The 72089-nt window shown below is 39.6% G+C and overlaps 2 protein-coding genes and 1 long non-coding RNA gene across 6 annotated transcripts; all 3 read right to left on the bottom strand.

The window, feature by feature from the left end:
- Positions 1-5086: 5086 nt before the first annotated feature.
- LOC139448336 (uncharacterized) lies at positions 5087-9493 on the bottom strand. The gene is made up of 3 exons (XR_011652068.1): positions 9358-9493; positions 8977-9060; positions 5087-5351 (listed from the first exon to the last, which is right to left on the bottom strand). It is a non-coding gene; the product is annotated as an uncharacterized lncRNA (long non-coding RNA).
- Positions 9494-24614: 15121 nt separating this feature from the next.
- On the bottom strand, positions 24615-25694 carry LOC139447921 (uncharacterized). The gene has a single exon (XM_071229407.1). The coding sequence runs from the start codon at positions 25692-25694 to the stop codon at positions 24615-24617; it is 1080 nt and encodes a 359-aa protein (XP_071085508.1).
- A 7736-nt stretch (positions 25695-33430) lies between these two features.
- On the bottom strand, positions 33431-71753 carry LOC139448314 (serine/threonine-protein phosphatase 6 regulatory ankyrin repeat subunit B-like). 4 transcript variants are annotated; one of them, XM_071229863.1, is made up of 10 exons: positions 71699-71753; positions 66140-66196; positions 58171-58443; positions 53820-54089; positions 50187-50289; positions 44183-44196; positions 42940-43014; positions 41896-41970; positions 41604-41678; positions 33431-35905 (listed from the first exon to the last, which is right to left on the bottom strand). In XM_071229863.1, the coding sequence occupies exons 2-10, from the start codon at positions 66171-66173 to the stop codon at positions 34563-34565; spliced, it is 2262 nt and encodes a 753-aa protein (XP_071085964.1). In that variant the 5' UTR covers positions 66174-66196; positions 71699-71753; the 3' UTR covers positions 33431-34562. The 4 variants fall into 4 exon arrangements, with proteins under 4 accessions (XP_071085964.1, XP_071085965.1, XP_071085966.1 ...); XM_071229864.1 differs by lacking the exon at positions 41604-41678; XM_071229865.1 differs by lacking the exon at positions 53820-54089.
- Positions 71754-72089: the final 336 nt, after the last annotated feature.

Raw genomic sequence — 72089 nt, 5'->3', positions numbered from 1 at the left:
TGAACTACATTAAAGTGGGATCAAAATACAATGTATCAGTGATGTGTGGAATGCACACTTAAATGATGATCCGACGAACAATACATACTCTGTAATAATAGTAGGGCATATTCGAAAATAACAGATGACTTCAGAAATGCAAAGAGGTATTGAGTGATGGTAATGGATTTATAAGGTATAACATGACAATCAGCAGTTCGTGTTGGCGGTCTATTCTAAGATGCCAATACCCAAGAAAGACGGCTTTGTAGGTTTTGTAGTCCAAAAAGGAACGGTTGAGATGACTTGATCAATAATGAGTCATGACTCTACCATAGGTCAAACATTCGTTTATATGGCGTGGCATGGTCCGAATCAATCTCCCAATGACATTTTGGGGGAGTCTTGTACACTCCTCTTTCAGGGGCGCTATCGTCTTGAAAGACAAAACATTGATCAGCTTGGTGTGCAGATGGCACAACTATCAGCGCTAATGTTGTCTCGGTAGTACTGTCTCGTGATCCGTCCATGGACAATATGCAGTTTCGTTACGGCAGTCATTCTGAAAAACACAGACTGAGACACATGTTGTTTACCTCTCGCTGAGTTCTACCAGTTTGAAGTATTCCAATAGGTCTAAAGCCCTCATCGCGTTGTAGACGACGCATGCCCAATCTGATCACAAATATTCCATTGAAACATGAGTATAGAGATTTGGTTTCTGTCGATAATGAAAATCAACAATACTAATTGCGATTTGAAGAAGTATACCGAAATGTCAAAATCACGAATCACAACCCAGGTTGAGTGGATGGGTTGGGTATGGTGTTTCAGACGGGTTTTCCTTGGAAATACAACATATGCTCTGTATATTTCCTGTGACATGCAGAGCAGTTACACACACTACTATCATTCACCGCACATACCCTTTGATGCGGAAGTATTTCCATTACTGATTTGTATTTGAATGACGAGTCACTGGTCATGTGGAACATAGGTCGTTTGATGTAATGTATGCTACCTCAGTTTGTATGTTGATGTCGAGTGTGGTCGTCAGCTATAAAAACAATACTTGTTACAATTCACGCATTAACGACATGTGACAGTCACAGTGTTTGAGATATGACAGTTGCTTACATAATACCTCTGTAACGTGAATGGCTAATATCTTAATGATACTTGTTGATCACAGTTCCCGACTTATGCTGTATTTTATGTTGACCTGAGTAAACATTGGGCGGCTGTTATGATTCTTCACAGAAGTATCCAGTTCCAGTCGAAGATCAAGCCTTCACACAACATGTAAACGTGTCTCTTCTTAGCATCTCAAGTGACACCGTTTCAATACAGCATATGGCATGTGACTATTGCTTGCAATCAATTTGTCAGTTATATACTTATCCAAAAATAACCAAAGCAATACGGATATGTTTCGGCTATAAAAGCAAAATTAGCGGACCTGGAGGTGCAAACTAAAGAGGTTTATTGTGTTGTAGTGTCAGTGACAAAGTGCCCGGATCAACATGATCACAAAAAGGACATGCAAGCCGTTAGTCGGGAAACAATTACGATACGGAAAAACGCATCCAGTGCATTAACAATGGGCCACGTAGCTGCACGTACTGCACGTGCATCAGCAATATGAACGGTATGAAAGAGTAGGGTTTTTGACTGTCTGGCATCTGCGTCAATCGATCAGTGACATTTCAACAACATGCCAAGATTAACAGAAGTGCAAAGAAACAACTTCATAGGCCGCTTGCAGGCAGGGGAATCTCGATCAGCTGTAGCCAGGGTTTTCAATGTAGCGCACAACATTATCACAAGGCCATGGGATCGGTTTCAACAGCATGGGTCAACACTTGTTCTGCCAAGGTGGGGACGACCAAGAGTAAACCCCGCCCAAAATCGCTACATCCGACTGCGCCACCTACGTGAAAGAACGACCACAGACATCTCAACCGCATCCCAAATACCCGGACTGCGCAGAATCTCCGACCAGACCGTACGAAACCGTTTAGGAGCAGCAGGTCTACGAGCAAGACGTCCTGTTTGACACGTCATATTGAGTCGACAACGTCGTCAACAACGACTGCATTGGTGTCGTCAACACAGGTTATCGCCTCAACTGCGATGGAGAGATGTCTGGATCAGCCACGAATCACGATTTCTCCTCCGTCGAGGGGATGGGAGAGCACGAGTCTACAGACGTCGGGGAGAACGTTACGCCGGACAGGTTTGGTGGGGGTAGCGTTATGATGTTTGCGGGCATCATGGCAGGACAGGTTTGGTCCATATCCAGGGCAGTTTTACGGCTCAACGATACGTCAACGAAATTCTCCTATCACACGTCCTCCCAATTGCAGCTAACGGCAACGGTGTATCATCTTATGTACCGATTACCGAGAACACTACAATCACCAAGTGTTTTCGTATTCCTTGGTTCCTCCTATAAATGTATTTCCCACCTCACACAATTTTGGCTACGCGTTTCTTATTTGTGAAGAGTATATTTGATAGTGCACACCACCACTAAAACTCCTTTTAGCCCCTTAATGCCGAGCGCCAGACAGGGTAACAACAAGTACCATGTTTTAACGTATTTCGGTATGACGCGGCCGGGGATCGAACCCGGACAATCCGCTCTCCGGGAAGACGCTCTACCACTAGATCACGGAGGCGGTCCGGTCGTGAGTGAAATGCATTATCAGAATAGCAATTGCAAGCGGTCAAAGACATAGATCCTTAATCCTTGTGAGAAAGTGCTGGGAACACTGCCTGCCGTGAAGGTTTTACAAAGTTTATCACCTTGATGTCATCTCTGCCCATCATTTATGATATGTCACAATCTGATAAAGTGATTATTCCCCATTTCATCACCTCGTTCATGTATTCATGTATTATGTGCGAGTGTGGGGACACAGGTGGTCCACTGTGCAGAGTTCTAGGATCATGGGTTTGAATCCAGGTTCACCAGTACCATGATTGTATTTCTAGGTTTGTCGGTACCATACCTTGCTCAAAGTGATAAACGCCAAACTATCACGCAAATACTGAACTACTGTTCAGGCCGGTGTTAACCGTAACTCACTCACACACACTTTACCTTATGTGAACTTCAATTTAAAAAGGAACTTTCAGTAGCGATGGAAAACCACCTGGAAAGACGGGAATAAGATATTTATATGTAATGGCATCAATTGTTAGCAACAGTCACGTGTATGAGAACACCATTCTTGTAGATTGTACGTTTAACACCACCTCATATTCCCGTGTTTTTCAGGTGAACAATTGGCTTGCCTTTGCATGCCTTTGTGATGGGTGCCACCGTTTTTGCAGGATACACTCCCCTTTTCGGGAAAACACATGGAATCATCACTCTTTGAAAGCTCACGATATAGTCAGTGTTACGCAGTGTTTTTCGAACTGACTTTATTTTCACAAAGCTTGGCACTACATAGGCAATTTCACGTGCCGCACGATTTACATGAACTACAAAATCTGCGAAGCACTCAGCGTTCGCACGAATGCTCCCAGTGTTATTCCCAGCGAACATTTCATGTTCCTGGCTATAGTTCTCCAGAACAGTCAGAATAGTACAGATGATTCTTTTAGCAGAGATTTCTAGGAACGGTTTTGTCGAATTATTTGCATCCATTCTCTACACTCATACACTCATGCACTCATTCAGTGGAGTAAAAAACAAACGCTAAAAAAAACAAAGTTGCTGCTTGGACTGTCATATGACAGTGTATAGACAATTGCTTGCTTTGAACAGCACAAGAGAGATTTCTCCGTCAGGTTCACATACACTCACAGCAAAAAAAATGCAGTTTCCGGTATCCGGATACCTGCCGGATACCACCGGACACTTACCCAAAACGCGTCCGGGTATCCGGTGGCAGAAACCTTGCCGGATACCAGATCCGTGGTATCCGGCATGGACACCTCACCTGAAAGTATGCCACCTGGAATCCGGGTATCCGGCACCGGATACCTCACCGGATACCTCAATCTGGGTGTCCAGGGATCCGGCACCGGATACCTCATTCTGAGTTTCCAAAAACATGTCACAATTTGGGGGGTGCATTTTGTTCAATTAAGTGTGAAACACCTAAAAATATATTGGAAACTAACCATGAAAATTGAACATTGCTGAAGGTATCCGGCAGGTATCCGGCAGGTATCCGGATGCAATTTTTCGAGATGTCTTTCTCCTAGTAAATAATGTTAGCCTGGGCATAGCAGATAGCTGTAGTAATATTCTGTGTTATTTTGGTTGTAAATATCCCCTTAAAGTTGAGATCTATGGGCAGGTACTTTTGGTGAAAACATTTTTCAAATTCATATATATTTCATTTTAGATGTTCAGCGTATTAAATGAAAAGCATTCAGTCCTGGTATGATGGTATCCTTACATTTCATCTTCATATTCCCAGTTTGTTCTAGCTTCTCGTGGTTGAAGCGCTCGATTCACCACATCGGTACATTGCTTGGTGTCACCCATCATGATATTGTTGGAATTTTGCTCATAAAGTGACATGACACCATATTCACTCTGACAAAACAAATGAAAGTCATTGGCTATGTGCTCACTTGGGCCTTTGTTCCTGGTGAGATTAAAAGATTATTTTGGAACTGTATCAGTACTTGTTACATCTTGACAGACGAGTTTCATTGAAGTTTGAAACAGAATATCATTAACCCAAATGGGTGCATCCACAGAAAACACCTAATAAAGTACCGGTACATAAAAACATCAATGTAATTTTTCTACTGACATGGAACTAAAAACTTCATTCAGTGAGCTGTATTAATTGTTGGAAAACATTCAGGGCATTAGTATATTTGATATATGTTAGCACCTATGTTATGAATGATCAATATCATATTTCTTTAAAGAAGCAAAACAAAAAAATTTGTTAAGATAACAAATCATATTTATTGATTTTATGACATTTCATTGGTTCAGTAACCAAAGGTGTTTGCAAGAACATTCAAAAACAGAAACAGATGCTTCAATGCCATTTTCTAAATAAACAAATCGGTCAAATCTGAGAAGAATTTCAAGGGAGAAGAATATCTAAAGTCAATTACGTTTGTGCAGTAAACCACAAAAGTCATTCAGATTTGTATAGTCAGCGTCAGTGTACACCACATAAACATAGTCTCACTGCTGTGGTATTAATTCCTTTAGACTTGATTAATGTCGTAATAAAACAACCTACAGAATCACACTGATGTGGCATTAGTCATTCAGAATCATCACTTTCTGAGGTGAACCTGCTAGTTGTTCTGGGGAGGATTATTCATCACCCTGAGAGTCCTTTGTATGACTTGTCTGATCTGGTGTCATTGTGAAATCCAGGTGCCTGAAACAATTTATAACATCTTTAAGATCTTGTTATCAAAAATATAAGAAACACACATATATTGACAAAGGGTAAAAAGTTGGTTTCTCAATGAGTAAGGTAATGACAGTTTATCAAGCAACTGTTAACCAAACCATGTTAATCAATGTAAAAAAGCCATAGCAAACAGTAAATTTTACAGAAAATACAAAATTGTAATTGATCTTCTGAAAACAATTCCTGTAGTGCCATAAGGCAGGCTCACCTGATTTTTTCTCAAATGTTTGCATTACATCAAAACATAAGGAAGGTTAAACAAGGCAATGCAAATTGCATAAAATAGGTTCTTATACATAAAACAGAACTACCGTATTTGATGTAATAAGCGCCTCGCTCTAATAAGCGCCCACGGGAATATTTGCTAATATATTGTCTCGTTAACAATCCCAAATAGCACCCTTTCCAATTGATCAATGTATACAAGACTTATTTATTTGCATATAATACACATTCGTGTGTGATATGCACCCTTAATTATGGGGAATTTCATTCTGGAAAAATATATTTGTCGTACATTAACATTTCAGGCTGCCAGCATAAAGCAGGAAATTTTGAGAGCGCCCTGGGCGCTTATTCTGTCGAATACGGTATTCATAATTATCAAAACTTTCAATCACACAAGTAATGTAAGTGATCTCAAAATATTATATAATGAGTGTGCAAGTTAGTATAGTTCCACACAGCTTTTAGCAATATTCCAGCAATATATCTGCGGGGACACCAGAAATGGGCTTTTCACACAGTACCCATGTGGGGAACAGAACCCAGTGCTTCGGAGAACGCATTACCCACTAGGCTACCAAATACAAATATCATCTCAAATACAAAAGTAAGTAACATTAGGATTTCATACAACAGATATTTTCTCCAAATATCAAGTCACTATACAACTGATTGAATTACTGATTAGAGAAGCAAGTACATATAAATGTAGCAGCTGAATCAGGCTTAATTTGAATCGTTCCTTGCTTCAGTTGCAATGGGAGCCACATTGAAAATAATTATCTCACTTATTATTGATGATTAATATCTACCATTAATTGGTAGGCCAAAATAGACACTGATACAAAAAATCAACTGAAAAGAACCACCTGAACAATCGACTAAAAACTATGTATATTACATTTGGGGGACCTTATTTCGGAGGGGCGGTCGGGTAGCCTAGTGGTTAAAGCGTTCGCTCGTCACGCCGAAGACCCGGGTTCGATTCCCGACATGGGTACAATGTGTGAAGCCCATTTCTGGTGTCCCCCGCCGTGATATTGCTGGAATATTGCTAAAAGCGGCGTAAAACCTTACTCACTCACTCACTCACCTTATTTCGGCTGCTGGCAATAGCATGGGCGGATACAGAGGGGGGGTTGCTGTGGTGCGCACCCCCCTTTTTATTTCGAAAATAAATCTTTATTTCTGTATAAATTTCCACCAAAGACAATAAATAGCTGTAAAAAAGCTGTATCCGCCCATGATTAGTCATGAGTAAAATCATTATCATATTTTTATCATTTATCCTATCTTTAATTAAGATTAACAATAACGGGAAAAGCTGCCAAATATATTGGTCAAGTGTAATCATAATTTAAGTAGTTCTATTTGGTTTTGGAACTTTTCAAGGGTCATTGTAAATATATGTGTATTCCTATTTGAATACTCGTTTGATTGTTATAAAGTTACACAGTATTGCATCTATCGTCTGTTTCTAAATACAGTGGAACCCATCTTTGACTTGTGTGACATAATTGAATCATACCCCAAGTGCATTGTTATGCATCTGCACAGAGTGGTCAAAGTCCTTGTCACACACATAGTTTGCTACAAGGCAGAATCCAATAAGTACAGTTGAGACATCAGGTTGTATCCAGACAAACTGTCTGATAATCTCAAGTATGGTCTTGGTAGGATCAAGGGATGTAGCTAATCCTAAATAAACATTAAACAAATGACATAATCTCTTCTACAGAACACTTGATCAAAGCCTGCCCCACCTTTGATGTTTATCATCTTGTTACGCTCACAACAGCTCATTAGCAAGATGAACTCAATGTCAACTCATGGTGGATTAGGGATTAACAGGGCAATTAGTGTCAGGTGGGTATTATCACTTGCAATTATCTGTTAATTACTTAATTGAGTAGTGACGGCTTAGTTAGTTTCCAACCACACTGACAAGTCAGTTTACAGTTTACTAGTAACATGTTTCTGTGGACCAAGGAAATGTATCTTGCCAGATACTTAAAAAGTTCTACTCATAAGTAATAAAATAATGACAGTTTTGATATGCAATTCTCCCTACAAAGACATTTAACATTTGATATACATAAACTGTCTGTTGAAACTATGATGATGCTAATATACAAGTCGCACAAAACAACTAATTCATATACTGGTACCTAGCCAAACATACATAATTTTTATACGCGTATGCACATGCTTGTACATATATACCTCTACTGGCACATCACACATACAAACAATCATTAGATGGATGTAATCGTTGAAAAAATATTTTACATACACAAACAAGTGAACAGATTCTGTAATAGCATGGTTAATATTGGGAGATGTTTAAGCATTTCCATTTTCACAGAATCGAAGGCATATCCTTTCAGGACTCAGATCAGCTTGTAGTGATTTAAATTCACATAAAAATGATTCATGTGAAATGACCTATCCCGCACGTGTGGCACCTGTTATAAAAATACCATTCATTACTTATTTGTGTGTCCAAATTATGCTATTATTAGAAATAATAGGTATTATTATACAGCATGGATATAAGAAAGCTTTATATGGAATTGTTGAAAATTATGTACAGGAAAACATTGAAATAAATCAATCAATACGTGCATTTATCTCAGAATCTGGTAGATTTAATCAATATGGACTTCTCCTTCATTATCTAATTATAATCAGATGATTACATTATTGCTCAACTGATAGTTTGCAATAGTATAGAATTAGTATTTTATTAATAATTATTTTGTATTTGAGCATCATTTAGATAAGCCAATGAAAAAAATATATGTTTAAAACACATGTAGTAGAACATATTGCAATAGTTAAGACCCGAAAAGAAGTTATGTGTAGGATCCTCAAAATGGTATCCACAAGAGCAGGTTGTAGAATCATGTTGGTGTTTGTTGTTTAACTCTGCACTCAGCCATATTCCAGCTAAATGACGGCGGTCTGTAAATAATCAAGTCTGGACCAGACTATCCAGTGATTGACATCATGAGCATCCATCCACACAATTGGGATACAATGACATGGATCAACCAAGTCAGCGAGCCTGATCAGCCGATCCATTAAGTTATCTCTTACAACTAGCATAGGTTGATCATGTTGATGGGGACTAACTTCAACCTGGAATCCCCATGTGAGTATGTATGCGGCTGTTAGCTTTGTTTGATGTTTAACGCCACACTCAGCAATATCGCAGCTATGTGGCAGGAATCAAACCTGCATGGGTCTTCAGCACGAAGAGTGAACGCTTCAACCACTAGGCTACCCCACCACCCAAAATTCCCCCATGATAAAGTTGTCATCATGGTTATTGTTCAGCTAGTTCAAGTGAAAATGTTCATACCCTTAAAATGTCTTATCTTCCACTTCACGATGATCTCTGATGCAAAACTTCCCTGTCATTAAAGCTGTTCTTGATTCTTCACATCTGGAAAAATATGTTGAGGCTATTAATCATCTCACAGAGTTAAGGGAGTATATGAAATAAGACAGTGAGTCACATTAGCATACAAATTATCCAGTTAAAGTAAACATATTTCTTCATTATATACATAAGCATATACTAACATATGATAGACAGGCTACTTGTTATATAAAAATATAATTATATCCTGATACATTTACTTACATGTTGGTTATGAAAGTTAATGTGTCACATGTGACAGGCTTACATGTGGTAAATTACTTTAATACGTGATCATTGTAATATTCACATATTCCTTACCTTAATGTGTCACTTCAGCTGCCAGCATTACCTCAGCTGCAATCTCAATATTTGGCCAGTTTTGACGAAATGACCGATTGTGTTCAGTGTATAAGCTGGGCCTCGTCTCTAATATAACTTGGCGCAAGTTGACGACGCGCATAGAGAGCCGGGAACCAGCTTATGTCGTGTTAAACTAGTTCCCGGCTCCCTATGCGCGTCGTCAACTTGCGCCAAACAATATTGTGATATTAGAGACGGGGGCCCAGCTTTGTGTTAACCCGGAACAAGCCAATTTACCCATATTCCCCTGCGGTCCAGGGCGCCATTTTAGAACATGGATGTAAACAAACCTCGTGTATAGATATACACCGTGATGCTTGATTACGATAAGCTTACCTCGTGTATCGATAGATTGTTCTCATTCACCTCCACCACGGAAATGCCGGCCGAAGTTCCTCTGAGCCATCCACAACGCGGAAGTCAACAGTATTTGGAAAGGCGATTGGCAGCAAATGCGGATGCCAGGTACGTAGCAGGGCTTCGTGACCTTATGATTTCCGTGCAGAGATCTTATGGAATGGATTGATTTAGATATTTTCCTGCTCTACATACTTTACTGTAAACGCCAAAGGTCCTTTTTTTAGTATTATGGTCAACTGTTTGTTATGACGACAAGGATTTGCATAAGGGGCGTAATGGATTTGTGGTCAAAACAAGATGATCCAAATTAGATCGGCTTTTTATAGATAATGAAGAAATGTACAAAGATCTAGGAACGATTATTAACTCTAAACTTTTGTGGGATGCTAATACAGACTATAATTTTCAATAATGGCCACCAAAGACTTTACTTTTTTTACGCTTAACATATTTTTATAATTACACTGTTATGTCCTTGTTTTGTATAAGCTTCATAATTAAATAATATATTTCTGTAATGTGAATGCTACTTATTTTTGCAGAATGTCTGAATAAATGAATGAGTCAGTCATCTGCACAGCATCAATGGAAAAAGGGAAGCAATGAGGAACAAGAGAAGAGTAGCAGTGAGTGGTAAATATTTGAATTTATTCTGTTTGGTTCATCATGTTCATGTAGCTATTCTGCAAATATTTCTTCAGTTTGCTTGTTCTTTATCACCTGTTGGCATGGATGGCCTAATTATCAAAGGCACCACAACTTGCTGTGCATAGTTGCATCTCTTGGGCTTGACAGAAACCAATGGTCGTGGGTTTGAATCGAGGGTAGCATCATACACTTGCTTGTGGGTTTCATCAAAGTGGTAAACATGTAAGACCTGCATCACTTCAGGCTTTCTTCCAATTTCACTCATTTAACACTACATCCAACAATAGTTCAGCTAAATGACAAGGATTATAAATAATCAAATCTCAAATCTCAACTAGGCAAACCAGTTATGAGCTCGATCAAGACGCACAGATGATGACTGTTATGGACAACATCCCACGTTATTGGGTACGATTACGAGCGATCAATGAGCCCACTTGCTACCTCATCTATTACTTTGGCTTGTATGGCAAGCATTTTTAAGAGATGTCAGTTAATGATTGTTTCAACTCATCAGCATGGAACAATATATATCTCAAATGTTTGGTATATAACAAAACTCAAAGACGATAAATTAAGTGAATTTGCTGCCTTTTATCTGTAAGTACATGTTGCAACGATTCTTTTTTATTGCTACAATCTTTATACATAATTTTGCAGAAACTGAAGTCCAGCTTGAGATACCCGGATGACTGGTTGACAGTCTGGAAGGACCCTTCCAGATATCAGAAGTGATAGGCAGACAGTGATGAGGAGAATCCTGTTATTTCAATGGGGGCCTACCAAGAAGTTATATCCCAATTGACACTGGGACACACTCACACAGGCTGGTCTGGCTAATGTGAGAAGACCAGCCAATGCCAAGTCGGAGTGGGACCCTTCAAGGACGTTGAAGAAATTATTGTCTTTGGCCATGTGGTAATCACTTGAAAGGAATGATGTTTGCGACTACTTGTCTATAAATGTGGACCCAAACACCAAATAGAATGTTCACAATTCTACTAACACAATGCAACAGGGATAGAGCCGATCTGGCCTCCCCTCATCCTGGTTCCTGTTTTTCCATGGCAATATAGAAGGGAAAGGATATTTGAGGGCAAGTAACTCTGAACTGGTGAGCATGGTCTGCTTATGCTTTCAAGCGAACAGTTATCCCACTCTGTTATGAGTATTGAAGAATAGGAGGAAATTGCATACTGCATCAGGAACCATCATGTGAACAATGTTCAGTGTGTGATATAGGCATATAAATAAAAGAAATTGATAATTTGTTTGTTGTTTATGTTTCTTTAGCCAGGTGTGTAAATGGGGATTTTCCAATATTTTGCCTCACTTTGATAGCCATAGTTATCGGATGAAACCATGCATTGCTTGGACATCTTTGGAATAACACATTGATCTGCTATGTCAAAGGTCAATGTCATAGCCAGACAAAAAAATTGTTAATGGCCAAACTCTTCCTTAGGGCAGGGATAGAAGTTGGCAACAGGTCATACACTTACTTTTTATCCCCCCGGCATATAATACGGGGTGATATAGCGATCAGCCAGTCTGTCTGTCCGTCCGTCCATCCGTCCATCCGTAATCATTTCCTTTTCCAGGGGAAGGATTCCCAAACCATTCAGTGTATTTGATCGAAACTTGGCAAATCTATCAGGCACATACTGAAGTGGTGCCTTTCGATATTTTGGGATTTTTCTAAAAAAAATTAATTTTTTTTTTTTATGGAATGACGTTGGACATAGACTCAATTGGGGATGGGGTTCGTTTCCGGGGCAGAATTCAAAAACCATTCAGTGTATTTGATCAAAACTTGGCAAAGCTATCAGGCACATACTGAAGTGATGCCTTTTGATATTTTGGGATTTTCCTAATTTTTTTTTTTTAAATTATTATGGAATGAAGTTGGACATAGATTCAATTGGGGATGAGGTTCGTTTCTGGGGCAGAATTCGAAAACCATTCAATGTATTTGATCGAAACTTGGCATTCATATGGATGCGACCATGGTGGATCTTTTGTGGATAAACAATGTATGCTTCTTAAAGAACTTTAAACTGTTGACTCATTACATACAGAATTGCACATTTACTAGTGGTTACTTTACAGACAGCTGCCGGGGGGTTATGTCATCTTTCTGATGACTCTTGTTCTCTAATGTGCCTTTTCCTGCAGAAGTCTAAATAACTCTTATACATATAGTTGTATATCATTGTCATATGTTTGTCAATGTTATACTGAATGAAGCAATTTACAATTGTTTTTGAAATAGTCGCAACTGATATTGAAGGTCAAATTAGCTTTCAATGTCTTTCAGTAAAAATGTTCACAGTAACTGAGGAACAGCTCTCTGTAGTGTGATGAAATCTGGTACATGTCACCCTCAGAGTGAGGCATATTGTGTTTCAAAACTTAAATGAAGCTGGTATGCTCGTAACAAGTACTTGTACCTTTACAAATAATCATATTATCATCTCACTAGGACCAAAGGCCAAAGTGAGCACACAGTCGATGAGTTTATACTTTCACTCAGAACAATCTGGAAGTCTGAACATGAAATTTAAGGGTATCATCTTACATGTATTAGAACTGATGTTTGTTCATTAAACAGCTTAACATCTAAAAAGATTGAAAAAATTGTCTTCTCCAAAAGTACATGCCCATAGATCTCAACTTTAAGGGGATATTTACAACTAAAATGACACAGAATGTTACTACAGCTATCTGATATGCCCAGGCTAACATCATTTACCAGGATTAAGACATCTCGAAAAATTGCATCCGGATACCTGCCGGATACCTGCCGGATTCCTTCAGCAATGTTCAATTTTCATGGTTAGTTTCCAATATATATTTAGGTGTTTCACACTTAATTGAACAAAATGCACCCCCAAATTGTGACATGTTTTTGGAAACTCAGAATGAGGTATCCGGTGCCGGATCCTTGGTATCCGGTGCCGGATCCTTGGACACCCAGATTGAGGTATCCGGTGAGGTATCCGGTGCCGGATACCCGGATTCCAGGTGGCATACTTTCAGGTGAGGTGTCCATGCCGGATACCACGGATCTGGTATCCGGCCTGGTATCTGCCACCGGATACCCGGACGCGTTTTGGGTAAGTGTCCGGTGGTATCCGGCAGGTATCCGGATACCGGAAACTGCATTTTTTTTGCTGTGACTAAACCTCTGAGATTGCATTGACAACACCGGTAGCGGGATACACCAGTGATCGTCAGTCATATCAACATTCAGTCACTGTCCAGGCAGTATGTGTATAAACCTTTCAGCGGTACAAGGGAGACTACTCCGTCAGGTTCAGACACACTAAACCTCTAAGATTGCATTGATAACACCGCGTGCGGGACACACCAGTGATCGTCAGTCACATCAACACTGTCCTCGTTGTCTGTGTATAAACTGTGAGCGGTACAAGGGAGACTACTCCGTCAGGTCCAGGTACACCCCAGCCGCTCATTGCCGGGTGCGGGGGGAGGTGGAGTCCCTTGTATTAGTATTTGTTATTCCACGCCTAATGGAGCCCTAGACACATAGTGTCAGCGTGACGTTATTTTGCCCTGACTACATGTACATATGGGGTATAATTTCAGTAACACTGGTCTCATTGTGTCATTAGTGTGACTTCCCACAGTTTTGTATCATGCACAGCTACTGTCAAGTGCTACTTTCCTTGGTTTTGTGAACCATATGAGTGTCAATGCCTATACGTGAACATTCGAAGCCTTATGTGTTGATACGTCTGTTTGTTGTAAAATTCCCCGTGTACAGACACAATTGCCATTTGCGTGTTAAAAATTAAGGTGAAACACGTTGTAGGAGACAAACCTGAATACACATGTACCGCAAATCATCACACATATGACTCGTCACTGCATCCATTCAACAATTTTGCGAGGGCACGATGCCTAGCCAAGCGGGATCAGTAGCAATATATGTGCTTGTAGACCTCTGCAGCTTGAAACCTTCTCCACAAATTAAAATAGTTGGATTTGGCCGAAATATGTTTGAATTGTTACCTTGTTTCATTTTGTCGCTGTGGGTACATCTGACTACACTTCTTAACGTTATGACAGGACAGACCGACAGTCAACAACGTCTGACCGTGGCCGTGACGTCTCATAGACTAGGGTTAGAGTAGCTTCCCTTTGACAAAGGGCAGTTACTCTTGTGGACAGACCGATGGATTGGTGCGAAAGGCAATTAAAAACAATTGTTGTTTTGCGTATATGTTGCTTCGCCACTGTATAAGAAACAGATTTTAGTTGGAACTATATTGGCTACTGTCACAACATCACTTACCCCGTGACGTAATAAATATTAATGCGCGCATTCCAGGAAAACTCGCAATGTTTCGGTAATGTTTGTGAGAGAGGCAAAGCGATTTTGAAGCACAGAATTAAAGAAAGACATTATATGATAAAGAGGTTATCACGCTTGTGTGTCTGGGGATGGTAAATATCCTGTATTAGGAATAAACACTATGTATTTAGCTCGCCAAGGCTCGCTAAATACAATGTTTATTCCTAATGCAGGATATTTACCATCCCCAAACAGACTCGCGTGATAACCTTTATTCATGTGCTGGCGCCCCCTCACACAAGCATTTACACAACACAATGTTTGATACATTAACTTTACCAAGCTTCAGTCCATCTCTGAATACGCAATCAACTGGACTGGAGAGGCTCATCACAGAATGAGCAACTGAAGCCACCGAGGTTCGACTTTGGTAGCTAACATTTTGGAGTATTTTTCTCGTTATTTCAATTATTTATTTTCATATTTTTCGAAATTTCGATGTTTTCTATTATTATGCTTTTTTTCCATTATTTCTAATTTTCTAAAAGAATTCCGAGTTCATTGTCGTAATTTCAGTTATGTTCTGATAATGTCCATTATTCAATCTTTATTTTGATTATCTTATTTTTTCGAAATTTCGACTTTTTTCTCGTTACTTCGATTATTGAGTTATTTCTCGCTATTTCAATATATTTTGATAATTCACAATTTCGATTTTTAAAAATAAAATAAACAAAGGGAAGCTACTCTAACCCTAGTCTATGAGACGTCACGGCCACGGTCAGACGTTGTTGACTGTCGGTCTGTCCTGTCATAACGTTAAGAAGTGTAGTCAGATGTACCCACAGCGACAAAATGAAACAAGGTAACAATTCAAACATATTTCGGCCAAATCCAACTATTTTAATTTGTGGAGAAGGTTTCAAGCTGCAGAGGTCTACAAGCACATATATTGCTACTGATCCCGCTTGGCTAGGCCTCGTGCCCTCGCAAAATTGTTTCTCCAAAGTTGCCAAAACTTATAAAATGCCTTCGCTATGTCACAGTTAGACACTGATTTTCAGTATATTAGACTGTTCTTTTGATAATGATAGCAATTATCTCTGTAGTTTATTCAGATTCCCGATGGTTAGTTCTGACTCGATCGCCGATTGACAAGGGCGACGCCATGTTTGTTTATAAACAGTGAAAGTAGTCCTACTTGACCTTTGATATTTGCATCTCTATCCGCATATGACCCCAACGGATATCGTTTTTATCCGTTGGCTTTATCCTGCCGAGAAACCTACCCATTATATGATAAATGTTAATATTGGTAATAAGGAGTAACGGTCGTCGGACCCATCACTCCTGACTTAGCGAATCCCTCACGACAATGACAGTTGGAGAGTATGTCTTTGACAATGGCCACAGGGAACGGCAATGCGTATGGCTAACATTACTGTTGTTCGGTCCCTTGACACCCCAAAACACAGCTACATTAATCAGAGACATAAACCATGAAACCGTGAACAGTGAAACCTACGAGCACGGATATAGTGCTGACAACCTTAGATACATGGCAGGAGCCAATTATTGGTTTCTTGACGTGCCCAAGGCACGTAACTCCCCACAGCGAATTGCGGCGCCTTTGACGCCTGGGCCACCCGTGTCCGTGTCCCGATTATTAAAGCGATTAAAATATAAATTGGTTGAAATGAATTAGTTGAAATAAAAAGAACTGTAATGGACACCTTACTTAATTGATGGGCATAAAAAAATCCCATCGAGTTTGAATGCCAGTAAATGAATAATCAAAGACAAATGTCGTTTTCAACATAATGTGACCAATAAGGTCATTTGATAGTATCACATTGAAAACATATTTCCATACGACACAATGAATGATGTGCTGATGTCTTTTGAGCACATATTAGATCCAAAAAGTCCCCTTTCGCCTTGAAATGGAAATATATGCTTTTCATGGAAAGTTACTTAGTTTCTTCCATGACAGACTTAATACCACCATTGATACATTAATTCATAAAGCCTACAGTAAGAGTACTGTTACAGTCACGTCACAGACTTACATTATTATGCCTCAAGGTATGATCGACCAATCAGAGAGCAGAACTACTGACCCTACATGAGCCCGTATACAATCAGTAAGATACGACAAAGATAAAAGCAACAAGTCCCAAGCACTCGGCAGATAGTGTACTGTTATCATACTGCATTATGCCACTAGCGGCTGTGATGGTGTATAACATTTTAGAGTAATCTCCCTTGGCGACCTAGTCGTCGGGACCCCCTGTTTTACCAGATGTACCACCCGTGTATGAATGGCAATAAATACAAGATGGAACATGTCGTTCTCCATTATTTATTCGTCGGAGGCAGCAAAAGCCTAGGGCTAGTTCAAGTGCTACAAATCATTCCCAAAGCGTGAGAATATTACATGGTGTCAGAGTCATGGATCTTTCCGGAATCCCCTCCCCATCTATGGACTGGGGAGCATCAAACCTGCCTGATGCGTGGCGGCGTTTTAAACAGCACGTGCAACTGATATTCGACGGACCGTTGGTTGAAAAGTCGGAAGAATCGAAGTGCTCATACCTCCTACTTTGGGTGGGAGAAAAAGGTAGAGATGTTTACAATACATGGACAGGCATTTCTGATGATGACAAAAAGTTACTTCAAACTTACTACACTCGCTACGCAGCATACGTCCAGCCAAAGTTGAATCCTGTTTTCGCAAGGTACAAATTCAACAACGAAGTTCAGGGGTCATCTTCCTTTGATCAGTTTGTGACTAGATTAAAGCTGCTAGCTACAGATTGTGCATTTAATACATCTGATGAAATGGTGAGGGACCGCATAGTGTTCGGCACATCATCTACTAAACTTCGTGCAAAATTGATAAATGAAGGGGAGAAATTGACACTCGAGAAAGCAATTCAAATGGGACAAAGTTTGGAATACTCTCAGGAACAGTTGAAAACAATGGCCAACCCTGAGGTACATACAGTTTCAGCCAGTGATAATTCCCATCGACACAAAAAGTATCATTACTCCCGACAGAAATCACAACCTGTAAAACCCCACAACACACCAAATAGAAGATCATCAAACAGTGATGACAAAACACATAGTCAGTGTAGAAACTGTGGTAGATCACATTCTAAGCGTGAACCGTGTCCTGCCAAAGGTAGAAAATGTGACAATTGTGGAAAGTGGAATCATTTCAAGATTGTGTGTCGCTCAGTGAAAGTGAATGAGGTTGTGACAGATGAACACTTTGATTCAGGGGACTCAGACTTTCTCATAGACTTAATTGATAGCATGGATACATCTAGTGATGTTGACAGTGTCCACTCCAAAACTGAGGATACTAACCAGGCTTTTGTTACTGTGAAGGTAGGAATTAAGGGCATACCAGTGGAATTCAAATTAGATACACGGTCTCAGGTAAATATCATACCAGCTGGATTATTCCCCAAAATTGGCACTACAACTGTACTCAGTAAACCGCCCAAACAGTTGATGGCGTATGGCGGTACACATCTTCAAACTCACGGTACATGTAGCTTACCTTGTCAGATTGATGATCGTGAATTCACAGTTGAGTATTACGTTGTAGAGACGGAATCAAACCCTGTACTCAGTCACAAAACATGCCTTGAATTGGAGCTTATCCAACTAACCTGTGCGGTTGATACTTGTGGGTCGAGTGAGAAATCTGGAAAACCTCTTGAGAAGAGCACCATTCTTGCAGAATATGCCGATGTGTTTGAGGGCATTAGGCTCTTTCCAGGTGAATGTACGATACACATCGATCCGAGTGCTATCCCTGTAGTTCACCCACCACGAAAAGTTCCAGTCGCACTTCGTGAGAGACTCAAAGACGAACTTGATCGGATGGAAAAGTCAAACATTATCACAAAGGTTGATGAACCAACTGAATGGGTCAACTCTTTAGTAATCGTTGAAAAGCCACACTCAAAGAAACTGCACATATGCTTGGATCCATTGGACCTGAATCGTACTTTACAGCGTCCACACTACCCAATGAAAACACTTGAAGACATCCTTCCAAGCCTCTCTAAGGCTCGTTATTTCACTAAACTCGATGGTCGATCTGGATATTGGGCCATCAGACTGGCTGAGGAATCTTCATTTCTTACAACGTTCAACACCCCGTATGGATGTTACAGATTTCTTAGACTACCCTTTGGGATACGTTCAGCACAAGATGAATTTCAGCGAAGGATTGACGAGTGCTATGAGGGACTAGATGGCGTTGCAGCAATAGTTGATGACGTTCTGGTGTATGGAAGTACTCCCGAGGAGCATGATCACAACCTGCGGAACATGCTTTCCCGCTCCCGTGAAAAAGGTATTAAGCTTAACGAAGAGAAGCTTGAAGTTGGTGTCACAGAGATCCAATTCTTTGGACACATCTTGAGTGCTGAAGGCCTCAGACCGGACCCAGCTAAGGTCTCTGCTATATGCTCAATGAATCCACCACGTGACCGCTCTGAATTGGAAACAATTCTTGGAATGGTTAATTATTTAGCCAAGTTTGCTCCTAATCTGTCCGAGATCACCAGCCCTCTGCGACAGCTCCTTCCCAAAGACGTTGAGTTTGTGTGGGATCATCCTCAGTCCACAGCGTTTCAGAGAATCAAGGATATCATCACACAGACACCTGGGCAAGTTCTTGCTTACTACGACCCAGACAAGGATCTAACACTCCAAGTTGATGCATCCAAGTATGGTCTTGGTGCCGTTCTCTTACAGGATGGGAAGCCTGTCACTTATGCATCTAAGTCATTGACCACCACGGAGGTCAATTATGCACAGATCGAAAAGGAAATGTTTGCTAACCTGTTCGGCTTTAAGCGTTTCCACCAGTATGTTTATGATCGGCATGTGAAAGTTGAGTCCGATCATAAACCTCTCATCTCTATCATGAAGAAGCCTCTTGCTGTCGCCCCTGCTCGGTTACAGCGTATGATGTTGCAGCTACAAAAGTATGACCTCACAGTTGAACACAGACCTGGGAAGGAAATAGTACTAGCTGATACACTTTCACGCAAGTCAGTGCCTGATACCTACCCGCACCTTTCAGAAGGTATGGACGTGCATGTCCATATGATAGTATCAAATGTTCCTGTCAGTGATAAGAGGATGGAGGATATTAGACGAGCCACAGAAGCTGACCCTCAGTTCTCCTTGCTCCAACAAACTATCATAGATGGTTGGCCTGAACATAGGAAGCTATGCCCACGGACAATACTTGAATTCTGGAACTTCAGGGACCAACTTGCCTTCATGGATGGCATCATATTCAAGGGCCAGAAAATTGTCATACCCAAGTCCCCGAGGACAAGTATGCTTGACAAAATTCACACTGGATACATGGGAGTTGAAAAATGTCTCCGACGTGCTCGTGACATTTTGTTTTGGCCCAAAATGTTGAATGATATCACAAGTCATGTACTCAACTGTTCTGTGTGCCTAGAGAGAAGAAACTCTAACCCCAAGGAACCCCTCATATCACATGACATTCCCAGTCGTCCTTGGCAGACCGTGGCCACAGACCTCTTCTTATGGGACACCCATGATTTTGTGGTCGTTGTCAACTATTATAGCTGGTACTTTGAAGTTTGCAAATTACCCAGCACCAAAAGCACCACTGTTAACAATGCTCTCAAAGATGTATTTGCGAGACATGGGATACCAGATAAGGTGATATCTGACAATGGCCCCCAGTACTCCTCACAAGACTTTGCTCAGTTTGCAGAAAAATGGGACTTTGTGCATGAGACATCAAGCCCTCGTTACCCACGGTCAAATGGTCTTGCCGAGAAAACTGTCCAAACAATCAAGCGCATTTTTTCCAAGGCAAAGACAGATGGCAGAGATCCACGCATTGGTATTCTAGAGTACTGTACTACCCCAATGGAGGCAAATCTATCACCCTCTCAGCTACTCATGGGTCGACGATTACGATCCATATTACCTTGTACCCAACATCAACTTTTGCCTGGATCTGTTGATCATTCTCAGTACCAGAAAGTACTACAAGCAAGTCGGAGGAAACAAAAGCACTACTACGATACTGCTGCCAAGCCCCTGTTGCCCCTTAAAACAGGAGAAGCAATTCGTGTACGACAACACAATAACTTGTGGACACCTGCAGTAGTCACAAAGCAGCACAATTCCAGGTCTTACACTGTTCGCACTGGCGATGGAGCGGAATATCGTCGCAACCGACGTCACCTACTAAAGACACGTGAAAAGCATGACATACCTGAAATGAACATTGATGTCACAAGTAGTGAGTTACCACGTGTTCCACAGACTGACAGAGCCGTTACCTGTACTCGTGATACAGCTGAGGTCAAACCCTCTGATGACCCTGTAACATCACCGATCCCATCACGAACACACAGTCCCCAGAAAGTTATTGACAATGCCAATAATCAATATATCACTCGTTCGGGTCGGGTTGTCAAACCCAAGGTTATTGCCTCAGTGTAGTTTTTACCAGTTTTAACTCAAGATGATTGTAAGACTATACAACAGTCAAACACAGTAAGTTTGTATCAGTGTCATTCTGATAGGCTATGTAGGCCACTTCACAATATTAGTTAGAATTTACAGTCAAGAATTGACAACCTTTGATTTATTAGTTGTAATTCAAGTTTGAAGTGTTTAGCATCATTGAAGTAATTTAATATAATCAATATCAAGTGTCTACTCTTTGTAGTCGTTTTCTGTGCTCTGTAGTTCACTTACTGTTACTGTGTCCAACTTTTTTTATAAGAAAAGGGATGTACTGTTATCATACTGCATTATGCCACTAGCGGCTGTGATGGTGTATAACATATTAGAGTAATCTCCCTTGGGGACCTAGCCGTCGGGACCCCCTGTTTTACCAGATGTACCACCCGTGTATGAATGGCAATAAATACAAGATGGAACACAGAATGTCGTTCTCCATTATTTATTCGTCTGAGGCAGCAAAAGCCTAAGGCTAGTTCAAGTGCTACAAATCATTCCCAAAGCGTGAGAATATTACAGATATGTTCCCTGGTCACGGTTCATGGCTGGCTGGTGTCTCCTGATGTCAAAGGCTTCTTGTAGTTTTCTTTGTCGCCAGTGGCTACTGCAATCAAGGATAGTGCCCAAGCCTTGAGAGCAGTTGACGTAGAATTCCTTATTTAGCTTTCCATAGCCCCGGGTCTTCAGGCTGTCCATATGAACTCCCCATCCTGAGTTGGATGCGTCAGTGAAGAAGTGGAATGCCCTTTATCAGAGAAGTGGTTATAATCTCAACCTTTCTCTATACGTCATATCCTGTAGTGACGTCAGGTTCCCCAGTAAGGACATCCACCGGGGAAAAATACATTTGGGGAAACATGACACTTCATTGATCATATTCAACGTATTGAGATAACAAGAACAGCTGAAACCGTGCTCCGATGTAAAAGATCTCTGGCTTGAGATAATGATACTAGCAAGTGCACGTATAATGCACCAACTTCCATACACCAAGTAAATGCACGTAACGCTGCGTTATTATGACGACCCCAGTCAATGAATCAGTTTCTCAGCTCCCTAGGGAGTATACAACCCACGCTGCCTGTAACGTGCCAGAAGGTTAACAGTCACATTATCACCTCATCCTATCGGGTACCCACTCACTGCTGGGTGAACCGAGGCACTTGCCTAGTGGGATACCACGTGCTTTATAGAAGCGTAAGAAACTCTCAGGAACCAAGCTGCCGAACACGGTCACCAATCAAATTACACTTCGCGACCAACACTGCTTAGCTTCGCTTGGTTTGTGATCTGTGCACTGTGCATAGGACCACGTGCCACCACAAGATCAATCACGAGTTGAAGTAGGAAATTCATGTCCTTTTTGGTGTTGTTTTCTTTTTTGTACCCCCGCCCTTTTAGATGGACCTTGTGTGACCTATAACCTGAAAACTACTTCAGTGATTCGTTTAAAATTAGGGGTAGTTTCTATACCAATAGGAAAGGTGCAGTGCCAAATTTTATTTCGATAAGCGAATTTTCCTAGAAAATATGATGTTTTTCATACTCGTAAACAACATTTGTGCGACCTGCAACTTGAAAACTTCTTCTTGGATTCTTTTCCTCTTGTTTCTATACCAATAGTCTGCAGTGCCAAGTTATATTTCAATAAGCTGATTTTCGGAGAAATACTGGTTTTTTTCATATTTTGAATATATTGAGTGAGTGAGTATGTTTTTAGCCGCTTTTAGCAATATTCAAGCAATAACACGGCGGGGGACACCCGAAATGGGCTTCACACAATTTACCCATGTCGGGAATCGAACCCGGGTCTTCGGCGTGACGAGCGAACGCTTTAACCACTAGGCTACCCGACCGCCCCTATTTTAAATATAGAAAAATGTTGGAGTCGATGTCGGGGTTATATTGAGCCCTGCTCACTTCTTGTCTTGTTTATCATTACAGAAACCACGATTTACATCTAGCGCCTATATCCTCATGTTTCAGCGTGCGTGCGCGTTATTAAATAATTAGTAGAATATAGAGAACCAAAACTTAATTGAGAAAGTTAAAAACACAAAACACAAAAATTCACATTCCAATAATTGTAGAGTGAGTGAGTTGGGTTTAACGCCGCTTTTAACAGTATTCCAGTCATATCGAGGCGTGCCAGCTTAATGTGAGAGGAAAGCCCGAAGTGATGCAGGTCTCAGACGTTTAAAACTTCGGCGAAACCCACCAGCACGGGTATGGTGCTGACAAACCTAGAAACATAATCGGGGCGAACCAGGATTCGAACCCACAATCATAGTTTCTGGCATGCCAAGGGACGCAACTCAGCACAGCGAATCGCGGCGCCTTAGACGACTGGGCCACCAGTGCCCCCCAATAATTGTAGAAACTTAAAGATATTTATTTTGGAATCGGTTTTAAAAAAAAGGTTTGGTAAAAAATTAAACATATATTATTATCGACTGCCATGGCCTCATCCTTCAGCAGGACAACGCCAAACCCCACGTCGTACGTGTTTGTACAGAAATTCTGCTTGGCCTGCCATAATTAACCTATATATTATTCCACTATTTATAATATTTATGAAAGCTAAACTCGAAAAATAAACCTAGTTGCAATACTGATGTGTAGTTTCTTTTTTTGAAGAGCATACTTACATGAGTACTGACAATGCACCAAACTTACTACAGTTGACTCTTAATTGGTTGAATAAGAACAAAATCAATCAGGCAAATTGAACTTACACTACAAAACTGCAGGAAAAAAAGGAGAGTGAGAAAGTTGATGTTCACTCTAGCAAACACAGAGGTGAGGTTTTCCCGCCTTGGCACACAGAAGAGCTACTGTAGAGAAAAACTAGTTGTGTGTAGTTGACAGTGAAGAGGACTTCTGATGAAACTCTGAAAATTTAGTTATGTTAACGTTGTGATTGCAGCTAAAATACAGTAATTTGAAATACACAAGAATTAGAGGTTATACTGTTAGGTGTTGATTCCCAAATTGAAACAATATGTTAATCCATAAATCTGTTCGTAAAAGAACTTAGTGTGAAACCAACAAACAACCAACAAATGGTAAAAATCAACAAATGAATTACAAAATTCACAACATTGTCATATCAATACAAATTACAGCACAGCACAGCAACTACAATATGCAATGGCAATACATATATGATATCAAATACAAAAATACAGTGGTGATTGCGAAAGTCAGTGTTAATATACTGAACCGCAAAAGTAGCGTCACCATGGATACATATATGAGAAACCTTATTTGTCCAAACACAGTAAACATTCTAAAGAGATGAAACTTGGAAAAACTAATCATCAAGGTTGAAATTAAAGTGTCAAATGTTCTCAAAATGAAACACAACACTAGTCTCAGAGAAAATGGCATCACAATGTGTCCGCCATGCGCATTGATGACTGCCGTGCAACGTCGATACACGGAATGGATGAGGCGGTTGATGAAGGCTATAGGCACTTGAGCCCACACTGAGGAACGCCTGACGCAGTTCAGCTGCAGTTGTCGGCCTTGCTCCGACGTCTTTCAGCCGTCTTTGAATCTCGTCCCACGGATGCACAATTGGATTTAAATCGGGACTGAGGGCAGGCCACTTCAAGGCTCTGATGCCTTTCTGCTGGAGGAAGTCTCTTATTGCTGTCGCAGTGTGGGCACAGGCGCTATCATGCTGAAACGTGTTGTTGCGGCGACGCGCCAAATGAGGTATGGCGTGTGGTCTCAAGACTTGATCAATGTACCAAGCTGCTGTGACACCATTGCCTTTCCCTGGACCGATGTTCTGGAAGACCACAGAGCCGACCCTCTTTGCAAGACCAATTCCACCCCACACTATGATGCTCGGACCACCCCACGAGTCTCTCTCAACCACACAAGCATCCGCATAACGTTTCCCACGGAGTCGCCAGACTCTCTCTCTCCCTCTCTCTGCCTTCTGCTGTTGAGATACAGTAACGGCTCTCGTCTGAGAAGAGGACTCTTCTCCACTGCTGGTGGTGCCAATGCTGGTGCTGTGTTGCCAACTGAACCCGATCTTGGCGATGACGTGGTGTTGGAATGGGACCTCGGTATGGCCTGTGACAGTGGAAGTGTCTGCTCGCCAATCATCGACGCACGGTGTCTGCACTAATGTGTCGCTGGGTGTCCCCATTGGTCTGTTGAGCAGTTTCCGTAGCAGCGACAAAGCGATCTCTTGTCGCACAACCTGACGATCCTGACGTCGGTAGGTGACCCTTGGTCTCCCACTACGTGGTCGGTCATCTGTAGTGTTGGTTGTCTGGTACCGTTGCTGAAGCCTGTATGTGGTCCTTAAGAGGACTTGAAATGCATTGGCTACTTGCCGGGCGGTTTGTCCAGCTTGCAATTGTCCAGGTTGGTGTCGCTGATTTCTTGTCAATCTTGGCATGTGGTAGCATTTCAAAAACGAATGAATGTTATCCGATCTGGGTGAATTTTTATAGGGCAAGAAATGGGGGATGTGTGCATTTCAATTTGCACGGAACTCAGGTGTATCGGGTTACCATGGGTGTTGCCGTGATGCATTTGGACGATCGGTTTTATTGTCATCTGCTTTGTTTTTTTTATCATCAAATTTCATTTTTCCGGACAAGGTAATGTTAAATTTTAGAAACTTTGAAATAAATTACCAAGATATTTCAATGACAACTTTTCATTCAATGTTTCTTGGGGTGATGTTTCTTTTTCGGTTCAGTATAGTATATTCACCCAGCAGGGACGGTGGTCTAGCTTTCAAGAATCAAGGGTGATTAGTGATCCTCACATGAAAGGTGGTCTTGATGTGATGAAATGTGTGAGAGATGCATAAAAACCCTCTTGTCCCTAACAGCCTAACTGGCAACTGGAAATTTCTACACTAAAAAGTAACTTCAAATAAAGTAACTTCTAATAAAGTAACTTCCTAATGACTACTTACCACATTCCTGACTCATTGTTGACCGGTTACAATTGCGATTCTGTTAAACGTGATAACGTCTGCATCTATTGTGTCAATCTTGACTGACAATAATAGGATCAATGACCGGGCTATGACTCTCGACACCTTATAGACCGGCAGCCCAGAGCACTTTGGTCAAACAAACAAGGTACCAATATCCGAACACAGGAAGATTTACTGTGTAACCCAACATATTCATATATGGTTGTCTGCCGGGGAGCCCCTGCTGCGTGTGCCCCCTGGCCCCCCAAAAGAAGGGACCATTCAAGGGCTGGATCAAACATTGGAGGTACCACATGAAAGTAAGTGTAAATGAACTGATTCATCTCACAGAGTACAGAATGGGCCACACCAGACAAATCTTCCTCTGCATAAGGCCTGCCAAACACCCCCAGAGAGGGTCCCAAAATTTGGGCTGGGTTAAACAATGGAGGTACCACATGAAATCAACATAAAATGAACTATTACACTCTACTAAGTATAAAATACCCATTGCCAGACAAATCGTCTGCTGCATAAGGCCCGTCAGACACCCCCAAATGTTTTGACCCTTAATGCACTCAGTGTACACTCTGGTAAAATTTGACTAAAGTATACATTCAAAGTACTACACAGTAAATGTTCCTGTGTTCGGATATTAGTACCTTGTTCGTTTGACCAAAGTGCTCTGGGCTGCCGCTCTATCACTGATTACATTATGTGAACCTCGGTTCACCATGAGATCATTGACAGCAGTTTTCATTCATGTCTCCAGCAATAATAACTTTCTTATGTATATCAGCAGTTCACTACCTCAACTGAATGGTTATTCCTATCCTAAAATGCAACAGTGGTCTGTCTATAAGCTACACATAATAAAGATGTTACAACCTTGGAAGTCATTTCGAGTAAAAGGGTTGGATCGAGATTATTTTCTAAGTCTAATCTCCTCCTGTGTCAGAAACCTACCTCATGACACCCCTACTTTTGTATGTATGTCGAATGAATTTCACTGTACATTTAAACTGTTTTGATTGAGCCCATTCCGTATGCTTCTGGTGTTCATATGAAAGTTATGGATTATATGAGAAATATATGCGTTTCTTGGAAGGTAAGTAACATCTCTGGATAGAAACATTAGCATATACATGTATACATTTTCATATAAAATGTTCTGTGTCTGGAATGATGTGAACAGACAAAAATGGCCAAACAAAGCAATTAATCAGGCCTTTTGACAATTGAAAATGATGTCTCCAGTTATAGTCTGCTGAAAATCACAAGTGTCATCAATTGTCTGATTCCTTTCAAATTAAATCTATTAACCCAAACAGAGTCTGACAACAGTTGCTTATGATAATTTGCTTTATTTTTCAAGGCATGTAACAATTTTCTCAAACAACATTAAATGTTGCACTGCACTTTGGATTGATTGCTCATTGTTATCTATCACTCAGTGGATTTTTTAGGAACCGTGGACATTATGAAAATAGTTGTCACGTGGGCTTTCTCAGCCGACCCTTGAGACTTGACACCTATGTGAAACACCTGAAACAATCTAAGGTATCAGTTGAGAAAGGCATGATTTCTAACAATAACATATACAATATACAATTGTCTTCTTTTCTTAGTGTTTCTCTTTTATTTCATAGTGCAACAAACACTCAATTTCATATCAAAACAATAAAGAAAAGTGACAAAATTAATTGGTTTCAGTGCAATGTTGCTGTATGTTGCAATCATATTCTTCACACTGATCATATGTCCTGTATTCTTTCAAAGTCTATCCATTTAAGGTCACTTTAAAATCAAAACACAACTTTAGCATAAACAATTCAGGTGTATCCCAACAAAATCTCACATCACTAGATAAGTGCAATAATCTGGAATGCACTATTTCACCTCATCTAACCTCGCCAACAAATACTAAATCTAAATGCAACTGGGCTGTCCCATTCTAACAATACCTAGATCAAGCATGTCACTCATTGAACCGTATGACAAATGAACAAATCAAAATTGATGAATCCTGTACTTTGCGTGGTTTCAGGTAGAATACATACGAGGCTATTTAGCTATGAAGTGTCTCGGAAAGACAGACTGAAACAGCTCAGTAGCCCCTGGAAAATCTAAAATCTAAAATGAAAGAAACATAACTTAGTGATGCTGATGAGATTGTGATACCAACTGAATTACATATAATCCATTACATATGTTTGTTTGTTTGTTGTTTTAACGCAGCACTCAGCAATATTCCAGATATATGACAATGATCTGTATAAATAATTGAGTGTGGACCGAAATCATGAGCATCGATCAACGGAATTAGGATACGATGACATGCATCAACCAAGTCAGCGAGCCTAACCACCGCCTCTTACGGCAAGCATAGTCGCCTTTTACGGCAAGTATGGGTTGCTAGAGACCTATTCTAACCCGGATCTTCACGGGATCCATTGCATTTGATTACTTCAGGCTTTTCTTCCACATCAAGTTGACATGCCATGCTATAACTGAAATGCTGTTCAAAGTAGCGTTCAATCCAACTCACTCACTAACGTCAATAGACTATTTCAACTGTTGTGCAGTGGAACTAAATATTTTTGAGCATGTATTAATATAAAATGAAAACTAATCTAAATTTGAATGATTTACCTAATAAAAAATGAACAAGGAACTAAACGTGATAACCTTTTAATAAACTATGGAAGATCAACAAGGAACTAAACGTGATTCTCTTATTTTTGTTACAAAACAATGTATAAACTTGAATGAAGAAACTAAAATATGTAATTCTAATGCTAATTCTAACTGTGTACATCACCCCTACAGGATTCTAACACTAAATAACTCTCTAACGAACTCCAGAGATTGAATGCTACCTAATGCTACCTAACATCACACACATTAATCTATGGCCGGGGATTTTATAAAAAAAACAGTTGTTACAGAAAATGCTTTAAAAAAGTAATTATGTTTCAGAGTGATGTAAACAGAGAAATTGTCTGCCATACATTTTGTAAAATAATTAACTAATGTGCACGTGAAGACTAATAAGAGTAGGTAAATTTAATCTCCTATTTTCTTTCTCTGATACAAAGGCAAGCAACCTTCCAATAGTCAACTTTTCTATCCCCTGCCAAAATTTCTCACAAAATATTAAAGTTTGAGAATTGAAATTTTTCACACTGATGTTACTGATCATGATCTTAACTGAGTTTGAGAATTGGTGTTGTAAATCCTTTTTTACAGAGTTATGGCCCTTGCACCCTGCTTTACAACTTAGTGCATACTGTGTGGACAAGTTTTCTCAGAAACAGCAGTGAAAATCATAAATACAAAATTTATTGGAATAGGCCTGCCCGTATACAGCCTCAGGCCTATCCAGGCCAACAAACCTGGTCTTGTCCTTTTTGATAAATCCACTGAAATCATTTATATCATTAAATTTCATCTCCCTTTTGATACTAAAGTGATTGACAAGATTCAAGAAAAACATGGCAAAGCTGCGGATATGTTTTATGGAACTTGGAATTCTGAAATAGTTTCCACCTCTGCTTGTATGGGCTGTGCCTGACCATGGCCTAGGACATGACCTAACCTAACATCCAGGCTAAGACTTCAGAATTGTTTAGCGTAAGGGTAGCATATTCAGCAATGCCATCAAACTTAAAAAAGTCTCAATTCTCATCACCATCCCAATCTGATACAATATCCACAGGAGAAACAGTGGCAAAACACTGACTAAGTACTTTGTCATTTCTTTCATGATACAGTAAACTACGGTTATAACGAACTCAAAGGGACCACTAATTGTAGTTTGTAATAACCGTAGTTTGTTACAAGCATATGTAAACAGCATATATACAACAAATGGCCGGGACTAAAAAATAGGTTTGTTATATATATATATATATATATATAGTTTACTGTACTTTCTAATCATACTGACATGGCAAGGCTGTGTCTTATTACGACGGTATGGTGTTTGTAAACATAGTCAGCATCACTGACTTTTCTGTCAATAACATACGGACCATGGTACCTAGCACGTACTGATTGACCAGGGATTGGCAAAAACACTAAGGCTTTATTGCAAGGCCTGAAATTTCTCTCTTGAGGATGTTTGTCATAATTCACTTTAATTTTGTCCTGGGGTCCCTTCAAGTTATCCAAAGCGACTTCACAAGTATTTGAAAGTCTAGACTGAAATGATGAGACATACTCCAACAAGCCCATGTCAGACCTATCATTGAGCTAATGTCCCTTCAAGTGTTATTAAGGTCATGTCAGACCTATCATTGAGCTAATGTCCCTTCAAGTGTTATTAAGGTCATGTCAGACCTATCATTGAGCTAATGTCCCTTCAAGTGCTATTAAGGTCATGTCAGACCTATCATTGAGCTAATGTCCCTTCAAGTGCTATTAAGGTCATGTCAGACCTATCATTGAGCTAATGTCCCTTCAAGTGCTATTAAGGTCATGTCAGACCTATCATTGAGCTAATGTCCCTTCAAGTGCTATTAAGGTCATGTCAGACCTATCATTGAGCTAATGTCCCTTCAAGTGCTATTAAGGTCATGTCAGACCTATCATTGAGCTAATGTCCCTTCAAGTGCTATTAAGGTCATGTCAGACCTATCATTGAGCTAATGTCCCTTCAAGTGCTATTAAGGTCATGTCAGACCTATCAGTAAGCTAATGTCCCTTCAAGTGCTATTAAGGTCATGTCAGACCTATCATTGAGCTAATGTCCCTTCAAGTGCTATTAAGGTCATGTCAGACCTATCAGTAAGCTAATGTCCCTTCAAGTGCTATTAAGGTCATGTCAGACCTATCATTGAGCTAATGTCCCTTCAAGTGCTATTAAGGTCATGTCAGACCTATCATTGAGCTAATGTCCCTTCAAGTGCTATTAAGGTCATGTCAGACCTATCAGTAAGCTAATGTCCCTTCAAGTGCTATTAAGGTCATGTCAGACCTATCATTGAGCTAATGTCCCTTCAAGTGCTATTAAGGTCATGTCAGACCTATCATTGAGCTAATGTCCCTTCAAGTGCTATTAAGGTCATGTCAGACCTATCAGTAAGCTAATGTCCCTTCAAGTGCTATTAAGGTCATGTCAGACCTATCATTGAGCTAATGTCCCTTCAAGTGCTATTAAGGTCATGTCAGACCTATCATTGAGCTAATGTCCCTTCAAGTGCTATTAAGGTCATGTCAGACCTATCAGTAAGCTAATGTCCCTTCAAGTGCTATTAAGGTCATGTCAGACCTATCATTGAGCTAATGTCCCTTCAAGTGCTATTAAGGTCATGTCAGACCTATCATTGAGCTAATGTCCCTTCAAGTGCTATTAAGGTCATGTCAGACCTATCATTGAGCTAATGTCCCTTCAAGTGCTATTAAGGTCATGTCAGACCTATCATTGAGCTAATGTCCCTTCAAGTGCTATTAAGGTCATGTCAGACCTATCATTGAGCTAATGTCCCTTCAAGTGCTATTAAGGTCATGTCAGACCTATCATTGAGCTAATGTCCCTTCAAGTGCTATTAAGGTCATGTCAGACCTATCATTGAGCTAATGTCCCTTCAAGTGCTATTAAGGTCATGTCAGACCTATCATTGAGCTAATGTCCCTTCAAGTGCTATTAAGGTCATGTCAGACCTATCATTGAGCTAATGTCCCTTCAAGTGCTATTAAGGCCATGTCAGACCTATCATTGAGCTAATGTCCCTTCAAGTGCTATTAAGGTCATGTCAGACCTATCATTGAGCTAATGTCCCTTCAAGTGCTATTAAGGTCATGTCAGACCTATCATTAAGCTAATGTCCCTTCAAGTGCTATTAAGGTCATGTCAGACCTATCATTAAGCTAATGTCCCTTCAAGTGCTATTAAGGTCATGTCAGACCTATCAGTAAGCTAATGTCCCTTCAAGTGCTATTAAGGTCATGTCAGACCTATCATTGAGCTAATGTCCCTTCAAGTGCTATTAAGGTCATGTCAGACCTATCATTGAGCTAATGTCCCTTCAAGTGCTATTAAGGTCATGTCAGACCTATCATTGAGCTAATGTCCCTTCAAGTGCTATTAAGGTCATGTCAGACCTATCATTGAGCTAATGTCCCTTCAAGTGCTATTAAGGTCATGTCAGACCTATCATTGAGCTAATGTCCCTTCAAGTGCTATTAAGGTCATGTCAGACCTATCATTGAGCTAATGTCCCTTCAAGTGCTATTAAGGTCATGTCAGACCTATCATTGAGCTAATGTCCCTTCAAGTGCTATTAAGGTCATGTCAGACCTATCATTGAGCTAATGTCCCTTCAAGTGCTATTAAGGTCATGTCAGACCTATCATTGAGCTAATGTCCCTTCAAGTGCTATTAAGGCCATGTCAGACCTATCATTGAGCTAATGTCCCTTCAAGTGCTATTAAGGTCATGTCAGACCTATCATTAAGCTAATGTCCCTTCAAGTGGTATTAAGGTCATGTCAGACCTATCATTAAGCTAATGTCCCTTCAAGTGCTATTAAGGTCATGTCAGACCTATCATTGAGCTAATGTCCCTTCAAGTGCTATTAAGGTCATGTCAGACCTATCATTAAGCTAATGTCCCTTCAAGTGCTATTAAGGTCATGTCAGACCTATCATTGAGCTAATGTCCCTTCAAGTGCTATTAAGGTCATGTCAGACCTATCATTGAGCTAATGTCCCTTCAAGTGCTATTAAGGTCATGTCAGACCTATCATTGAGCTAATGTCCCTTCAAGTGCTATTAAGGCCATGTCAGACCTATCATTGAGCTAATGTCCCTTCAAGTGCTATTAAGGTCATGTCAGACCTATCATTAAGCTAATGTCCCTTCAAGTGCTATTAAGGTCATGTCAGACCTATCATTGAGCTAATGTCCCTTCAAGTGCTATTAAGGTCATGTCAGACCTATCAGTAAGCTAATGTCCCTTCAAGTGCTATTAAGGTCATGTCAGACCTATCATTGAGCTAATGTCCCTTCAAGTGCTATTAAGGTCATGTCAGACCTATCATTGAGCTAATGTCCCTTCAAGTGCTATTAAGGTCATGTCAGACCTATCATTGAGCTAATGTCCCTTCAAGTGCTATTAAGGTCATGTCAGACCTATCATTGAGCTAATGTCCCTTCAAGTGCTATTAAGGTCATGTCAGACCTATCATTGAGCTAATGTCCCTTCAAGTGCTATTAAGGTCCACAAACAGTGTGGCCAAAGACAAGCTCAAAAGCACTTAAACCCAGGGACTCCTGAACTGACTCCCAAAAACCAAACAACAAATGAATGCCTTCATCCCAATCCTTCTCAGTCTAAAAACAGTAAGTCCTTGTCATATTCTTAAGAGTCTGATGAAAGCCCTCTAACACTCCTTGAGATTCAGGATGTTATGTCTAACTGGCGCATAATTAGGTACTGATTGTTAATTGTTATGTTATATTGTGGTTGTTTCACACATTCATAAATGTATGCAATGTTGTTATTTTTGAAGGATTAACAGAAATAGCAGAAACTGTACACATGTAACGGCTAAGCATCACAAGATAGATAAACATGACAAATGTATCAGCAATGAGAACAGTTTTCAGAGCTCTGCCGATAGCTTTAGGCCACCACCAAATAGTTTTGTTTCAGAAGTCAATTACGGAGCATGTCATTTCAGCACATTTTTTTACTATTATGAATTTTACTGATATTTGCAACAAAATCACAATCAGTTTTTTCCGTTCACTCGCCGTTTAGCAGATTTCTTAAGAATATGGAAGGAGTTTTGTTACTTATATTTTTGACACATTGTAGCCATCTGAGAAATCAGATCGGGACCTTCAACGTGGTAAGCAAACACTTTAACCACTTAACCACCATTAATATCTCTGAGGGCAATGTGCAATACAGGATAAGGAATGACTGTGCCAATTTAATGCTGACATAACACAATTAATCATTGAACCTTTTTGGGGATGTCTTCATGTACACAGTCATCATAAGCAATGTGATACAGTTTTGAACAAATCCTGAAATAAGAAATGGTTCACTCTGTGATGCTTTTCAGTTGAAGTGAGCTACAAAGGTTGAAGGGCTGATACTTTGTTACAGATTCCGTCTGTCAAACTTTATCACAGTTAGGAATGTGCGTCAGTGACATAGTGAGGACATTCATCCAATTTCCCCCAAAAGGACATTTCCGATAGGACGAGTGGACATGATCAGTGGTCAGTCAATCCTAATTTCAATTGACCTTTCCATCTGAAGCCATTTGCATTATAGTCATATCAACACAATAACATTGTTCCAAGGTGTTTGACACACCAGCTCTAAAAAAGGTCATAGACTGAGCTACGTCCCCAACGTTTTGCTGCCTCTTTTGCTGTTTGATCTCTTTTGTTCAAAACATGGATATCGATCACATTTAGAGAGAGAACATACTTCACTATCTCCAGATGGCCCCACATACAAGCAATGTGAAGGATGTTGTTACCACCCTCATCCTGAAGACCTAAATCAGCCTTTTCACTGACAAGATGTTTCAAAACTTCTGTATGTCCCTTCTCTGCTGCCATCATTATAGGGGTCCTCTTGCCACATCCTCCATCATCAATGTTTACAAACTGTTCTGATAGATTATACTTCACTATGTCCAAATGTCCTCTCTTGGAGGCCACATGAAGTCCAGTGTTACCGTCAGCATCAGTTACTCGGGGATTACCCCCACTTTCCACAAGATGTCTGAACATTTCCAAATTTCCCCTAAAAGCTGCCTCAATCACTGGTGTCTTCCCACCATCTGATATTTCGTTGATGAACTCAGTTTTCTTTGAAAGGACATACTTTACCATGTCCAAAAGTCCTCCACAACAGGCCACATGAAGGATAGTGTTACCACTATTATCCACTATTGATAAATCAGCACCGTTACTCACAAGGAAGTCAATGTTTCGCATGCCCCAGTATGCTGCTTCCATCACCGATGTCCTGCCATGTTGCCCTCTAGTGTTGATGTCCACAATATTCCTTGAGATGACATCCTGTACAATTTCCTCATTTTTCCCAATACAAGCAAGATGGAGGATCGTGTTACCTAAATCATCCTCAAGAGATAAGTCAGCTCCTCCCCTGACAAGGATGTCAAACAAGTGTTTATCTCCACGCCATGCTGCCTCCATCACTGCACTCCTCCCATACTGTCCTTTACTGTTGATCTTCTGCAAGTCCTTTGAAAGGATACTCTCCACAATATCAACATGCCCTCCCTGACATGCCTGATGAAGAATGTTATTGCCATCATCATCGACCAGTGACACATCGGCTTGTTTACTCACAAGTAAGTCAAACACTTCTTTGTGTCCATGCCTTGCTACCACCATCAGTGGAGTTCTTCCCATCTTTAGTCGACCATTAATGTCAACACTGTCATTTAAAAGCACTGCCTTCACTGTAATGATATCTCCAACATTGAGGACAGCCTCGACGACGTCATTCAGCAGTTTTCTGAAACTCTCAGTTAGTGTCACATCAGCATCTTGTTCGAATTGTTTTTTCCATACTAACAATATCTCTGGAGGCCTGTCTGGCCAGTCTCTTCTCATGATGTCCATCCGACCATCACGAACAAATCGTGTAATCCATGTCTCCTCTGCACTTCTTAATGTTGGTATTACTGTAATTATATAAATTTAAAAAAACATGAATGACATAATTCTTGTTAATCCTCTACCTCTATTACATCATTGCCATCAATTAGTAAAATCGAAATATTTTTTACATTTGGATACTTATCTTGCATTACTACCTCAATGCTATTACTGCTGTTTTTTTACTAGAAAGATGGAGCTGTGAGAGGTCCAGGCTGCAGAAGACCACATGACCAGAAGTGATGATGTCATAAAAGGCGACTATGCTTGTCGTAAGAGGCCACTAACAGGATTGGGTGGTCAGACTCGCTGACATGGTTGATGCATGTCATCGTATTCCAACTGCGTGGATCGATGCTAGTGATGACAATCACTGGATTGTCTGGTCCAGATTCGTTTATTTACAGACCGCAGTCACATAGTTGGAATATTGCTGAGTGCAGCGTTAAACATCAAACAGTCAACTCAAGGCAAGCATAAGGAGGCCAAGACCACAGTGTCCACCTTGACAACAGCAGAAGGCATTCATGCAGGTCTTCCTTACCTCCTGTCTATCAGCCTTATTGTCGGAGGTCAACCTTGTAAAAAGGCTCAGAAGAATCCCCCAGACAAGAAGCCAAATGGTGGAATGTTTCAAGTTGAACCCCGACCATCTTCGGTTGGAAGCACCTCCGGATGACCAGCTGTGTAGTGGTGACCGTGCCTCACCCCTCATTGACAGCCACCAGCTACACCCCACACGGTCCACATGACCAAGAGAACTGAGGTTCAGCCTGAGGGCATGGGTTCAACTGAGGTCCCATATGGCTCCCATACAGACTACCAGTCTTCTACAGTAACGGGGTAACTTTTCAGTAACTACAGTAACTTTTCAACTACAGCACGGTTCTCACAAGTGTTACCCTGGAAAGCCATGCAGTTACGCACTGACTCTGTGTCGCATGCAGATTTTGATTATACCCCACAGCATCATCATTCAGGCTGTCCAGATCCATGCAATTACCTCTGACAACACATCATCCTGGAATCATGGACACTGCTGGATGAGGATTTACATGGGGGTGACACAGATTCATTGAATGTTATGGATGTACCTCATCATCATCCTTCCCACGGATTCAGAATCAGACTTTGGTGACGATTATGGCCATTCTGACTTCAACTGACTCCTGTATCAAACCCATATTTCACCATTCCCAGATTCGCAACTGGTTAATCACAAGTTTATCAAATTAGTCAAGAATCCAAATATGAAACTCATCGTCCATGCCAGCTATGTCCAGGATTTATCAATGGTTAACAGGTACTCCATTGATGTGGGCACGTATCTCAACTGGTTTGTTGGGATTCGCCATGCCATGCTTCCTTTGTCACTCTACTACAATGATGTCCTGGGGGACATACTGACGCCCAAACACACTGATCTGGTCTGACTTATTTACAGTCAGCACATTATGGCTCGGAAGATTTTCAATGACCAGCTTGTGAAAATCTTTGGGGAGGTCTGTCAAAATACGACTGAATGGTTTCATGATTCTTCCAAGGATTCTACATTCTGTGAACTGGCTCTGAAGAAATTCATACCTTCTGGGAAAGAGTCGTTTACCAGTCAGTCTCTGAGCTCTTTTCGTCCCTCAGACTCCAAACATCGTGGATCCATATGAAGAGGCTTCAAGTTCGGAGGTATGGGGCAACACAAAGGACTCTATCCCACTCCCCCCATCGTCGCAGATCTGTTCGACCTGGGTTTGTCTACAGACTTTGAAACATGCCTACCACTTTTCAATGTAACACCATTGCTGGGTCCAGTGGGACGGCATCTTTTGTCATACACCAAATATTGGACGCACGTTATGTGTGACTGGATTCCAGACGTAATTCTTTAGAGGTCCAAGTTCCACTTGAACAAACACCCACGCCTTCTATTCTGGCCTGTATGTAACAGATTTCGTCTGGTGGGAGCCAAATTGGAGGCAGTCGATCTAACCATCAAGACATTGATTGCCGAATGGGCCATCCTACATCATGAAAGTGCCTCTGTTTTGCCGTAAACCATTGACGCTACAAGTTCCAGGTCTTGCCATTTCAGTTGCGCCCTGCCTCTTCACCCGAATCACGTCACCCATTATCAGCTTTGTCCATCTTCAAATAGTGTATACCTGAACATCTCTTTAGCGCCCCATCCGGAAGTTTCTCGGAATCTTACTCACCCAACTCCTGACTTATCTTGGTTTCATCATCCATCTGTCCCAATCGGAACACCTACTGATCGAGGACAGATAACATCGGGGCCAGGATGCAGGATATCTCTATCGTCCAGAGGATCGGTGTACCCAGACTCTCATGATGATCCACACTTTACTGGATCGACCAACTCACTCATTCAGGTGGTGGATGTCTTTCTTGGGAACCCTGTCCTCTCTGCAAGATATGACTCACAGGGGCTGGTTATAGTTTCACCCTCTGCAGAACTGGATCAACTCCCTTCAACCGCTGTTCTGATGCCTCTCCACCTGTTTCACGATCTGTCCTGGTGGACTTGATGTGATCATGTAATGTTGGGGATTCCTCTCGAACCGCCCGACCACCATCACTTTACGGATGCCTCGGACTGTGGAGCCCATATGGACAATATAGGGTTTATGACCAGAGCAGGAGATGAGCCTGGCATCCAGGACTTCTGTTTCTGTTGTACAGGTCGTAGCTGGATGCCAAAGGGCATCACACTCTACCATCACTAGTTTTACTCGCGGGATATCCAGCAAGATATGCATGGCATATATTCCGTGGCCCTGTTGTCCACAGCCCATTCTATCATTAGACCTTAGTTTTTTGTCCTTCAGTTGAAAAAAAAATGGGCCAATGATGACATCAGCAGCAACAGGAGGTGAGTACACCTATTCTTAGAACACTAGCTACTGAGTGTAAGAGTACCAAGGTATAGCTGTATCAGTCCAGAGTTGGAGGTTGCTGACAGATCATCGGAATTGACGTCAGAATCGGAAGAGAAATAGGATCGGAAGTGACGTCGTATCCGGAAATATGATAGACCAGAGAGATTGGAGCAAATGATGAGCAAGAATAGAACTGAAGACATCATTTGTGGAACATCTGCAATATAATTATCTATTTTCAAGTTAACACTGGTTCATTCAACTATTTCAAGTCCCCTAGAAGTGATACCAAGAGGGTTTGAAACGGTAATATAAAATGGAATCACAAGAGGTTTATAGGGAGTGTCCTAGAGGCAGAACCAACCTGTCAGTGTGGTATAATCTGGCAATGATGTAATAGAGGTAGAGCATTTGCAAGAATGATCAAAACAATAGTTGTCATTGTTAATAATATAATTCTAAACATACTGCCTCTATTAGATCTGGATTACTCCCATCCACCTCCCAAATCATCTTCCCCTAGTGGTTAGATGTTTTGGAAAGAAGCGAGGTCTTCCTGCCTTTGTGCACCGAAGAGCTGTTAGGCTACTGGTACTATTGCCTGAACAACTAGATGTGTGTAGTTGACAGTGAAGAGGTCTTCTATTGACAATCTGAAGATTTAGTCATTGTGTGCTTGCAGCCAAAATGGATGATTTATGGCAATGTTGTAATAGAGGCAGTATTCTCAGAATTAGTAACAATGGTAACTATCGTTTTGATATTTTGCACTGAGTATACACTGGGTTCTGTATTGTCATCATTTGTCACTATGCTAAGGCAATTATTAACAAAATAGTCCCACTGGACTGCAGCTCACCTCTATGTGTATTCAACAAAGGCAGCCATTTAATAGGTGTACATATCCATTTTCTGCATCCCTGATCAGGACGAAATGATACGTATGAAAAAAGTTACTTCATTTTATCTTGTGACCTTGACCTCTGACCTCATGACAGGTAACTTGAATCTTCTTGTAGCCATTATGCACATAAACATGACAAAGCACCAATTTTAAAACGATATAAAAAAAGTAAAACAAATATAAAATTTCAATTTCTTTATGTGCAACTCCTAGCATTCTGTTTAACAAGTTTATCCAAACTGCCAGATCCCCTCCAATGCTGAGACATAACACTGAGCTTGCATATGTCTTCAAAGGAGATTTATTTTACTCTCAACCACAAAAAACAAAACCCCATAACGGTGATCTGAAATTACCCTGATCATTCTTGGGAGAGTAACTCTACTGCCTGAAATTATCTTTATATGAGTAACCGAGTTATGTTTGTTGTTTTACGACGCACTCAGCAATGTTCCTTACGAAAAGCATAGTCGCCTTTTATGGCAAGCATGGGTTGTTGAAGACCTATTCTACCCCGGATCGTTACGGGTAGGAACCAAGTAATCATCTGCCAAAGTTACAGCATGGTGTAAATGATCTATCTTCTATTCAAAACAAAGACTTGATCTCAGAAGACACACACATACTGCTTGAAATCTTTCAACAGCTGCTTTAACTTATCAAAATATTGGCCAACATCCTTTGACAAACAGCACATTTCAGACAAAGTCTCTTGTCTAAATATTTGCCTAAATGCCTCAGGAACGAATTTTCTTTTTTTCACTTGATCATAGTTTGTGCTGACACCAACTAGGTGTGTTCGGGTGTTTTGTTTAAGCACCTTTCAACATATGATCGACAGAAGAATGAGAAATGCATACATAGGATAAGTTGTAAAATGTAATATCTCACATATAATCACAGATGATTGGATTGGCATGTAGTTTAACATGAGCTTCAGGTTTATCCATGATCTGATATTGTACAGTAGCCATCAAATAGCCAATTCCCTTCCACTGATATACCCACCTGAACTAGAAATAGCAGAGATCAATGAGACCGCCTCATCTGTTTCATAGTTAGACCTATGCATAAAGACTCAGAGTGACAAAACACTCTCTTCAAGACTGTATGACAAGAGGGATGACTTCAACTTTCAAACAAAACCTTGAATTCTTATGATGTTTGAATAATTTTATTGAGTTTATTGCTTCAATCAATGTGAAATAGATTCTCAAGCTGACTGGCAATCACAGCCCTTCCAATAGCCAGACAAAAAAATCTTAAACCTCATTGCTGATTCATTCATATAATTTTCACTGCAATTTTGCCTCTTAAGCCCAAGGAAATCCGTTGAGGATAATTGTGACAGATTATTCTCCAGTGTTAACTTTTAATAATTAATGTCTTTTAATTCTTAAATTTTTTCAATTATATTATATTAATTTGACTTTTTAACAATTCAAGCTTTTATGGTTAGAAACATGAACAAAAATCAACAGTTCATAAATGACACACTAACTTCTCTCCTGCCACACACACACACACACATCCCCCACACATTTGTGCTATCAATGGGCTATGCTTTTGGCATAGGTCAAACTAAGATCAATAATTGAAACATCACAAAAGATACTGAACCTCTTTTGAGCTACAATACAATTTCAGAAGTGGCAGAGAATTGGCTGAACATGAGCCTGGCAACATGGCTTCCATGGTGGCCAGCTAAATTGGTCCCATGACTTTTGAATAACGCTTCTGACAACACTGCCAAGATGGACAACAAACAAGAAAGCACAAATGCTCACTTGACTTTAAGACAGGTGAGCTAGTAATTGAATGTTAAATATTGAAACTATAGAGGAAAATATTTCAAAAGTTTAAATTGAAGTCAGACACATCAACATTCTACATCTACACTTTTCTCAACCATATCCTTTCTTTCACCTTGTGTGTCAAGCTCCACTTGATGGGGGTGCAGTGAATCCTGTTCCTGCAGTTCAGTTTCTACATTTTCTTGGGCTGCAAATTACAGTACCCTAAATTATGGAGTGATCTAGATGAGACGAGACACAGAAACCAAGACCATATCATGAGATGGAAAGAACCAGGGTAAATATATAGAAGCACAGAGAGAAATATCATGGCAATATTATAATACTACTGTTGAGATAATGAAGAGGGAATGCAAGTTGTGATGGACACACAGGTCAGCTGACATGTTACACCTACATCTTACCTGAGGTGTCAGGATCCCCTCGAGGAGGGTCGGGTGAATCACCTTCCTGTCCTCCAGGTGCTGAATGTACTGTGGCTGAAAATTAGAGTCCATTAAAAGTATGAAGAGTGATTTACCCTGGGTGTATAGGGTGTCTACAAGAACTTCAAACCATAACATATTCTCAGTTGATACAGGTCATAGGGTATGTGTAATACAAAATAGACCAAAATAGTAGCTCACTGTATATGTAGCCAACTGTATTAGATGTAAAGGAAAACAAACACAAACAAAATTTAGTAAAATTCATTTCCAATGGTTATTTTAGCACATAGTTGTTTGTACGCAGACAAACTGTAGGAAATCTTCAAAAAATGGAACTCCATCGCTCTTTGAATCTTGAACCTTCAATCAGTCACTTACACCATCAGTATCCCCTATGTTTCAGTTTCCTTGATCTATCAGTTGAACTTACATCCTAACAATACCATTTTGGGACATCAGATGTACAGTAAGGATAAGGATTAAGAAGTTGTAACAAGCAGTTTTTATACTAATTGAAAACAGTCTTTTGCTTGAATACATCTTTATAAACAGATTGGATGTAATGTCCTGTTTGTAGGAGTCTTTTCAATTACTATCCAATCAGCTTGTTATAACTTCTTAATCCTTATCCTTACTGTACATCTGGCTTCATTACCTGTTTTTTATTTGTTGTCCTTATTGTACATTTGGCTTCATATATATCTGCATGCTACGTATACTTGTTCTCTATTATCATTTGCAGTTAATGTTAATGTGCTACTGTCATCACTTTGTTGGCGTCATTCCCGCCTGATAATGGACTACAAATGTTGCTAAATGTAATAAACCAGAAGCTGTTATCCACAGAGTTGTACATCTTATTTACTCAACAACTTCCAGAATGCCAATCAAGCAGCTTGATGAAAACCACTTCATATTGGAAGTTTCTTTATCCTGTTAATACCATGTTTGGAGGTAACAAAGTAAATACCTTATGCCGGCCGTGACATAATCTCACCTGGCATTTCACATCTATCTTACCTGAGATGCTGGACTCCTCTGGAGGAGGGTTTAGTGGCTCTCCTTCTTGTCCTTCAGCATCAACATTTTCTTGGGCTGAAAATTAGAGTCCTTTAGATGTATGGAGAATGACCTCTAGACGAGAGTTGTTTTTGTCAATGATCATAACATCATGGAAGACAAGCATGAGAGTGAAAGTCTTCCATATAAGCAAGGTACACCTTGCTTATAGCTACAGCAGTGTTGCAGGTTCTAATCCCACATTAAACCATCTTTTTGTGGCCTATACCAAGTTTAAAAATAACAAAATAAATACCTTTGACCAGACCAAATTAATACCCGTTTACCTGAATTCGTTTTGAAGAATGATAGTCAACAAGCATCAACTCTGATGATCAACATGTGCAATATAATATAAAATAGACATTATTTCGGAGTTCATGATTTTCTTTAGATGCACAACTATTTCTATCCGAACATCTTTTATATTTGCTTTAAATGTGAAAACAATATTATCTGTTCCTATTCACTCCAGTGATCCCTTATTTTATCATTTTAAATAGATCACTTCATAATTAAGAAAACATCCCTATCACAAGAGGGTTGTTAGTGAAAGAAAAGTCTTGTCACTTGATTTGGTCTTGACATTAGAATTGTTCCCAACATGGGTAACACAGTTGTAGCCTGTTCTTTGTACAATGACATGGCTGAAATAATGCTTTCCAGTTTTTGCAAACAAAGTCTAATCATCTAGAGACCTTGCCAAGGTGGTAATGTAGTCTAAAAATTATGTCTCATTCTTTCTGAAGAGAAGTTTTTGGTAATAGAAATATGCTACTGTTGTGGCCGTTTTCAATGAAACCAGTCATATTTAATTTCCAACAATGACTTTTGTAGCAGAAATATTTGAAATTATTTCTTTTAAATATTTACCATTTCAATTTTCATACATTGCACCCCTTCAAACTTGAACCCCTTATAAATAAAATATACATCAATCCTTTAAAAGAAAGAGTTGAAAATGTAAATTGTTTAGGGACGATGCTGACAGAAGATGGACAACTTTTGACAGCACAGGCTCACATGGCAGTGTAGGCCAGACAGAAGACTGACAGGACTAAAAGCATATTGAAGAGTTAATGAAAGTTTCTGGAGCATGGTACATATACCAACTGCACACTAAAAGTCAGACAAGAAACAAATGGCTGAAGATTGGGAAGTACATAACATTCATGTTATTGATAATACATTTTCAAATACTTACGCTTTTTTGATTTCCTGAAAATGAGAAAGACAATCATCTACATAATTTATCTATCAAAATCCTAATCATAGACATATGTAATGTTTGATCTCAATCAAAGTGTTTCCTAAAAACACACACTATTTCTAGTATTACCTTTTGCCTCTTCCTTGATCAGGCGACCATAGACAAACTGATAGTGATGCAACAATAATAACTTCAGAGACTGCACATTTAATACAAACCACTGTAGAATATGAAATAAGTGACACTGTTTAGAGCAATAATGCAACACAAGTGACAAGACAAATATCAATCAATTCCTCAAGTTAAATCCCACCTGCTCTATTATCAACCAATCAGGATACAGATTTGTGTTTGAATGAGTGAGTGAGTGAGTGAGTGAGTAAGTGAGTGAATGAGTTGGGTTTAACGCCGTTTTAAACAATATTCCAGTTATATCGCAGCATGTCAGCTTAATGTGGGAGGAGACCTGAAGTGATGCAAGTCTCAGACATTTATCATTTCGGTGAAACCCACAAGCGATGGTGTTGACAAACCTAGAAACATAATCGGGGCGAACTGGGATTCAAACCCACAATGATAGGTTTCTGGCGTGCCCAAGTGACGCAACTTTGCACAGCGAATAGTGGCGCCTTAGACGACTGGGCCACCCGTGCCCCCTGTGTTTGAATGAAGTGATATGGAAATAATACATTTGAGTTGCCCATCAAGGAGGATTAAAATCTTTGTCAAGAAAATCCATACTTCCTAAACTCACAATATCTTTTAAGACATTGGAATGTATGTCAGAAACATTCAATGTTTCATAAATGAATATCTATGAAGGTGTAAATTGTTACTGGCCATTACTGTGAACATAGGACAAACACTGTAATTGGGAAAACATTTTTATTTGCAAAAAAATTATTTTGCTCTTATTATGTGTTGCTGGTAGTGCTGAGGAGCCCGCTTGTGGTCGTGGCCTATTTTGTTTTAGGTTTATGCGAACAAATCACTATAATTACTCGGTTTAGTTGGTTAGCCAATCAGATGTCATGAAATCTCTTGTAATTTATTCATAATGAGGATCTACTTGCTGTCCCCCACTGACTTCATGTCACCGTGACCAGATCCCATGGATTAGAGATTCACCCCGTTTACTTATTTCTTGTTTTGATTTGTGAATAGACAGCCTGTACAAAATGAGAATGATTTCCAGGATTCAAACAAAACCTTTTATTACCACATAAAATCTTAGTCACCAAATTCACGACTTTAGAATTAAGCAGACTTGTAAATCAAAAGTTAAAAATTACAAATTTATGGTCATTGTAAGTCTCAGGATGATCACCGCCCTTGAAAAGTTACTGTCCATTGAACACAGAAACATGGTCCTTGACCCTTTAAATGTTTCATGATTGGGACACATATCATGCAGCACTGGGCCAACCAATGCAATTTAACAGAGTTACATAGTGCTGGATTTTCTACTCCATGGTGTAAAATTAAAGACTGATTAGAAAAGCAGAAAGGGCTAAATGTAAACAATTCTGTCTTGTTAACGAAAAACCCATTAAACTATAGCCACTTCTTTATTTGCAATGTAAACTGTCAGTGAACAAACTAATGCCTTCTGTTTGAAGGACATGACATATACTCTGACAAAAAAGAAACGCAAAAGTGATTTCAGATGAATATATTATATATCATACAGAGTTTGCAACAGACGATGCAGGTCCGCCCAAATGACACGTCGAGCTGGTCATCAAGCGTGAATACCTTCAGTTCCTCACTGTCTGGGCTGATACCCTACACAATCCTGGTATTGCCGTAGTTGTAGAGGTTGCCGTGGTGGTTCTTTGACTCAAGTGACGAAGCCGTGTGAATCTGTCGGGTTGTGCTCTGGTAGTGACACATGGTCCACCGGACCTGGAAAGGTCGCGTGTAACACTTGGTTGTATCTTCTCTCACCTTGTCTGTGATATCCCAAGCTGGTCATTGAAAAGTTTGGGGGCCATCATGGATGGTGTCATAATCATCTTTTTGTCCTGAGACGAGACTGCTCAAGAATGGACTTGGGATAGGAGTTGTTGCCGTTGCATACATAGAAGCTGGGATGAAGTCCAAACTATACTCAACAACAAAAGTTCCTGTGACATCAATATTTTAGTGTATTTTTCAAACAAGTAAAGTTTGTTTTTCAATATTGTAGTACATGTATGGAATCAAGTCACAAAACACAACTGCTACAGAAAAGCATGCATTCCATGCAAAAGTTGACTTTTATCAAGCCCCATGCATTTCACTACCTAAGAATGGGTATAAAAACATGTGCGTTAATGGGATTCCACATGCATTGTTTAGCATTGTGCTGACAACAACCACTCAGAAAAAATTACACAATTATTCAACATTACGAAATGCCACGCCTGTCCGAAAATGAGCGTCTGCGAGCCATTGGTATGCTTGAAGCAGGATCAAGTCAATGTGATGTTGCAAGACAATTTAACGACCACAGAAACACCATTTGGTGTTATGGCAACGTTGGCAACAGATGAATGCAGTCAGAGACCATCCTCGGAGTGGCAAGCCTAATGTAACCAATAATCGACAAGACAACTGGATTCCAACAACACACCTACAAAATTGATTCCAGTCAGCAACAGTGACTACCTGGCCTTTGACGAATAGCTTCACAAACCGTATGTCGGTGCTTCAGATGTGCAGGGATGTCACCAGAAGATCCCCCAGACGTCCCATTTTGACAGGGAACCACCGTCAAGCCCATCTACAGGGGTGCAGACAGCATCTACGCTGAACAGCCATGCAGTGGGGACAAATTCTATTCATTGACGAGTCTCGTTTTCACCTCAGCCACAGGGATGGTCGGATTCGAGTGTACCGACATCGAGGTGAACGTTACGTCAATCATTGTGTCATGGAAGAAGATCAGTTCGTGGGGCGGCAGCATTATGGTATGGGGTGGGATTACAGCAAGTTTGATAGCGGTAGATTGAAATCTTAATGGACAGTGCTACCGCGACGAGATCATCGGCCCTGTTGTTCTACTGTTTTTGCGTCGTCATGGCCCAGGCCTTACCTTTCAACATGACAACGCCCGGCCTCATATTGCTCGATCTGTTCAGGATTCTCTTTAACAAAACAATGTGAATGTCATCCTCTGGTCGGCTCGCTCCCCTGATCTCTCACCAATCGAGCACATGTGAGATGAGATGGATCGGCGCCTTCAACGTCAACCACGTGTTCCACAGACACTCCAGGAACTTCAAAACATGCTCCAGCAGATATGGACAGATATCCCACAGGACTTTGTGCGACGCCTGGTCCATTCCATGAGACGAAGATGTGTTGCTTGCATCGCAACCAGAGGTGGACACACACGTTATTGATTTGTAAGTTGACATTTTGGCATGTTCATGTTTCTTATGAAATCCCGCATTTTCTGAAGTCAGTATGGCAAATTAAACCATTTGAACACTTACAGGAGCCTTTTATCTGTTGCAAACCGACATTGTTTCAGATTTGGTAAAAAACATAACTTTGCATTAAATCTTATTCAAAGGAACTTTTGTTGTTCAGTATAGACCAATACCATATGCCCTGATTATGTTTCTAGGGAAGCCAGCACTATACCAGTGCTCGTGGGTTTCAGCAAAGTGGTAGTGTCACAGGAACTTTTGTTGTTCAGTATATATAATTTTCACTTGATTAATTTCATGAGTTAGTGTTTGAAAATAGATTTGTTATATATGCTTAAAATATTAGGTGTACCATAAGGGCAGTGAAGTTTGTTTTAACAGTGCCATCGTGATTGCAATCGGCACACTTGTATTTATTCATTTCGCACCCTGGTAGGAAAAGACATACGGTGGAAATGGCAAATATTACTGGCAAATGACCTCAGTGACCTCGACCTATTTGTGGATCACTCACAATTATTTCTAATATCACCACTGCCATAAGGGGTATATAGGAGATATACTTGACATGAAAATAAAGTGTGGCAGTGTCATTAATGGGTCTTAGTGGGCCCACTTGCACAAAGCCATCTTAACGCTAAGATTATCGTAAGCCTATGTTAAAGTATGGGAGTAATGATCATTTTGTGAAAGTTGGTCCAGTGCCTGCCTTGCTAAGGGAACTCTTAGCAGTTGCAAGGATGTTAAGGATGCCTTTACAAAATATCAAAACTGGTTTCACAAAGCGCCCTTAGAGTCATTGTAAGATTTCTACAATTGCCCTTTGCACTAATCTGAAACTCTTTTGCAACGGTATAATCGCACAGATGACAGAAGAGGTTGTAAAATGTCTATACCAACTAAGACAAAATGAGTGTGAAGGCAGCAACAGGCTAAATATTATTGCTGATGAAGTAAAACTTCCACATTTTCTAACATGATGACCAAAGATAGCTGCTCTTGGTATTCTGTACCTAGCAATAAGATCGTCATCAGATAACATGTAGGAGCAATCCCAAAATAAATATTCTTTTGCTTTTGATCGGATTCTGTTTCAAAGATTCATTCAATATGATGAATGCCACCATTATTACGGGAATTGTCATGACTGGGGATGGGTCATTCTCACCTATTTTTTACTAGCTTGTGATCTCTATTTAAGGGGGCTTTGTGAAAGAGGTTTGTGCCGTTAGTGTAGGGATCACCTTAAAGCTAAGGGGGCTCTGTGCAAGCAGGGCCAGTTGGTGAAAGTCATGTCCTAATTGGGGAAAAGAGTCTAAGATGTTAAATGAAATATCCCCTTTTATTTTTTATGTTTACAAACGTTAGTCCAGATATACAAAGAACATTTTTTTATAGCCAGACAGTGTAATTACATGATTAATTTGCGTACTTCAGTGTGGATTTGTTGGCATGGTATTTCCGGTGTTACGTGCTTATGGTAATGTCTTTCCACGGGGGAAAAAACATCCAAACTCATAACTCGTGTATAATGCGCACCCACTTCTACACAGCTGTGTTTTTTGGAAAAAAAGTGCGCACTATTCTCAAGAAAATACAGTTAGTCACACCATCTTCCCGAGGCAAGTGAGTTAACTAACTTAAAAGTCTAGTTTCCACCCTTGCCGAACTAGGCTGGTATTATGGAGTTACATTTTGGCTGACTAACGAGTCTATGCATAGTCCAATCAAAATCGTGCACTGAAATCGAAATCCGGTTCGTAAAGTGTCATGCAGATTTCGGTCGACTGCAGGATTTGCAAAGCATGTGCACCACTAACTCGTTGTCAACAGATAGTTTCTAAATCTTTTCTCACGTGCTCACATGATTTGATGCACTTTGCGATGTAAGACTCGTTTTATCACAATTTAGATCTTGATTATCGATCAGATCGTCTTGACTGGGCGCCACCGTTTTATTTGAAGCAAATGCAAGTGATACGAGAAGTTGAATCTGATTGGTCAATAGGAGATGCGTAGAAAGGACATAACTCGTAATAGCCACTGGTGGCTCTATGATCGAGGCCAGGAATTCCAGCCTAGTTCTGCAAGGGTGGAAACTGGACTTTTAAAGTCAGTTAACTCTCTTGCCTCGGGAAGATGAAGTCACACATTCTCATCATAAAGTGGCTTTCCACTCAAACAACTTTCTCTTACAATTTTCCTAACATGTGAGTGAGTGAGTTGGTTTATTGCCGATTTAACAGTATTCCAGTTATATCATGATGTGTCAGCTTAATGTGGGAGGAAAGACCGAACAGGTCTCAGACATTTACTACATCGGTGAAACCCATGAGCACGGTTATGGTGCTGACAAACCTAGAAACATAATCAGGGCGAACCAGGATTTGAACCCACAATCACAGATGTCTGGCGTGCCCAAAGGATGTAAGTCTATGCAGTGAATCACGGTGCACTTAAACAACTGGGCCACCGTGTCCTCATTTTCCTAACACATGTTAACACAATTCTCAACTTACAACTACTTACTGGCATATACATTTTCATAGGAATTTCCAAAGATCCGATTGGAATAATCTTACCTCTTATACACAATGACTGCAATGGCTGCCAAGACTGCAATGACTGCCGGGATCAAAATCACAGGGGTCAGTATTGCAGCCAGGTTAGCTGGTGGGGTGGTACCTGTTGACAATACAATTCCATTTTCACTTTGAGAATTTTCACTTTCATTTCTCAAGTCCCCAAAGTGAAATAACTAGTCTTTATCATATAATGTGTAGGTTTCTCGGCAGGATAAAGCCAACGGATAAAAACGATATCCGTTGGGGTCATATGCGGATAGAGATGCAAATATCAAAGGTCAAGTAGGAACTATTTTCAGTGTTTATAAACAAACATGGCGTCGCCCTCGTCATTCGGCGATCGAGTCAGAATTAACCATCAGGAATTTGGATAAACTACAGGGACAATTGCCATCATTATCAAAAGAACAGTCTAATATACTGAAAATCAGTGTCAAACTCTGACGTAGCTAAGGCATTTTATAAGTTTTGGCAACATTGGAGATATATATTTCGAAACAATTTTGCGAGGGCACTAGGCCTAGCCAAGCGGGATCAGTAGCCATATCTGTGCTTGTAGACCTCTGCAGCTTGAAACCTTCTCCACAAATTAAAATAGTTGGATTTGGCCGAAATATGTTTCAATTGTTACCTTGTTTCGTTTTGTCGCTGTGTGTACATCTGACTGCACATTTTGTAACGTTATGACAGGACAGACAGACTGTCAACAACGTCTGACCGTGGCCGTGACGTCTCATAGACTAGGGTTAGAGTAGCTTCCCTTTGACTAAGGGCAGTTACTCTTGCAGACAGACCGATGGATTGGCGCGAAAGGCAATTAAAAACAATTGTTGTTTTGTGTATATGTTGCTTGGCCACTGTATAAGAAACAGATTTCCGTTGGAACTATATTGGCTACTGTCACTGTCCGACTGACACATCACTTACCCTGTGACGTAATGAATATCAATGCGCACAATGTTTCGGTAATGTTTGTGAGAGAGGGAGAGCGATTTTCAAGCACAGAATTAAAGAATGACATTATATGATAAAGAGTTTATCACGCTTGTGTGTTTGGGGATGGTAAATATCCTGTATTAGGAGTGAGTGAGTGAGTGAGGTTTTACGCCACGTTTAGCAATATTCCAGCAATATCACGGCGGGGGACACCACAAATGGGCTTCACACATTGTACCCATGTCGGGAATCGAACCTGAGTCTTCGGCGTGACGAGCGAACGCTTTAACCACTAGGCTACCCGACCGCCCTCCTGTATTAGGAATAAACATTTTGTACTTAGTTCGCCAAGGCTCGCTAAATACAATGTTTATTCCAAATGCAGGATATTTACCATCCCCAAACACACTCGCGTGATAACCTCTATTTATTCTAGAAGAATATATGCCATCATTATGGTGTTTCATTATGACATGCCTAAAACATTGACCAACTGTGGTTGACCAAGTACATCATGTACACCTTACAATTATGTGGAATAAAACAAAAACTAGCAAGAATCTCTCACAGCAATAAGATAACAAAAGGTGGAAACTTAACAAGTGAAGCCAATAGCCAGATAATTGGCGTTGATAGGTGATTAGCAATAGACAGTGCTAATTACTGAAGTGTTGGCTTCTATTGTCTATTGCTGTGATCACCACTGTGATGATGATTTTATTACAGTTGATGTATGTACTAACTTGTGTAAATATGGAGAGACAGTGGTCAGTTTATGTTGATGACAATTTGAAGCTGATAGTCATATATATATGAATTTGCATTCGACACATATACATCAATTCCATGTTATTTCAGTTAAAGTCAACTAATAAATATGGATCTTACTGTGCGTAGCATATACTAAGTGTCTTTGTGATAAAACAGTAGAATGTGTACATTTAAACACATTTTACACATACAGTACAGGCTATTAAAATCAAACAGATGGCCAATACGACAGCTCGATATAAGACCCAAGAACTGAAATATTGGATATTAATCATGCTGTTAAAAAAAGGAAATCAACAGGAATTGATGATGTTCTATCAGAATATGTAAACATTCCTCAGATATAGTTATTCATTATTTAGTCAGTATTTTTAATAATATTCATGAATTTGGAATGTTTCCGGAAAATTGGTCTCCAGGAATAATGTTTCTGTGTGTGTCGGGTATGGGATACCCTTCTACCTCGGCAACTGTTCTTCTGTAGCTCTCTCTCAAAGTACAAGTTGGATTTGTTACTCACAGTCCATTATTTGAGACAGAATTCTTGAATATTACACACAAGAGGTCCTAAGTTGTTTTTCTGAAGCCTGACTTGTTTATGCACAACACATATCTAGGGGATAGCGGCCATAAAATTTTCGAGTCCCGTGATGGGATTCGAACCACGGACCTTCTGATCCGAGGTCGGACGCCTTGTCCACATGACCAAAGACGTTAACCCCGTCAGCAAGCTGACAAGGTAAGGATGTCATCTGTGGGATGACTCCACGCCCTGCCACACTCTGATACACTCTGAGTCTGATATATTTCTGATCCAGATTTTTAATATAGAGAGAGAACCTCTCTGTTCAGCCGTGAGTCTCCAAACCCCCACACTACTCCTGGACAACAAACAAAATACTATCAATAATAATTTCAGCTCCTCCCCTGAAATAATCAATCAATAATCCTTGACCTCATAGGTCCTTTGTACAGCCTCCCGGTACAATCACCCTTCTCATTTCCATTTCATATTTTAACCCAGAACTTTGTAGAATTTCATTAACAACATAGTAAGATTATATTGATAATAATCCCACTGCACAAAAAAGGCTATTTGTGTAGTTGTCTACCGGGAATTTTAGTATTTCATTACAAATGTAAAACCTTGAAATGTAAATTCTGCCTACCTAATACACAGGTATTCCACCCCTTGTATTTGCGACTAAAAAAGTAGTTTTGCATTTGCAAAATCTTAAAAAAAATATAAACAAAAGTAACGAAAATTATTTAGGGGCATGAAAATTCTGCATCATACATATGAATATGATTTATATACAAAATCAACTTTGACGAAAAATATACTTGAAAACTACGCAACCGCTGTTGGAAGCAAAAGGATACACGCTGGTCAAGTAAATGGTGCTTTGCAAAACCAACAGTCTAAATTGATGAGATAAGTGAGAAATTTACAGTGTATTACGAAACATTTTCAAGAGCATAACAAACAGCCTGAAGCGATATTTACTCCATAAATGGCCATCGCTCATTATTTTTGCCTTGTCAATGTGGAACAAATGTATAAAGGAAGTCAACAGTTTGAGTGAGGGCTAGACACTTATGATAAAGGGAGACAATTTGAGGGGAGGTCACTCTTGTATGACAATAGTTCCGTCAAAGTGTTATTTTCACAGCAGTGAAATATTAAGTGTTATGTACACTGCTGTTAAATATCAAGTGCAGTCAAAATATCACTTTTCTCAACTTTGGAAAACACAGTCTTTCACACTTACATATATAATAAAATAATAAATCACATATGTATCCTTAAACAATTCAGCAATCAATCTGTCATCACTGTATGGATGAATAATAATTTTTGTGTACATGTTATCATGCAGACAAAATAAAATATAAATGATACATATTCTTCAGTCCACATACCTGTCTCACAATCATCCCCTGAAAAGTGTTCTTTACATTTAGTGCAAGCTCCATTTTGTACGTTACAGACATTGTTGAGGCAGTTCTTGCTACACTGGTGATTACATTGGTCACCATGCCAGCCTCTATTGCATCCTTCTGAACACTTTCCAGTCAGTTTGTGACAGTGGACTGACTTGTCAGGAGAAGGGGCACAGTTAGGGCTGCACACTTCCTCACAGGTTGCACCATATTTACCCATCGTACATTCTTCACCCTGTCCTTGGATGGCTGAAACAATCATGTTGATTAAACTGTTGGTGATTCCTTATTATGTTTTGTTCCATTACAGATCTTCACATTCAGTACGTGCACAGTGAGTGGCCAGACAAGAAGTGCCACTGTAGCTCACATGGATATGTTGTCAGCCGTTTGAAATGTCAACAAAAACCAGTCGCAGACATAACATGTACGCGTGACGGCTCTGCCGTATCTTGTACGCGAGATGGATGCGGTCTGTGAAAACAGCCACAAAGATGCTGTGAGCATTCATATTCAAAAATTTCAAATAAACAATCATAAAAGACACTCAAATATAAAGTTTTATCTAAGCATGATGTAATAATAAGCAACACAATACAAGCCAAACTTCACCTCCCCCAGCTTAGCAAGTTTAGAGAAGTTTCCATAGCCAAATATGTATTTTGAGAGAATGTAAGAGCATGGTACAAATGTAAAGTGAAATCAAGGCTATTGTCAACACGATCAGGGAAGGAGTTTACAGAGCCCTTTTGGGAGCTTTTGTAGCAATGTCAACATGATGTTATACATTGTCAACATGATGTTATACATCGTCAACATGTTATACATCGTCAACATGATGTTATACATCGTCAACGTGATGTTATACATCGTCAACATGATGTTATACATCGTCAACATGATGTTATACATCGTCAACATGATGTTATACATTGTCAACATGTTATCCATTGTCAACATGATGTTATACATCGTCAACATGATGTTATACATTGTCAACATGATGTTATCCATTGTCAACATGTTATCCATTGTCAACATGATGTTATACATCGTCAACATGATGTTATACATTGTCAACATGATGTTATACATCGTCAACATGATGTTATACATTGTCAACATGATGTTTCCTGCGTTACATGCTCACAGTAACATGTTTGCATTTTTTTCTCCCCAATGCAAACATGTTACTGTGAGCATGTAACGTGAGCATATAGAAGAAAATTATCTTGTTCTCCCAGCAAGAAAAAGAAATATGTCTCCTTTCTCCCCTTTTTTCAAATATATTAATATGTAATACAATAACTCTTTACATGATGATGGGACTGAACACATCGTCTTTACTTGTCCCATTATTTTAACCAAAAATGTAGTCAAGGATAATAAGAAATTCAACTAACTTGCAAGCATCAGCCTATTTCCTTCTGGAAGACAAGTAGCAAGTGGTAGCCTGTTGTCTCGCACTTTGAGGTACTATAATGCTTATACTGATTCTTACCACATATTGCCGTCTATAATGCGACCCCACGTGTAAGGCGACCCCCTGTGTACAAGCCTTCAAAATGGATGCTAGTTTATATACCCCGACTATAACATCGCATACAAAGGCTCGCTAAATACAATGTTTATTCCTAATGTAGGATATTTACCATCCCCAAACACACTCGCGTGATAACCTCTATTTATTCTAGAAGAATATATGCCATCATTATGGTGTTTCATTATGACATGCCTAAAACATTGACCAACTGTGGTTGACCAAGTACATCATGTACACCTTACAATTATGTGGAATAAAACAAAAACTAGCAAGAATCTCTCACAGCAATAAGATAACAAAAGGTGGAAACTTAACAAGTGAAGCCAATAGCCAGATAATTGGCGTTGATAGGTGATTAGCAATAGACAGTGCTAATTACTGAAGTGTTGGCTTCTATTGTCTATTGCTGTGATCACCACTGTGGTGATGATTTTATTACAGTTGATGTATGTACTAACTTGTGTAAATATGGAGAGACAGTGGTCAGTTTATGTTGATGACAATTTGAAGCTGATAGTCATATATATATGAATTTGCATTCGACACATATACATCAATTCCATGTTATTTCAGTTAAAGTCAACTAATAAATATAGATCTTACTGTGCGTAGCATATACTAAGTGTCTTTGTGATAAAACAGTAGAATGTGTACATTTAAACACATTTTACACATACAGTACAGGCTATTAAAATCAAACAGATGGCCAATACGACAGCTCGATATAAGACCCAAGAACTGAAATATTGGATATTAATCATGCTGTTAAAAAAAGGAAATCAACAGGAATTGATGATGTTCTATCAGAATATGTAAACATTCCTCAGATATAGTTATTCATTATTTAGTCAGTATTTTTAATAATATTCATGAATTTGGAATGTTTCCGGAAAATTGGTCTCCAGGAATAATGTTTCTGTGTGTGTCGGGTATGGGATACCCTTCTACCTCGGCAACTGTTCTTCTGTAGCTCTCTCTCAAAGTACAAGTTGGATTTGTTACTCACAGTCCATTATTTGAGACAGAATTCTTGAATATTACACACAAGAGGTCCTAAGTTGTTTTTCTGAAGCCTGACTTGTTTATGCACAACACATATCTAAGGGATAGCGGCCATAAAATTTTCGAGTCCCGTGATAGGATTCGAACCACGGACCTGATCCGAGGTCGGACGCCTTGTCCACATGACCAAAGACGTTAACCCCGTCAGCAAGCTGACAAGGTAAGGATGTCATCTGTGGGATGACTCCACGCCCTGCCACACTCTGATACACTCTGAGTCTGATATATTTCTGATCCGGATTTTTAATATAGAGAGAGAACCTCTCTGTTCAGCTGTGAGTCTCCAAACCCCCACACTACTCCTGGACAACAAACAAAATACTATCAATAATAATTTCAGCTCCTCCCCCGAAATAATGTTCAATGTCATGCAGAATGAGTCATAAGCTTATCTCAATAAAAGCTAAATGCCCTTCCCTCAAATGGTAATTTAGTTCGTGCTATCAAACTCTTCTTGTCTAAAATAACTTGATTAACTACCTAAATTTATCAGTCAATCAGAAATAGTTAATCAGTTAAGTGAACATAGGATGAAAACCAAATACTATGTCAGGCTGTTTGGCGCCAGAAAACCTTTAATCAGCCCATTCCATTCAAGCAGTAGTTCTTACAATATTTGGTCATGTCAATACTGATAATTTATTCCATCTTTTCATTTGCTCTTTGGCACTTGTATATCAAGACCAGATCTTGGTAATTCCCTTCAACTCTTAAGAAGTTAATTCTATTACAAAGAGAAACACAATCAATAATCCTTGACCTCATAGGTCTTTTGTACAGCCTCCCGGTACAATCACCCTTCTCATTTCCATTTCATATTTTAACCCAGAACTTTGTAGAATTTCATTAACAACATAGTAAGATTATATTGATAATAATCCCACCGCACAAAAAAGGCTATTTGTGTAGTTGTCTACCGGGAATTTTAGTATTTCAATACAAATGTAAAACCTTGAAATGTAAATTATCCCTACCTAATTCTCAGGGACGGTTCAACACCCCTTGTATTTGCGACTAAAAAAGTAGTTTTGCGTTTGCAAAATCTTAAAAAAATATAAACAAAGTAACGAAAATTATTTAGGGGCATGAAAATTCGGTATCATACATATGATAATGATTTATATACAAAATCAACTTTGGCGAAAAATATACTTGAAAACTACCAAACCGCTGTTGGAAGCAAAGGAATACACGCTGGTCAAGTAAATGGCGCTTTGCAAAACCAATAGTCTCAATTGATGAGATAAGTGAGAAATTTACAGTGTATTACGAAACATTTTCAAGAGCATAACAAACAGCCTGAAGCGATATTTACTCCATAAATGGCCATCGCTCATTATTTTTGCCTAGTCAATGTGGAACAAATGTATAAAGGAAGACAACAGTTTGAGTGAGGGCTAGACACTTACGATAAAGGGAGACAATTTGAGGGGAGGTCACTCTTGTATGACAATAGTTCCGTAATAGTGAGATTTTCACAGCAGTGAAATATTAAGTGTTATATACACTGCTGTTAAATATCAAGTGCAATCAAAATATCACTTTTCTCAACTTTGGAAAACTCAGTCTTTCACACTTACGTATATAAAAAAATAATAAATCACATATGTATCCTTAAACAATTCAGCAATCAATCTGTCATCACTGTATGGATGAATAATAATTTTTGTGTACATGTTATCATGCTGCCAAACATAAATGATACATATTCTTCAGTCCACGTACCTGTCTCACAATAATCCCCTGAAAAGTGTTCTTTACATTTACTGCAAGCTCCATTTTGTACGTTACAGACATTGTTGAGGCAGTTCTTGCTACACTGGTGATTACATTGGTCACCATGCCAGCCTGTCTTGCATCCCTCCGAACACTTTCCAGTCAGTTTGTGACAGTACACAGATTCATCAGTAGAAGAAGGGGCACAGTTGGCGCTGCACGTTTCATCACAGTTTTTACCATATTTACCCAGGGGACATTCTTCACCCTGTCCTTGGATGGCTGAAACAATCATGTTGATTAAACTGTTGGTGATTCCTTATTATGTTTTGTTCCATTACAGATCTTCACATTCAGTACGTGCACAGTGAGTGGCCAGACAAGAAGTGCCACTGTAGCTCACATGGATATGTTGTCAGCCATTTGAAATGTCAACAAAAACAGCCACAAAGATGCTGTGAGCATTCATATTCACAAATTTCAAATAAACAATCATAAAAGACACTAAAATATAAAGCATAAAGTCATAATAAGCAACACAATACAAGCCAAACTTCACCTCCTCCAGCTTAGCAAGTTTAGAGAAGTTTCCATAGCCACACCTTCCTGCTTAATTCAAGGTTGTGAGGGTGGCTTTGAAAGTGAAGAATAGGATTGTAAGTTGTGTGATAGGTAGTGTGAATGGTTGTATGTGCAGTTGTTTACTAAACAGGTCTCATAGTTTATGTTAATGACTATATCTCTGACAGTGTGATGTCAGCAGATAATATTCCTCAAGGTCATTACCATATACATAATGGAAATACCGGTACTGCACAAAACGTTATGTTTAAAGGATTCTGGGTGTGGAGAGATTTACAACTGATAGTTTATTGTAAGTATACCTTCCACAACATAACACGAAATCATGTATACAATATCACAGGACTTAGAAATATAGTTCATAACTTCTTTATTTAACTCAGAATTTCGTATTCATGTGGTTATGTTTTAAAGACAACATTCATAAGTCTCAGTTAAATGATTTGTTTCTTTAATACAGTTGATGCAGTTTCACACTTGAAGGCCACAAACACTCTCAGTGGTGTATACAGCAATACATCACATTTGAAAGTTGTAAAAAAGTGTAATTTACTGAAGAAACCCTGATTTTTGTTTTGATAAAGTTTGTATACAGATGGATGATATAACTGTTGCTGTGAGACTTGTGTCATGTCATATGAAACTTTCTTTCAGACAAGGATACCATTGTTAACATAGAGAGGGAGACACTGAAAGTCCTAAAGGATCTTCTTGAGGTCCAAAAAAAGAGACTCCACTTGGAAGAACAGAAACTGGCCTACATCATCCCATTGGAAGCTGGCCGCTCTGGCTGACTAAATGTATCCACAATTATTCAATTCATATAAACTTTGATTCATTTTCAAAAATAAAACAATTCAGACAGTTAATGTAGCTTCTGCTGTCATTTATGATCGGTTACAAAAAGACATAATAAGCTTAATCACACAATCATTAAGAGAAACAGTAGTAGTATTATCTTAAAGTATCATATCTTAATGTCATCAGCACAAATGTATACCTTACTAATGTCTCAAATATTGATAAATGTTGTATGTCTGTGAGTAAAATAAGTGATGTACATACCGTGACCTGGACTTAAGGAGTCCAAAACCCTCTCCACAGTATGATGTGTTCTACAGTGAGCAGTGTTGTAGTGTTCCTCAGACGATGTTGTAGGGTTCACTATTGGTGTAAGTGTAGGCAAGGATTATATCCTACCTAAATATTATCCTGGGGGAAGTTTTACTCTAGAGTATAGTATCCTACCCTAGTGCCACACTGGTATGGGTTCAAATTCACTAGGGAGAATTATCCTGACACAAGAGAATTTCATCCTCAGGATAAAAAATAGAGGCGGATAGTATTGACTCTTACATAAGCAGCAATGGGCGACATGATTATCTGATGGAAAAAGTGTCAATTCATTAAACATACTGACAATGCCACTAAAGACAGCTTAAAATATTCCAATTTCAAATGTTATTCCATTTGGTGGCAATTTTGATGGTGTCAGTTTACATTGTGAAATTTTGTATTACCGTATCGACGTAATAAGAGCTCCGCTCTAATAAGCGCCCACGGCGACATTTGCTAAGATATTGGCTAGTGGAAAATCCCAATTAGCACCCCTTCCCATTGATCAATTTATTCAGTTATATTACGCACTCGTGTGTTATATACACCCTTAATTATGGGCAATAAAATTCAGGAGAAATATATCTGTCGTACCTAATCATTTCAGGCTGTCTGCATTAACCACGAAATTTATCTTTCAACTCTCTTTTTTTCCACCAAAATAATATTCTAATAAGAACCCCCCATTTCTAATTTTGAGAGCGCCCGGAGCGCTTATTACGTCGGACCACCTCCGTGGTCTAGTGGTAGAGCGTCCGTCCGGAGAGCGGAAGGTACGGGCTTGATCCCCAACCGCATCATACCAAAAGACGTTAAAAGATGGTACTTGTTGTGACCCTGTCTGGCGCTCAGCATTTAGGGGCTAATACAAGGACTGGTCGGCTCGGAGTCAGTATACTGTGTCTGAGTGGGGTATTCATGTTAAACTGCGGCATGGTATCGGCATCAGTCCGGACTAGTACAAGCAGCCATACACACACAGGTGCATGCACATCGCTATGTAACTAAGGAAGTGTTATCATCAATATAAAATTTGGTCAATACAAATTGGAAATGTTAGATAAAACATCCCTAGTCATGATGATTTACCGAGTAAATTGTATTTCCTGTTCTCCTAGGCTTGTGTTATATGAAGAGAATATAATTACCATTTGTGTTGTCGCGTAAACTGAGCCGGAAGTAGCAATCAGCTGTGCACACATATCTTGGAATCTACCGCTGATTCGAATACACAATGCCATTTAGAAAGTGGTCAAATGTAACAAATGTTATATTGATGATAACACTTCCTTAGTAAAGTACAGATTCTCGTACTTTTAGAGGTTGAGTCCCGTCCGGTATTTGCAGCGTTATCCCAAATACAACATTTGTTACCGGTGATAATCGGGATCTGGATAAACTACAGGGATAATTGCTATCATTATCAAAAGAACAGTCTAATATACTGAAAATCAGTGTCTAACTGTGACGTAGCTAAGGCATTTTATAAGTTTTGGCAACTTTGGAGATATATATTTCGAAACAATTTTGCGAGGTCACGTGGCCTAGCCAAGCGGGATCAGTAGCCATATCTGTGCTTGTAGACCTCTGCAGCTTGAAACCTTCTCCACAAATTAAAATAGTTGGATTTGGCCGAAATATATTTGAATTGTTACCTTGTTTCGTTTTGTCGCTGTGTGTACATCTGACTACACTTCTTAACGGTATGACAGGACAGACCAACTGTCAACAACGTCTGACCGTGGCTGTGACGTCTCATAGACTAGGGTTAGAGTAGCTTCCCTTTGACAAAGAGCAGTTACTCTAGCGGACAGACCGATGGATTGCCGCAAAAGGCAAGTAAAAACAATTGTTGTTTTGTATATATGGTGCTTCGCTAAATACAATGTTTATTCCTAATGCAGAATATTTACCATCCCCAAACACACTCGCGTGATAACCTCTATAAATATGTTAGTTTTTAATCTGTACAAATCCTGTAAAAGCAGAAATTAGTTAAAGTGAACATGCAAGTCAATGAAAGGGAGACAATTCTGTAAGAACTTACTAGAGTTATACGGGGTCGAAGCGCCACTTCCGTCTATTGAGGGAGGTAATTCTAAATCGATGTTGTCGATCTGTGTTTTGTTTACATTTTGAGTGTTGCAAGTAAATAGCTATAACTTTGCTGTAACAGTTAGTAATTTCCATAATGGTTTGAATTTCTGTTTTAATCAACATTACTGTAATTCACTTTCTTTGCAAAATATATTAATACTTTGTACCTTTTAATGTAAACAAATCTAGTCCGCTGTATTTATAGAATAGTCAATATATTTGTCAAGGAGCATAATTAGTATTGTTTACAAATATTTTCCAATTACTGTCAAAGCAATTTTCAAGTATTTTCATATTTTCATTTTATTATTTCACACATTAATACACAAGGTAATCTTAATCCCTAGATATAAAACAATGCCTAGCAGAACAATAATACTATTTAAACAGTAAATAAACATGTCTGGTGATTTTTTATCTCAAATTTCGAATTTGTACTGACGAAGTTTCTCATCACCCGTTCGTTTGCCGGACTTCGCTGAAAGGGTACGGTGTAAATTTTTTCTGCGCATAATATTCAAATTTCTTTTTTTCCAAAATATTGAACCCGCTAGAGGGGGGTGCACATTATACATGGGTGCGCACTATACTCAAGAAAATATGGTACTATAATCTTCAAAAGTAAGTGAAGCATTCGTAAACTGTATATAAAGTTGTCTCACTTTAACCTCTGAGATAAACCTGCCTTGCCTGCGTGCATTTAACAATATACAATGTTAAAGATTCTGACAAAGAATTATCTGTCATAACTTTCTCAAATTTGTCGAGAGTACAAATAGTACTAGTACAAATACTTGGCAAAAGCATATTTCTGAACTTGGTAAACAAGTAACATGATGTGATAAAATGAACTTCATCCTCCACAATTGACACACTCAGATTATCAAGACAATATTTACATACTCTATCCTCTCTAGCAACTCCTCCCCACCGCCCAATTTCAACAGCCAGTTTGTGGTTACCACATCTGAATCGACTAAGAACAATTCTTAAATTTGTACTCTTCATATTGTCCAAATACCTTTCAGGCTCCAACACTGATTTGATAATGGAATAACTATTAAGCTTACTTGTTTCACTTATAGATAGTGCCCATGTTTGTTTCCAACAATCCTGCAACCTTTCCCTACAAATTCTAAGGAAATTGGTTATGTCACCAACACCCTGTTCAAACCAAACTAGACCAAATCCAAGTCTGTTCAACAGATATTTTATTCTAGTTGCCCATGTGGCTCTACCAGCCCCATCTAACTGATATAACATCAGATAGCAAGCCTTAGGATACCTACTTGTGGACATGTTTAATATTTTCAGCCAATACTTAATTGAATTGAACATGGTTAGCATCCTAGCTCCCCATACAAGACTGCTGCTGGAGTGTTTGAATTAACATGGAGAACTTTTCTAAGAAATTTGCAGTGCACATTTTCTATAACTTGGACACTTTCAAAAAACCCAAACACATGATGCATAATATAAGACTGGAAAAAACATCCTATCAAATAGAAACAAGGACTCTTTAATGTTCAGCTTAGACTTTTTCAAGAATCCAAACAAAATATACAGAGCTTTTTCTCCTTGTTGTGCCAGGGTACTTCTTGCCAAACTCCATGAGATCTTTGGAGTGAAAAACACACCAAGATACTTATAAGCGGATACTGCTTCCAGAGGAATACCATCATAATGCCACTTTTCCTTTTTTGTTACTATACCACCTCTTCGGAATACCATGACTTTCGTTTTCTCCAAATTAACCCTCATCCACTTCTGACTGAAAATCCTGCTAGACAATCTATCTGGTGCTGTAACCTTCTAACAGAATCTCCAACATTAGCAATATCATCTGCAAACATCATCAAAGTGATGTTTTCAGCATACTCATTGACAAAAATACCCCTGCAATCATTAAACCTGTAATTATCTACTAGCTCATTCAAAAACAGTGAATAACAGTGGGCTTATCATACACCCTTGCCTGGCTCCTATTGTACACTCAAAGAACTCCGACAGTGAGGACTTGTTAACTAGAACACATGATTTTGGCTGGCTATACAGAGATGAGATCACTGTGAAAAATTTACCTTTTACACCTTTTTGTAAAAGTACATATTTCAATAAATGGTGCTGGACGCTGCTGAATGCCTTCGAAAAGTCTGTGAATAAACAATAGCAGCGCCCTTTTGACTTGGAGAGGTATTTCTGAATAACCGATTGTAATACAAATATATTGTCTATGATGCTATGTCCATTTCTGTAGCCAGCTTGTTCCTCAAACAGCTTTTCTTTTTCTTCACACCAGCCAACAAGTCTATTACTTAGTATTTTGGTAAAGGCCTTTCCAATTACTGATAACAAAGATATTTCCCTATAATTATTAGGATCTGTATTTTCACCATTTTTATGAATAGGAAATATTATTGCCTCGGTCCATTGTGATGGGTAAACTCCAACAGATAATATCTTGTTAAATAACCTGTGGATATATGGTAAAAGTATATGAGATACCCTTTTTCAATGTTCATTTAAAATTCCATCAGGTCCTGGCGCTTTGCCATTGGGGAGATCATTAATTATAGATCTAATTTCCTCCATAGTAATAGTCTTATCTAAAACTTGTACACCCTCAACATTGTCACAACAGGCTGTGTGATCTTCCTTATCCCAGATAAGTTAATGTACATGTTCACAGAAGTCAGGGTCAGTATCAAGTTACTGTTGTTTAACAGTGATGAAAAATGATCATACCATTCCTCTGGTGAAATTGCTTCACTGCAAGACCTCCCTTGCCTGTTGTAGTGTTTGATGAATTTCCATAAGTCCTGTGTGGTCACACCCACATTATTTATCACCCGCATTACATCTGGTTTATCCGCCATGTCATATCTGGCTTTTTTTTGTTTACATGCGTTCTTAAATTTATTTCTTGATAAAATGTATTTCTTGAAGTTAATGTTAGAACCAGATAATCTAAACTTGTCTAAACACTTATATTTTTCACCTTTGATAATCGCACATTCATGGTCCCACCACTGGGGCTGACTAGGGGAGCGCCCCTCAGACCCCTTATTTGATTTCATACCACTTAAAATAGCACATTTACAAATAACTTCAGACAAGTTGCTTACTGCCACATTAATGTCATTATCATCCAGATTCTTTACAAATGTCATTTGCAGCTCGCTGTTGCATGTTCCATTTACAAGTTGGTCACCATATAGCTGGCAGGAGTTTGGTTTCCAATTTAGCTTATTCCATGACTTTAACTGCTGGCCTGTCTTGTGTGGATTAACTTGAGGGATTAAAGTAAGTCTACGTGTCACTGGTAGGTGATCTGATTCTGGTATGGCAAGTATGTCAAAATCTGAAACACTTTTGTAGAAACCAAGACATAGTCTATTACACTCTTTCCAGTATGTGAGATGAAAGTGAAATTACCGCACCTATCTCCTCCAGATCTTCCATTTAGCATGTGTAGCCCCATCACTCTACATAGTGATAGTAGTGATCGTCCAAATAAATTCACAACATTATCCTTGGATATTCTGCTAATGTTAAAACAGTCAGTATCATATTCTGCATCCAGGTATGGGATGTCATCATCAATTATAAAATCTTGCTCAAGTCCAACCCTCACATTCAAATCACCTATTACAGTAAACTGTATATTATCACCATACTCAGATATGACAGTCATTAGTTGACTCCGGAGGCTCTCAATCCCATTTGTCTCATCTACAGTCCTGTAATACGTTGAACTTTCTGGAGGGATATAATTGAAACACAATACTGTTTTCATGTCAAATGTACAAGTGGTCCCATCAAACAATAATAATGCATTTATAAGCAATATTGTCATAATAGTAACTTAGTGAATTTTCCAAAGTAATCCAAGGGAGTTAACTATGCATTCACTATTGCTCTAAGGTTGCTTAACCTGGATCGGCTAAATGCTAGGTGTAAGCCTAAGTCATGAACTGAATTTCAACTTTAGTGTTAATTGATAATTATCCGTTTGAATTGCATCTCACATGTGATGCCATCTCATATGTGACACCATTACTGTTTTGAATAAACAGAAGTTGTCCTGGGTCTAATTCTTCTTTTGAATTCTTTCAGGTAGTAAATATCTATAGAAAGTTACACCGTTCGGGGGGTGTTACACAAACTTATATACATAACTCACCAAGGATTATGACAAGCAGGCTGTACTTCAGCATCTCTCATTCATTGCTGACATCATCTGAAATGATAAAACTATCTATGTTGTATTTACCGTATTCATCATAATAATTCTCCAAAACCACACTGTAAATCATGAAATGCACCACCAAATTAATGAGGGTGTCAACCCCCTGGCCCAAAATGTATTATGAAATTAATACAATTACTCCTTCCTTTGAACTTCAAAAACGATAACACCAAGACTGTACCCTGTCAGTAAGTGAGGTGAGGTAAAATTGGGTTTAACGTTGCGTCCAAGATTATTGCACTTATATAGCGATGTGCATGCACGTGTATGTGTGTGTGGGGCTGCTTGTACTAGTCCGGACTGATGCCGATTTATAGTGCTAGCTCACTGAGATACCATGCCGCAGTTTAACATGAATACCCCACTCAGACACAGTATACTGACTCCGAGCCGACCAGTCCTTGTTTTAGCCCCTTAATGCCGAGCGCCAGACAGGGTAACAACAAGTACAATCTTTTAACGTCTTTTTGTATGACGATGTCGGGGATCGAACCCCGGCCCTACCGCTCTCTGGGCAGACACTCTACCACAAGACCACGGAGGCGGTCTGTCAGTAAGTGGGTGGGTGGGGAGTGAGTGAGTGAGTGAATGAGTGATGTTCAAGCAATATTCGAGCGATATCACGTGTGACACCAGAAATGGGCTTCATACATTGTACCCATGTGGGCAATCAAACTTGGTCTCTGGAGTGATGAGCAAATGCTTTAACACAGCATTTATTCAATTCATGCCATAAATGCAACACACAAAGGTAATTTCTTTCACTGGTGTCGGTGTATACAGGCACCCACAACTCAGTCAGCCACAATAATGTATGTAGTTATCAAACTTGTTACCTAAAACGAGTCACAAGCATTAACAGCCAGGGCGATTAAACACATGGCCTCAGACCCATGACACATGACATCATAATAACCTTACAGGCAACCCGATAAATTTGGCTGTTGCCAAAAGACAGCAGGACTGTTGTAACCAAAGTGCTCTACCGCTTATATAGTCACCAAGGGAGGCAACTCCACATTAGCCAGAAGCTGTCTGTGACGGCAACACGTTCCCATACCAAATCAGCAACCACCTCGCCACCCCCTCGGGAAGAGATGTGCGCTGAATGAAGGACCAAAACTGAAAGACTACCACGAACATGTGTTTATTCTAACAATATCATTGTCTATGTATTCCTCTTTGACATGTCCTGTTCACTGCCTCACAACTCTTCAAATACATGATTACCAGCCGTGAATTATCAAATGGGTGACATACTGAAAATAATATCACAAAATTGTAGAGGTATCAATGATAAAACTAAAAGTAAAGAAAAAGAAAGCAAGTATCTACTGTTTGCAAGATGTGCCTTTGACAAAACTATGGAACAAAATATTGAAGAAGAATGGAAAAACAAAGATTGCTCTTTCAGCTTTCATAATAGGATTTTAGAGGTGTAGCCATACGAAATATGAGATGTTAAATGGCAATGAGCTTATTGTAAAGATGGACATTAACGATTACCAACTAGCTAGTGTCACTGTTTATTGACCAAATATAGAGGATGTGAAATTATATTACAATTTAGATAAGACATTTAGATCTGAGAAAACAATTCTAGTTTCAGATCGGAGCGAATGCCTTCCAGATGTTTGATAAAAAGATTCTACCTATGGTTCTGAAATTTGGGGATTTACTCGTAACGAAAACATTTAAATTGTACATAGATCTAGAAAATATTGTAAATTTATCTTGGGTTTAGGATATAGAACTCCAAACTGTGTTACATATGGGAAACTGGCAGATATACTCTATTTATTACATATTTTGAAAAATGTATCAGATGCTGGCTCTGTCTCCTGAGAATGTCACATTCGAGGCACCCATACCAATGCTATAGAATGTGAGTAGGCATTATTGATACAAAACACCCGAATTGTGCCAGCAACGTAAGAAAGATACAATTCCAACCTGGTTTTGGGTATGTGTGGATTGCACAGGAAGTGGAAAGAAAGGGCAATGTGTATCACAACATAAGATCTATTTGTTCAATCTCTAATTCAGATTCTCTTTTTAAACTTGCCAAATATCTCATATGTGTATTTAAAATATGGGAAGAATTGTAAACTCTTTGTAATGCTCACTAGACAACAGTTGTAGCTATATTTGTGATATGAGTCTTTAGGCCTGAACTACAAATAAACTCATTTGTATCTTGATTCTTGTTGAAAATCAACAAAACTCTTTTGTAACAGGCTCAAGTGGTTTCAGAACAAGCAATTTAGATTGTCATATGGAAAATGACATACACATTTAGCCTGCACTTAGTGTGCAGTTCGCTGCAATAATAAAACCTGGACAATCCCAAATAGAAAAGGGCATTTTTAAGAGAAATGAAAGAGGTTGAAAAGCTTACAAAATTGTTTAACACAACTCATCAGCTGGCTCAGCGTGAGATGACCTTGACCGAGTTAGAAGAAGTGTTACTCTTGCAAACTGTTAACTTTATGTGGATTGACTGAGAAATTATGTTCATGTCACATCGACAAAGTATTGCCACAGAGCAGTAATTCAGCCTGAATTATTCAGGTGTAGAAATGCATTTTCTATCATCATGATAAACCTTGACCCACTTATATTGTTTGAGGCAGGACGAGGAGAGCAGATATCTTTGATGGACCAAGGGAGATAATGCAGGCTTTATGCTGTAAACTACTTGTTGTGGGAAGACACAGATTCTTAATTTGTTGTGTTCAGTACTGACATCAGATACTCGACATCCGGAGGCCGTTCGAGGGATGTGCCAAAAGACTAACTTGAGCCAAATGATGGATATCCCAAAGACAATAGACAGATGGTGCTCATAGATAGGAGGACATTTAGCCTGTAAAAACAATGACTTATATCAGTGTTGTCTGTCTTGCATCAAAGGACTTCATTTATCAGTTCAGTGTGAGGGTATTCATAAACCCAGCAATAAGAAGGATTCATAGATTTAAGTTTTCATAGCAATTTGCTTCAATTTAATCACATGACTTGTAACTTCCACAAGGTTTTTGTGGGGCCGAGCTAACATGTATAATAAACATAGCTGAAATTCGGTATCGTTGGTTATTGTGAGTTGAGGTGTTTTCTGTTGTACAAGTTTTACTTTGTAACTGCCACTAATGTTAGCAGACTGCAGCAACTATATGCCATGAAACAGCGTGCTAACCGAGCTGGCTGCACGACATGTTACCGCAACTAAGGTGAACTGATGGCCTGGGGTGTGATATGGCCTTGCCATGGGACAACCATGGCGGAGGAAGAGCAACAACGGACGGTGTGTTTGACTGGTGTGTGTTGTTAAATGCCTTACAGTGAGCAACAACGGTCGGTTTGTTTGACTGGTGTGTGTTGTTAAATGCCTCACTGTGAGCAGCAACGGTCGGTTTGTTTGACTGGTGTGTGTTGTTAAATGCCTTACAGTGAGCAACAACGGTCGGTTTGTTTGACTGGTGTGTGTTGTTAAATGCCTCACTGTGAGCAACAACGGTCGGTTCGTTTGACTGGTGTGTGTTGTTAAATGCCTTACAGTGAGCAGCGACGGTCGGTTTGTTTGACTGGTGTGTGTTGTTAAATGCCTTACAGTGAGCAGCAACGGCCGGTTTGTTTGACTGGTGTGTGTTGTTAAATGCCTTACAGTGAGCAGCAACGGCCGGTTTGTTTGACTGGTGTGTGTTGTTAAATGCCTTACAGTGAGCAGCAACGGCCGGTTTGTTTGACTGGTGTGTGTTGTTAAATGCCTCACTGTGAGCAGCAACGGCTGGTTTGTTTGACTGGTGTGTGTTGTTAAATGCCTTACAGTGAGCAGCAACGGTCAGTTTGTTTGACTGGTGTGTGTTGTTAAATGCCTCACTGTGAGCAGCAACGGCCGGTTTGTTTGACTGGTGTGTGTTGTTAAATGCCTCACTGTGAGCAACAGATGGACATGTTGTTATGAAACTTTTCATGGATTGTTCATTCCTTCGTCCCAAGAGACATACATAATTCGTAGGAAACCAACACCCGCCTCAGACAATTCTGTGACTGCTGTGGCAGTGACACATTGGTTTGAAGGTGTTTGGGATTAGTCTGAGAGATAGCCTACATCAACTTTCCTTATATCTCTAAATTCAACAAGTTTAATGAAGTATTTCACCAGTAACCGATTTGGATGCGCCATCTTGTAATGGCAGTAATGAAAGAACCATGTTACCAAGGATACGCTAGTTCCAAGGATAAAGTATATACACTCAGCACAATTGATCTTTTGTGAAGCATCTTAGAAAGTGCTATAGAGCTGTATGTGTCAATGTAACAAATATTCCACCAATGCAACATATACTCCACCAATGCAACAGATATTCCCTCAATGCAACATATATTCCACCAATGCAACATATATTCCACCAATGCAACAGATACTCCACCAATGCAACAGATATTCCACCAATGCAACAGATACTCCACCAATGCAACAGATATTCCACCAATGCAACAGATATTCCATCAATGCAACAGATATTCCATCAATGCAACAGATATTCCACCAATGCAACATATATTCCACCAATGCAACAGATATTCCACCAATGCAACATATATTCCACCAATGCAACAGATATTCCACCAATGCAACAGATATTCCACCAATGCAACAGATATTCCAACAGTGCAACAGATATTCCACCAATGCAACAGATATTCCACCAATGTTACAGATATTCCACCAATGCAACAGATACTCCACCAATGCAACATATATTCCACCAATGCAACATATATTCCACCAATGCAACAGATATTCCACCAATGCAACAAATATCCCATCAATACTCAAACAAAATTCAATATTCATATCTAATATTGATTCCACATTGACCTTTCAACATCATCACAATTTCCAAATCCAACCCAAAAATCAATGTCATATCAACGTTATGCACAACATTGTTCCAACAGTACGTGAGTTACCCTTCCAGCCCCAATAGTGTCGTGTCTGTGACAGACTGAAATGATAAAGGATAATAAAGGCCTTGGTAAATGAACTCTAATAACTATGATTCATTTTCATACTTTAGATTATTCTTCCTATATGTTTACGTAGGATTAAGCGGAAATAGCCCATCTCCAGGAGTCAGGGGTCATGACCCCGCCGCGCCGTCAAGTACTAAACCGTAAACGTGACAATGCAGTGAAAAGTAAACTTAGTACTTTCAGCAGTAAATGCAATACTTACACCTTCTTCTGATTAGTGACTTTTTGGGACACTATCTGCGGGTAAACGTATTTAGACTCAAATGGTAAAACACAACTAGTCTAGCTGAAACTTCTCCAACTTTCTAGCTGTTCCCGTTCATAGGCCGGCCTATGCATACCTTCCGTGTCTAAACCTGTGATACAACTATTGAGTTGAAATCGAGATATTGTTTCATGTATCACTACGTCACTCGCTCCCTTAGTTAAATAAAATTATTGGTGCATACTTACAGCACGAATTGCAAACATGTCCTCCTCCTGTTCGGCTAAAAATCTACTTTCGTTATTGGAACGGAAGGGAGACAACTCCAAATGTTCCTCTCTGAGCAATGTCACTTTGCTTTTTCCTTGCCGGTGTCACGAAATATATTCGCCCCCAGAATAAAATCTCCCCTCGGCGAATTTATACCAGTACAGTTCCGCCCCTCTCAAAATATAAACTCTCCCCCGCACTACGAAATAACAAACCCCCCCCCCCCCCCCCCCCCCCCACCCACCCACATGCAGTTCAATAGTTGAAGGCATTGCCTAAAAGTCGGGCCGGGCCAAGACGGGCCAAAGTGTTATTGGCTAATTACTTCATTATCGGCGTTCATACCTACATGTACATATTATTGACGCA

The sequence above is a fragment of the Haliotis cracherodii genome, unplaced genomic scaffold (genome assembly GCF_022045235.1).
Source record: "Haliotis cracherodii isolate W230 unplaced genomic scaffold, xgHalCrac1.p SCAF_7, whole genome shotgun sequence".
Classification (NCBI taxonomy): domain Eukaryota; kingdom Metazoa; phylum Mollusca; class Gastropoda; order Lepetellida; family Haliotidae; genus Haliotis; species Haliotis cracherodii.
This window is presented reverse-complemented; position numbering and strand designations above follow the sequence as displayed.

Excerpts from the sequence above, each read along its gene's own strand:
- LOC139447921 (XM_071229407.1), bottom strand. The coding sequence starts at position 25,694 with ATGCCAAGATTGACAAGAAATCAGCGACACCAACCTGGACAATTGCAA.
- LOC139448314 (XM_071229863.1), bottom strand. The coding sequence starts at position 66,173 with ATGCTGAAGTACAGCCTGCTTGTCATAATCCTTG. Across the intron at positions 50,290-53,819 it reads AGGGGATGATTGTGAGACAG|GTACCACCCCACCAGCTAAC; the intron begins GTATGTGGACTG and ends TATTGTCAACAG. Across the intron at positions 41,679-41,895 it reads AGGGGATCCTGACACCTCAG|CCCAAGAAAATGTAGAAACT; the intron begins GTAAGATGTAGG and ends TGTAATTTGCAG.